Source organism: Carcharodon carcharias, chromosome 1 (genome assembly GCF_017639515.1).
Source record: "Carcharodon carcharias isolate sCarCar2 chromosome 1, sCarCar2.pri, whole genome shotgun sequence".
Lineage (NCBI taxonomy): Eukaryota > Metazoa > Chordata > Chondrichthyes > Lamniformes > Lamnidae > Carcharodon > Carcharodon carcharias.
In genome coordinates this window covers 229472641-229533588 of record NC_054467.1, presented here as the reverse complement: position 1 = coordinate 229533588, position 60948 = coordinate 229472641, and the positions used below count along the sequence as shown (strand labels likewise).

The window sequence follows — 60948 nt, the reverse complement described above, 5'->3', positions numbered from 1 at the left end:
CCTCACTGAAAACCTTCCCGTTTACACCTATTTCTTCCTTTTTCCATAATGAATTGCTCCACTTCCTCTGATTTGTCACACTGCTTGTCCAAATGTTTGCTAGGAAGTCCAATTACACCCTTTTCAAAATATTCCCCAGTTTCACTTTGGAATTAAGGGGATATTTCACAGGAGGAAAATAAAAGTATAAGTCATCTCACACCATTTTTTTGCACCACTATCAGTGGTTGTGCCTTGAGCCACCAAGCCCCCATGTTCTGGAAATCCCACCATAAACCCCTCTACTTCCCACTCCTCAAACCTATCCCTTTGACCAAGCTTTTGGTCATCTGTCCTCTTATCTCCTTGTGGCTACATGTTAAATTCAAAAATACTGTGGGGAAACACATTGGCATATTAAAGGCACCATATAAATGCAGGTAGTTGTCAGAAATACTAGTAACCTGAGGATTGGGAAGATTTTAGAATACAGCAAAGGAAGACCAAGAAACTGATAAAGGGAGAATAGAATATGTATGCAATCAAGCAAAAAACTTAAAAATAGACTGTAAAAGCTTCTATAGGTATGTAAAAAGGAAGCATTTGGCCAAGACAAGTGTGGGTCCATTGCAGGCAGTGTCAGGAGAACTCATAATGGGGAATAGAGAAATGGCAGAGAAGCTAAACGATTTCTGTGTGTTTTCACTGAAAATTCTGTAGATTCTGGAATGGTTCCTAAAGCTTGGAAAATAGCAAATGTCACCCCACTATTTAGGAAGGGAGGGAGAGAGAAAACAGGGAACTACAGACCTGTTAACCTTACAACTTGTTGGAGTTTCTTGAGGATGTCACTAACAAATTGATAAAGGAGAGTCAATGGACGTAGTATACTTGAATTTTTAAGAAGGCTTTTGATGGCTATTTAAGAAGGGATGGAGAGAGAAAACAGGGAACAACAAACCTGTTAGCCTTACATCAGTAGTAAGGGAAATGCTAGAATCCATTATAAAGGATGTGATAAATGGATACTTGGATAATCATGATCTAATTGGGCCTAGTCAGCATGGATTTGCGAATGGGAAATCATGTTTGACCAAATAGTTGGGAGTTTTTTTGAGAATACTATGAACAAAATTACTAAAAGAGAGTTGACGAACATAGTATACTTGGATTTTCAGAAGGCTTTTGATAAAGTTCCCCACAGGAGGCTGATTAACAAAATAAAAGCACGTGGGATAGGTGGCAATATTCTGGCATGAATTAAGGATTGGCTAACGGGTAGAAAACAGAGAATAGGAATTCACGCATTGGCAGGCTATTACTAGTGGGATACCACAAGGATCAGATATTGTAGAAGTGCGAACATTTGTACTCTCAAACCAAAATTAATGCAAATTGAGCCAATGTTTTTGAAAAGTAGGATATATTGAAAAACTACTTGAATTTTCTAATTAATGCAAGAGTACAGAGGGCAAGCTGGACAGTGACTAGGCAAGAGCGCTGAAATAAAAACACCTGAAAATATTGATGGAAGGCAGGATAGACAACTTACTTGGGCCAAATGGCCTTTTCATCAGTTCTGCATCTTGTGCCACAGGCCCTTTTCAGCACTGGAGCAAATAGCCATGTTTATACCCCAATACAGAACTTCCTTTGAAACTGCATTGAAGATGTTCTTCATGAGTCATGAATTAATATTCGACCTATTCCAGTGGGCATTAAAAGAAACACAGTACCATCCATAATGAAAGTTCTGTCAATGACTTCCTCTTGTCCATCATGTGTCAAGATACACCATGGATGGAATTTTTCTGTACACCCGATTTTGTATTTACCTATAAAGTAATGAATTGTTTCTTGGTGCTTCATGTACAATGGATATGAATAACCACCTATATGCAAGATTTCTAGAAAATGTTTCAATATATTTAATACCCTACACATTTCTCTATAGTATATTTGTATGCTGAATATTGACCGTGGTACAATAATCTGAAGTTATCCAATTAAGAGTTTCATTAAGTAAAGCAATTTACAACTTTTCTGTGTCCTACCTCAGCCAGAAACAGATGCATCAAATCAAATCAGACATGGTCAATGAGAGATTTTTCTAGTATTACCTCTACATTCATATTACATATTCAGCTTGTTTTACTGGATGTTTCTCCATTTCAAACTGATCAGATTTTATATATACATGATTGCCCGGTGAAATCATGATAAATATGTATGCAATTTGAAGCCTTTCAAAATGTAATTAGACAGCCACAGGCCAATAAATAGGCAATCCAAGTTTTATTGTACAGCTGCAGATTTACAAAAAAACTAGAAATATTAAAAATGCTGAGTTCAACAATTTATATTTCAATAGCAAATAATTTCAGATGTCTACAATATCAAACTGGAGTCTGGCCACATGCAAGACAAGTTGCTTTAAATACAAAATAAAAACATTACAAAATTGAATTTATTACAGTTTTCCATTAGGAAATTAAACTTTACACCAATGGATTACATTTATGCAGATCTGTTAAATCAAAAACACATGACAGCATTTCTAAAATTCACAGGTCAAACATTACCAAGATACAAAAAGTGTTAACTTTATTCAATCTCAAATGGGAGACAGCAGCAATTAGCATTGCTTTAACAACAGATATTGCATCTGATTTTGAACAAGATAATTGACACTCCTCCAAGAATAAAACACTGAAAACATAACAAGAGTAATCTAGCAACTACAGGATAGAAATAGTCCATGTTAATTCTGACACTCCCACCTGCATACTGACCCAACCCAATGACGAAAAGGCTCAAATTCTCCCCCAGGCCCCAGCGGTGTTCAGAAAGAAACCAAGTTTTGTTGCAAAGCATCATTAAAGCCAAAGAAACATCAATGTTTGAAAGTGGGATTCATGACATTCTGGTGCCATAATTTCCCCAAAGATATGTGCTATCCTTATCTTAAAAAATTGTTGAAGCGGGTGGGGGTGGGGGGGTAAGTCAACCCAACCCTACGTAGGGACAAGGTTTAACATTGGAATTTGGACACTCTTATCCACTATAATTAGTTGAAAAAGTGTATTTCAGAGGTAACCAAAAAGCAATTACATTAATGGATTTGCTGCACTGCACATTACAGACAAATCTACACAACATGGCATACAATGTAAAAAAAAACAAAAACACTAAGCCCCTTTAGGTTCATGAGATCACCACAGCAACTGTAGACCTGTTTCCTCAATGCAAGATTCTCAACACCAAGCAGCCTCCTTTAGTTTAACCAAGAGCTAACTTCATTGGTTTCAGCCAAACAAGCTTGCAAATCGAACTCCTTGCCCACATGAGGGTAGACAAATTCTCTGGTTGGAGTGGAGCAAGATATCTAAAGAGAATTGAAATATTAAGACATTAGATGAAATTGTAAATTCTGTTATAGTAACTTCATAGGACAAAAACAGCATTTCTCACTAATATCACAAAGAACCAAATTCCAGATAACCAATGTTGCACACCCTATCTCCCATACCTTTTTAAAAAAGGGATTATTCAAGATGGATATATCAGATTAGTAAACACACATTACCACAGCTAGTCTGTGGCCAAGAATTTGACTTCTCTTCAAATGGATGCAAGTCATCGGCGTAACTGCTGCCTGCCAGTTTTCACTGGAACGAGGCTCAAACCAAACAAGGGTATTAGGGCCTTAGGCTACTGCAGCTCACCAGTTGTAGAAAGGTCAGAAATCTCAGTTCCTACACAAGGCCAGCTGGCAGATCATGTCAATGGTACCAGGAAGACTCGAATGGGCGAACAATATGCCTAATTTTTTTAAAAAAAGAGCCAACTCCTGGGCCTTTCTCCTGGGCAGTTTTGGGGAGCAGCCTCTGACAATCCAGTTAGGAACACTGGTTTGGCTACAATGCTGAAAGACAGCAGAAAAATTAATTCTGGAACCAGTTTTCTGGATATTTGATCAGTAGTGCTTGCAAAGGAGCACATAATACAAATTCATCAAGTAATCAACAAAAATGCAGAGAAGTCAATCAATCATTCCATTTACAGCTTACAGAAGAGGAATTAATCTATTCCATATTTGCCAGAGAGCTTTTTCAATTGTATATCCCTGGGAAATGAACTGTTCATTATATAATCCATATTTTTAAAGTTCAAGTTGTATACCTGAGGAGATGGTGCACGTGTGTTGCTGGGAGTGCATCCTCTCTCATCATGAAGACTTGTTCGACTTCCACTTGAGCTGTTCACAGATTCTGTTTCCATATCAAAATCAAACTCCGTGCTGAAAAACATAACAAAAAAACTTCAAGACTTGCTATGGAAGTATTTGTTTACAACCAGTTGAACTAAGTCATTTGGTAGTACAGAACTGGACTGGAACATTCCTTTAATGCTCAATCACCATTCTAACAAAAGGCAGACAACTACTGAGATAAAATTTTATTCCTTATTTCACACAAAATAATTCATACCATCCACACTAACTGGAATTCAACTCAGAACCGCACAATTTCCCTCACCCCAATTGTTTTCCACTCTCATCACACTGATAACCCAGTTAATTTGAACATACACTGCCTGTAAATCACTTCCTTCTTCTGCTGGTGGATCCCAAGCATGCAGTGCAATTCTCCACAATCTAATCTGCTGGTCCCAGGATCTACGACTAAACTTCTTGAACTTGTTTGGAGTCCTTGGATGAACGCCTGGCTTCCGAAGATGTCTGAAAGAAAGAATTCAATGCATGTGAGCACAGAGTTAATTTGCTTTAAAGTATATCATCTAGTATCAATGACATGTTCTGCACCTATCCAGCTGAAATTAATCAAAGTCAAACAACAAAGCAGAACAATGCTTTGTAAATTGTTCATGGTACTCAATAAATAGTACACAACTTAACTTCAAACTGTTTATATACAGAAGTGATTTTACATCCTTTTGTCCAGCTCCACATATTTAGTAGCAATCTCGTCATATCGGAAAATTGTGGGTTAAGTTCTTGACCCTCTTGCTTACTTAAATGCTGCCCCTTGGCAGAAAACTTCATTTCATATGCTTGCTGAGGACACACCCAGCTACATCATCTCTCTCAACCCTTGCATTACGCGCAGTCAAGACTACTTGCTCAACATACTGTCTTGGACAAAGAAAAATTTCCATTAGTAACATATTTGGCCCAAGACTGAAGCCCATCATCTTCAGCTCCCACTAAAAACTCTGTACCCTTGCCACAGATTTCCTCTTCTCTGGCCACAGTGTCGGGTTTAATTCCAACATAGTTTCTACCTCATGTTCTCTTCATCACAGAGGCCGCTGAATTACATCTCACAACAGATCAAATTGCCTCCTTCTGTACTATAACTATGCTATGATTCTATCACCCAGATCAGTCCATCTGTAGCTGACGTGGGGAACCAGTTTTTGGAAAAATCTGAAGGAATGTCCAAAATTTTGAGTTTCAAAAAAGTTTGCAATATTAATTCAGGATGTGCGTATGAAACCAATAAACCACGCTGAAGATATATGTTCAGCAGGGAGCACCTAGAGAAGTATACCAAAGGTAACAAAGAACTGTTGCTGCCAGGCTAAAGACTCTTGCTGATTAGTTAAAGACACCTAGCCTAAGGGAAGTATTCTTTGAACATCTTAGTCTTTCAAACTCAGTGTGTGGGTGCCTTAGAAGCAAGCTGCAAGGAAAAGACTCTTTTCCTCTTCTCTGCCCCAGCTTCGTGTTAAACCTGCCTCAGAAATATCTCATCAGAGTAAATCACTTTTTTTGAAAGTCTGCAAAGTTATGATAAGAAAGAGTCAAGGATAGTTTCACCAACAAACCCATCTGAAAGAACATCCAGGCCTATTATGACCAACATGTTGTTAGATCAACAGAGTTGAGATCTCTTCAAATTTTATCCTTCTGATGAAATGTTCCCATCTTCCAACCTCTGCAGGGGACTGTCTCTGTTTTGTCCTGTGTATGGGGTTTCAAATATCTTTTTTTCCCCAAAAAAAAGGGAAAAAAATAGTTGCATTTCTAAACTACAACTTGCATGTTAACCAGTTTTATAACTTGTTTTAAAAAGGAAGTTTGTTTTATCATTTTTTAAAAATGTTTACTGAAAGAAGCCTGGCTAGAGCCTTTTTATGCTGGGAATAACAGTATCAGAAGGTACATAATTGGCCAGTTTTGTGGGTAAATTTTATTTAATCTACTGTTACAAACTGTGGAGAAATGGGGCGGAAATTAACTGTGTACCCTCCCATCGCAGCTAGTAACACTGAAAATCATTTTGTATTTTATCACCTCCAATCTTGACTATTCCAATCCATGCTGGCTGATCTCCCATCCTCTGTACTTTAAACTTCAGCTCATCCAAAATGGAGGCAGGTCAATACCTGAATTTGCATCAGGTTCCACTTACCCACTATTGCCTACCAGCAGGGCTGTATTCCTTGTTACAAGGAACTTAAAAAAAAACCTCTCTCTCTCTGATTTGCAAAGTAATCATCCTGAGAAGATTATCCACACACACACCGCAATATGCAATCGAGACCAGCCAAAGTTGTTAACTGTATACTCCTTGTTTTATTTCTACACAAGCTGTTATAAAAAAAGCCTCAAGTCTATCCTCCTGTTCTGTCATCTGTACTGGCGTGTATGGGCCCAGTCGAGTGTGTGACATATGACTAGTGGTTGCAATCTACTTAGTCTTATTTTTTAATTCAGGAAATAGTTTCAATAAACTAATCATCTTGGTTTAACCCAAGAAAACCCGTCTTGACTAATTCTTCGCAATCTGAAATCATAGATAGTGGGACTCCTGCAACATTGGCAAAGCACATCCTCTAAATTCAGAAGAGCCCTGTTACGGTCAGACCTGAAGGGGGGGAATGAGTGTGTCATTTTTTACCCTTCCTCACGTGGTCATAACATCCTCTGCATCTGCAGGCTTTTCAGATATACAAGCCCTCTCCAAACTCTATTCTTTGGATTGGAACCTCATGGATTCTCTCCCTCACTACTCCCTTGTTTAACCATTGTGCCTTCAACTGCATAAGATGGATAGTGCAAAGGTTATGGACCCTGACAATATTCCAGCTTCCCTAAGCATTGGTAACAGCTCTTCACTTCAAGATTCATAAAACTTCATGGAAAATGCAAAAATACAAAGAGGGCTTAGGCCTCTTGGCTCCATTACACAGAACCTGTAAAATGAAACCATACCCAGGTATTTCTTAACACAAATAAAAAGTTAAACTTAAGCTGCATCTTGTTCCTAACACCCACAAATACAAAATATAAATTACTCAAAACTCTCTCGTTCCTAACACGTCATCTCATAAATAAACTAAAAGGAAGGGGAAGAGTGAGGAATATTATCCAAATATCAAGTACCATATTTTGAACTGAATCAATTTTAACAAATTATAACTTGAGCAAGGACAATATTCTTCAGGATACAAGGACAGACAGATTTGTTTGTTTGGTGATCTCAGTCAGAGCATAACCCAGCCACCTCCTGAAAGTAAAAAGTTTTCATGCACAATGCCAAAAATATTTTCTGCTTTCAAGTATGACGAATGTCATGTTATCCAACATAGACAATCATCCCCACAATAAACCTGGCAAAAAGCCCCAAGGGTATCAGGGCAAGAATAAAGTGTATCGTGGTCTTACTTGGGAACTTCCTGAATGAATCGATCATACGCAATGGTATTCTTTCCATAGTTGATCTGCTTCTGTCTTCTCATCAATACCACTTCATCAGTTTCAAGTTCTGAGGGTGCTAATGATTCTCTGGAGCCACTCGAACTGAAATTTAATAATTAGGTGCTTAAAAGATTTCTCTAATCATCAGAAACTTATTAGTTTAGGGATGAGGAAAGAATTAGACACAAACTACACATTCTTTAGTACATCAATATGCTACAATATGCTTTGAGGGACTGTTGCAGATTCAAGCTCCCACCAGAATAAAGTATCCACCATTTGCAAGTGCCATAGCACGACATTGTACGAATGAACAGATATAAACCCTTAGTGTATAAATCCCAACCCCAACTGCATTGCAGGAGAAATGGTAGTAACCAAAGAAAAGTTATCAAGCTACCCTGTAAGCCCTCTGCCCCAGCTGGGTGGTCCCAGATGTCCACCAGTCTTGCCTGCAGTCAGAGGTTACGACGAGTTAAAGTGAGGGATCTGTGCCAAAAAAGAACCAGAATAGTTGATGACTACCCAAGTCAGTCTCAAACTACCGTCCTCATCTCTTCCCACCATCACACATTCTCATGAAGACCTTTGGAATAATCTGATGTAAATGTTTGACTATATAAAGGAAAGGCTTTGCAAAATGCAGAGGTTAACTGTGCAATGCTCTGTTAGCAAACATTTATTCATGATTTATGTAAACACTTTAGCTATACCTTTCAGAAGAGTAATCCTTTTCATGTTCATTAAAGTCATTTAGCAAAAGTCGTCTTTTGTATCTGAAAGAAAAAAAAATTGAGTGTGAAAACTTGAAGGATTTTAAACAGAAGTACTACTCTGGAGAGGAGATGGTGTAGCAGTAATGTCACTGGACTTGTTATCAAGAGATCCAGGTTATTTCTCTGAGGCCCTGAATTCAAATCCTCCCACAGCTGAGGGAATTTAAATTCAATTAATTAACGCATCTGCAATGGAAAGCTAGTCTCAGTTTTATGGTCACCGTTGCTATCATTGATTGTTAAAAACCCATCTGGCTCACTAATGCCCTTTAGGGAAGGAAATCTGCCATCCTTGTCTGGCCTACATGTGACTCCAGATCCACAGCAATGTGGTGACACTTAACTGCCCTCTGAAATAGGGCACTAGCAAACTGCCTTCAAGGGCAATTGAAGGAGGTGCAAGTGAAGCGCTGCATCACCTGAAAGGAGTGTTTGGGCCCTTGGACGGTGAGGAAGGAGGAGGTAAAGGGGCAGGTGTTGCACCTTCTACAATTGCAATGGAAGGTGCTGTGGGAAGAGGATGAGGGGACCATGGTTTCCCAGAGGGAACGGTCCCTATAGAGTACGGGGGTGGGTATAAGATCTGTTTGGTGGTGGCATCATGCTGAAGTTGGCGAAATAGGCAGAGGATGATCCTTTGAATGCGGAGGCTGGTGGGGTGAAAAGTGAGGACAAAGGGGACCATATCATGGTTCAGGGAGGGAGAGGAAGGTATGAGGGCAGTGGCACTGGAGCTGAGGGCCCTTTCATCCACAGTTTGGAGGGGGGTGGGGGGGACTCGGTTTTCTACTCCTACTCAGGCCCCCTCCCACAGATCTTTCTGTACATCGATGATTGTTTTGGTGCTGCTTCATGCTCTCGTTTAGACCTGGAAAAAATGATGAATTTTGCTTCCAATTTCCACCCCTCTATCACCTTCACATGGTCCATCTCCAACAGTTCCCTTCCCTTCCTTCACCTCTGTCTCCATTTCCGGTGATGCTGTCCACCAATATTCATTACAAGCTCAGCAACTCCCACAGCAACCTCGACTACAGCTCCTCACACTCTGCTTCCTATAAGGACTCCATCCCATTCTCTCAGTTCCTTCACCTCTGTCCCGATGATGCCACTTTCCAAAACGGCAATTCTGACATGTCTTCTTTCTTCCTTAACTGAAGTTCCTCCCCCGACCCTCAACTGTGATTGACAAGGCCCTCAGCTGGGTCCAACCCTTCTCCTGCACCTCTGCCCTCACACCTTCCCTTCCCCTCCCTCACTGAACCATGATAGGGTCCACATTGTCCTCACTTTTCACCCCACCAGGCTCCGCATTCTAAAGGATCATCCTCCACCATTTCTACCAACTTCAGCATGATGCCACCACCAAACACATCTTCCCCTCACCCCATCTGTCAGCATTCTGTAGGGACTGTTCCCTCCAGGACACCCTGGCCCACTCCTCCATCACCCCCAACACCTCATCCCCTTCCCATGCAATTACAGAAGGTGCAATACCTGTCCCTTTACCTCCTCCCTCCTCTCCATCCAAGGGCTCAAATACTGCTTTCAGGTGAAGCAGTGCTTCACTTACACCTCCTTCAATTTAGTCTACTACATCCGCTGCTCCCAATGTGGTCTCCTCTACATCGGGAAGGCCAAATGCAGACTGGATGACTGCTTTGCAGAACACCTCCAGTCTGTCCGCAAGCATGACCCAGACCTTTCGGTTGCTTGCCATTTCAACACACCATCCTGTTCTCATACCCACATGTCCGTCTGGGCCTGCTGCAACGTTCTAGTGAATGCCAACGCAAACTGGAGGAACAGCACCTCATCTTCCGATTAGGCACTTTACAGCCTTCTGGACTTAACATTGATTTCAACAACATCAGGCCATGAACTCTCTCCTCCGTCCTTATCCCCTTTTTTCTACATTAAATGTTTATTTTTTATGTTTTATCCACTTCTTTTATTCATTTGTCCAGGGTTTTATTCCCCGCTGCTATCCATTTTCTATCCACTTTTTTCCCCACCACCACCCCCTCCCCCCACCAGGCCATGTTACTTGTTCCATGATGTTCTTTCGCACAATGCTACCCTTGTTCTGCTATTGTCACATTCTGCTTACTTATCTTCATGCCATTATCAGCACCTTTTTTAGCACTAACCACTACCGTTAACACTCCCTTTGTCCTTTAGTTCATGACATCTTTGTCAAACCCTTCTTTGTCCCCACCTATCGCTGGCCTTCTATCCAGCTCCACTCCCTTAAACAGTATAAATTTTATTACATTTCCACTTCTCTTCAGCTCTGAAGGGTCATACAGAATCGAAAAATTAACTCTGTTTCTCTCTCCACAGATGCTGCCAGACCTGCTGAATTTTTCCAGCATTTTCTGTTTTTGTTTCAGATTTCCAGCATCCGCAGTATTTTGCTTTTTACCATCAAGAAGGACAAGGGCTGCAGATGGAAGGGAAAACTGCCACCTAGAAGTTCCCCTCCAAGCCATTCACCATTATGACCCGGAAATATATCACCATTCCTTCACTGTCGCTGGGTCAAAATCCTGGAACTCCCTCCCTAACAGCACTATAGGTGTACCTGCAGCACATGGAGTGCAGCGGTTCAAGGCAGCAGCTCACCACCATCTTCTCAAGGGCACCTAGAATTGGCAATAAATGCTGGCCTAGCCAACAAAGCCCACATCCCATGAAAGAATAAAAATAAAACGTGGCACTTAGACTAATGAGGGATATAGCAGCTGATTGCTTGGCTGGAGACGTGGTGAGGCATTAAGATTCCAGGGACATTGGGACTTGGGAAAAGTGTGACATGTAAAGTTGGACAGGTAACACAGAGTCAAAACCAACATTCTGGTAGGGCGAATTGCCAAAACTGCTGGGGAGGGTTCAAACAGCAGGGGATGGGAACAAAGTTGTAGCGTTAGAAAGGAGTAACAAGGCACAAAAAAGGATAACAGACAGCACTAGAATAAAAAATAGTAAGATAACAGATGGTATAGGAGTAAGAGGGTAAGCAATAAGGTCCAAATTAGGTTTATAGTGCTTAAGGAAGGAAGGAAACACAGGGGTGGTAGTCTTGAGTAAGGGGAGTATTACAGTCAGAGCGCATGAGAGCCCTAGAGGGGTTAGGGACAGAATCCATTTGTTTAGAGCTACAAAACAATAGAGATACCATTATATTGTTGGGTGTATTCTAATAGGTTACCAACTAGTCAGAAGTGAGCAGCAGAATTTCAGGAAAATTAGAGAGGTGCAATGATGGGGAGAGTATGTAATTATCCTAACAGATTGGACAGACATAACATACAGACAGAGAGGCAGAGTGTGTCTGAGGCATGTTCAGGAAAAATTTCTACATCAGTATGTTTTCAGCCCAATGAGGAAGGAGGCGCGTTAGATCTGCTTCTGGAAAAGAAGGGAAACATTTTAGCCAAGTGACCATAGTACAATGTTTAGATTAGCTATGGAGAAAGATTAAGAGAAACACAGTAACAATACTCAATTGAAGGAAGGACAATTTTAGTGGTATAAACAAAGAACTGACCCAGGTAAATCAGAATGATTGGTAGGCAAAACTGTAATGGAACAATGGGCAGCCTTTAAAGAAGAAATAATTCAGATGCAGTTGAGGTGCATTTCTAAAAGTGGGGTGGAGAAAAGAAAGCAGTACAAACAAAGCCTAGAGCCTTGCAGCTAACCTAAGAGGGAATCTAAGTCTTTAACCGGTATATAAATAGCAAAGGCTAGTATGAGGAGTGGAGCCGATTAGGGACCAAAAGGAGATCTACGCATGGAGTCAAAGGGTATGGCTGGAGGTATTAAATGAGTACTTTCCATCTGTCTTTGCCAAGGATGATGATATTGCCCAAGTCATAGTGAAAGAGAAGGCAGGAGGCAGTCAAGACTGGATGGGCTAAAACTGGTTAGGAGGTATTGGAAAGGTTGGCTGTACAAAATTGATGTACTCAGGGGGTACTGAGGGGAGTAAAGGTGGAAATTGCAGAGGCACTGGCCATAATTTTCCAATCTTTCTTAGAGGTGGGTGGTACACACCTGTTCGAACAAAAAAGGATGCAAATATAAACTTTTAGAAACAACAACCTGAGACAAAAATTAACAGTAACTCATGGATTAAGGAAAACTAGTATAGATTTGTTAAAGGCAAATCATGTTTAACTTGCATTAGAGTTTTTTGATGAGGCAGGAGGGTTGATTAGGTTAATGCACTTGGTAATGGCATACATGGACTTCCAAAAGGTGTTTGGTAAAGTAGCACATAAACTTTCCCAAAAATTTGAAGCCCATGGAATAAAGGGACACAGTGGCAGCATAGATACAAAGTTGGCCAAGTGACAGGAAACAGAATATTGTTAACCTTAATCCAGACAAAAAACAACTAGCCAATATGATTTCCCCAGAGATGCACTACTTTTCTGGATATATAAAGTAATGACTTGTTTGTACAGGGCACAGTTTCAAAATTTAAAGAAAACAGGACCTGGAAATATTGAATGGATGAGGCTATTGAAAGGTTTCAAGAGGACACAGGCTGCTGGAATGGGTGGGCACATGGCAGATAAAACTTAATACAGAGAGAAGTGAAAGTGATACATTTTGGTAGGAAGAGCAAATGCCAAATGTTGACAGTGGCAGAGCAGGTTGAGAGAGTGGCTAAAAAACTATGTCAGATCCTTCCTGATGAATAGGGCATAGAGTACAAAAGCAAGGAAATTATAGTGAATTTTTATAAAACATTGATTCAGCCTCAACTGGATAGTGTCAAATTCTGGGCACCACATTTTAGGAAGATTGTGAAGGCATTACAGAGGGTGCAGGAAAGATTTAGGAGCACTGTTCCAGTGATGAGCGACTTCAATTACTGGGATAGACTGGAGAAGCTGGTGTTGTTTCAGCAGAGAAGGTTGAGGAGAGATTTGATAATGCATTCAAAACCATGAGTGATCGAGACAGAATAGATAGAAACTACTCCCTTTGAGGGAACATCAAGAACCAGAGGACACCAATTTAAGGTGAATGACAAAAAACGACAATGTGAGGAAAGCATTTTTCTTTTAGATAAACAAACTAAGTGGTTACGAACAAAAATACACCGAGTGTGGTTGAAGCAGATTCAATCGTGGTTTTCAAAAGGAAATTGGATAAGCACCTGAAGGTAAAAAATTGCAGGGCTACAGGGAAAATGAGGGAGAATGGAACTAACTGAGTTATTATTGCAAAGAGCCAACATGGACATGACCTCCTTATGTTGCGATCAGTAATTTTGTAAATCGTGAACTATTAGTTTTTGCCCTGCATTGCCTATGAGCACAACTATTGCCTTATCATAACGATCAGTCCAACTTAGTTAGTTGTGAGACTTTTCCAAAATTTTAGGTTATTTTTCACAAGTTTCTCATTTTTCCTATGAAAACCTACGGACCAATCTATAGCTAGTGAAACATGGAATACAATCTGTGTAATTGCACTTACTTTTATTTATTCATGAGATGCAGACATCACTGGCTAGACCAGCATTTATTGCCTGTTCCTAATTGCCCTACAGAAGTGATGAGCCACTGAACCACCTTCTTGAGCCACTAAAGTCAGTCCATGTATTGTATTCACAGTGCTGTTAGGGATAGAGTTCCAAGATTTTGACCCAACCACAGTGAAGGAACAGTGATATAGTTCCAAGTCAGGATGTTGGGGGCTTAGAGGGGGACTTGAACGTGATGGCATTCCCATGCATCTGTTCCCCTTGTCCTTCTAGGTAGTAGAGGTCACTGGTTTGGGAGGTGCTATCAAAGGATCCTTGGTGAGTTGCTGCAGTGCTTCTTGTAGATGGTACACATTGCTGCCATTGTGTGTCAATGGTGGAGGGAATGTTGAAGGTGGTGGATGGTGTGCCAGTCAAGTAGATTGCTTTGCCTGGATAGTGTCAAGCTTCTTGAGTGTTGTTGGAGCTGCACTCATTCAGGCAAGTGGAGAAAATTCCATCACACTCCTTGTAGATGGCGGAGTGTCTTTGGGGAGTCAGGAGGGGAAATACTTGCCACAGGACTCCTAGCCTCTGACCTGCTCTTTTAGCCACAATATTTATATGGCTAGTTCAGTTCAGTTTCTGGTGAATGGTAACCCCCCAGGATATTGATAGTAGGGGATTCAGCAATGATAATGCCTATGAATGCCAAAGGGGAGATGGTTGGATTCTCTCTCATTGGAGATGGTCATTTCCTGGCAAACGTTACATGCCACTGCTCCCAGTCTTGCTGCGTATGGACACGGATTGTTTCAGTATCTGAGGAGTTACGAATGGTGAACATTGTGCAATCATCAGCAAAAATCCCCACTTCTGATCTTATGATGGAGGGAAGATTACTGATGAAGCAGCTGAAAATGGTTGGACCTAGGACACTACCTTGACAAAGCCCTGCAGTGATGTCCTGGAACTGAGATGATTGACCCCAACAACCACAACCACCTTCTTTTGTGCTAGTTATGACTCCAACCAGCAGAGAGTTTCCCCCCTGATTCCAGTTTTGCGAGAGTTCCTTGATGCCACACTCTGACAAATGCTGCCTTGATGTAAAGGGCAGTCACTCTCGACTCACCTAGAGTTCAGCTCTTTTCTCCACGCTTATCTAAAGATTGTAAGAACCAGATTAAAACACAGATTATGCATTTTCTCACTATAGCAACCCAGGATGCCAGACCATTATTGCAGAAGCATTTTATAATGGACTTTCAGGCTATGAAAATCCTTGAAATGAATGAAACATTTAAGAAGTTTATATTTTAAGATACAGGATCCGAGAAGAAATGCGTCTATGGACGAGGACATGCCATGGGGCCTCCATTACTGTGAGAAGCAAAATCTAACCAAAAAGTCAGAGATCCCTTAGCTGCATATTTCTCACAAACCAATATCTATGTAACATTTCTATCAAAATTTGCTTCCTTGAGAACTTGTTCTCCTTCTCCCCAGCAACATTAATTAGTGCAAGTTCACTGAAAAGATATAGCCTTTATAAAAAAGGACAATTTCATCAAGAATTCAACAAAACACACAAGATTCCATTGAATATTTCAAACACCCATTTACTCCTGCAGGTTAAATCTAGAAGCAGTCTGGCAAAGAAAACAATGATGCCAATACTATCGGAGAAAAGATATCTCAAAAATTCCTTAAATGCCAGCCACTAGCTGCACCAAGGTCAGGTGAACTCTTAGGCCACGATACCTTTTGTTGCTGAATCTGCTCCATTATATAAACAGTGCAGATTGAACAACAATGGAATCCCTCCAAGCAATAATGGAATGCAAGAGAGAGAGAGAGATACAACCCCCCCTTCACAAAAAATGCATAATTTAACATTTTTGGCTGTTGTATACATGCAAGTGCACAATTGCCATACAAGGTTTCACAATAGCAAAGATTAATAAAGCATAGAACCTCACTTTATAAAGTTGATTGCAGTATTTGATATTCCTGACAAAAATGCAATCTGCAAAGCCGAAGCGTACAAACCTCTTCAAATCTCGATAAACAATCTGTCTTGTTTCTTCATCTTCTACTGCAGTGCCCCAGTCTGCAGAACCATGTCTGGGGACCACTCCATCACTTTCTGGTGTTGTGAAACTGGAAGAGATTCATTTTAACATCGTCATTTAAACTTAACCAACCCTATTTTTTTAAACATTGACCTGGCTGCAAATTAATAATCCAGGACAATATCCAATTGCAGCAACTGGGGAAAACAGGGAAAATTTGAGTTCGAAAACTACTGATCATCAGTTCAATTTCAAATTGGCCTAAGAAATACATTTTATGCCAAGAATGGACTTTACACCCAACATTAATATGGGACACTTTCCAAGTTGAGGAAATTGATCATACTTTGCCAATAGTATACTTAATTCCAAGTTGATATGCGCCGCTAATCCCATTCCTCTAGGACATGGGCCAATCTCCAATTTAGTAGCAATTGCCAATTTTAGAGGGTAATAGATCAATAAAAGAATGAGCTGATAAAGGATGGCATTTAGACAGAAAAATATTGCCTCTGCATCTAACTATGCTATATCTGATCCAGCAATGTCAAGATTTTTAAGATGGAAGATGTTCCATTTCCCCATCACAAAAATAAATTCGAAGACAAAATTACTTCAACCTGTTTATGCAGAGCATGTGCAAGCATAGCAAACAATTACAAAAGTTTGAAGTAACCAGTGAAATCACGTCAAACTCAGATGACATGATGTTTATGTTGAAGTCGTTAACCAATCCCACTGTCAAAATAGCAAATCCCATAGAACAATGCCAATGATAAGCCCAAGCCACAATGGTAACTGTGGAATTGCCAAACTTGCTTAAACTTATCATATGACCAGAGTGGAGTTAGACCACACAAGAGCCGAAATCCTGGCATGCAAGACAAGCCATCATTTAGCAGAGAGATCTCCCTGCAAAAGGACATGCGAAGCCTGAAAGTATGGCTAAACTAGAGTACAGCTATGGTCGTTTTTGACATAAACCACATTTGCAGGCATATCGTGTTCCATGGAGATGCGTTCACGTGGGAATGGGGGCCTCATCTGTCAAAGCTCCGCTTAACATGAACTTGTGGGCAGATCCCCTGGGATTCAACAATCAGGATTTTACTGTATACAACTTTGTCTGTAAATAAAATTAGTGGCTAATTTATAGCAGTAAACGTTATGAATGAATACAATAGGCACACTTGACCTCATCACTACAGCACAGTAATTTATTCTTTACGCTCATGAGTGCTGCCAAAATAATCTAAAGGTGATCTTAGATTACACATCTGCAAGTTCCAACTCCCTATAGATTCAAGCATTTATCCCAAATTGAAGATCAAGTTAAGGTACGCCAGAGATAGCGAATAGCAAGCACTCATTAGGAAATCCGGTTACGCACTGTTTTTAAAGACACTGATATTTACTTTGCATCTCCATATGATCTTGCTTCAGTTGCAAAAGCAGTACAGCTTCACATTTAAAATTTTTAAAAATTAGTTTAACTGAAGTAAATAATCTCAATATATTCACTGCAGAAAGGTCATTACACACGACAACAGTTGTACAAAACAGTTAGATCATAGTACCATGTGCAAATCTCAAAAGCACATTAAAGCAAAAAACGTATTACACTTCAGATTCACCAGAATGATACCAGATTGGCTCTTTAATTATAAAGGAGACGGGAGATAATGTTATTGATGCCATGGAAGCAGAGGACACTAAAGTTATTTCTTTTGAATCTCAAATGCCAAATTTTAGTGAATATGGAAAGCCTATTTCCTCTAGCCTTGAGAGTCAATAGCAAGTATCAACTTAAAATTACTATGAGGGCAAGGGACATTTCTTGCAGCACAAAATATTTTGCAGAAGGGAGTGGTTAAGACACACCATGGCATCTTTTACAGCAAATTTGGATTTTTTCTGAAACAGGATACAGGGTTGTGGGGATGGGGAGGAGGCAACAGTTGGGTTAGTTTTGATCATTCTAACAGATCCAGCACAGGTACACATAGCGTTGCTCTCAAAACATCTAGAGTCATTAATTTCCTATCTAATTCTTTTCAGACAGTGAAACTTTGCTAGTCTATCTTTTTTCAGCAAAATTCCAACCATTTCAACTATCTTCGAAAGCAGCTTAAACAGATCCAGCTACACGTATTCCCTTTCATTGCGTATGCCATTCGCTATGGCATTGCAACCCAAGTCAAGTGGGTTATTTGTGCTTTTATTGTATGAAAAGAACTGCAACTGCCTTAAAACACTTGCAGTTGCACCTCAAGGGACAACCATGAAAACAAATCCATATAAAAGACAGAAAATTGATATTTTTGTCACTTTCACCTCAATCCTTACTGATTTACAACCAATTTTCACATAGCAAAACATCCAAACCAAGTGGGACTTAGCGTTATAGCACAGAAACAATCCGACGAGTCCATTTCACTGTTTTTCACCCGCACAAGCCACTTAAATCCCACTTTCCTGTAATATTCTTCTATTTCAAACAATTATAATTTCAAAACAAAAAAAACAAGTTTTGTTCTGCAGAAGAATGCCCATTTTATTTTCCAACCTCCCTTTAATTCGTGGTGATGTTACATTTCAACCCATTTCACATTACTTTGGATATTTTTGTATTCAACTCATGTCCTTTTAATGTACAAGTTGTTTCAGTTAAATAATCACTCTTCACCTCATACCCTGAGTTAGTCCTTATACATATCAGCTCTAACAAAGCCCCAATTTCTCAAATCTTCATAATTATGATCCTATCTCCTCCAACATTTTCAAATCCAAAGTGCACCATTAGTGTTTTTATATCCTTCCATTTAGGTTGTATCTGTAACAGCAATCCTCCAAGGCCTTTGACGAGTGCAACATTACTCCTTGCTTTATAAAATAGGTATTCAGTTTGCCTTTATGGTACATACTTGTTCTGCTCTTTAAATGATTTATGCAGATCCTCTGTTCCTCTACTTCCATTTGAAGGTGTATTCTTTCCAACCACCTCCTCCTTCTACAATGTTAGGTGAAAGCTGTAAACTTTCATCTAACATTGACGCGTAAGGGACATGCATCAGGTAGACGTCCTTATTTTCATAGTAGTTAATTTACAGTAAACCAGATAAGCCAAATATTCTGAGGTTGCATGCATCTCCTGTAGCATTGTTCATTTTTACTATCATTCCAGATCACTTCTCATTCTGGAGCTCTACCAGAAAGATGTGATCAGTTTGAGTACACTGCCATCTCAGTCATTTTTTATTGAGGGAGTGATGACTTGATCTTGACATCTAATATGTTCGAAACCTACACAGGGGAAATTAGGAAGAGGGTCAGTGCCTGAAAATCCCAAACTGACAGGCAATAATGTGCTGCTGCTACTATTTTGAAGTGTCAGAAGGGTGGTATGGATCTGTTAGTAGCTCACTGTTAGGGTGGGGCTGCCAAACTCTGAAGATATTTCAGGTTCGAACAAATGATGGTAGGCCAAATAGCTTCCCCAAATGTTATGAGGTTTACCATAAAGGTTGTGGTGCCTGTTTTCGAGAATTGTTTTGTAGTTTTGCACCAGCATCTGTTGCAAAATTCCAAGAACCTGAAACCCACTTCACTGCAGGTGAAAGGGAAGCTTTTCTTCCATATCTGTCCCCCTGCACCCATTCTACAGTCTTCCTCCCCACCCATCTGTAAGCCTTGACACTATACTCAGCCAATCAATTTTAAGGACCTTCACAGCTGTGTATTGGAGATCTTTTATACCCAGCACCCATAACTGGAGAGAACCCCTCCTTCCTTGTGGTAGAGCTGTGTAGACAGAGGGTTTTTTTCTGCTACTAGGCACACTGGAAAAAATCTTCATTACACAAAAAGTTTCTTTCCACCCAATGCCAACTCATCTGCCAGTGTTTTTATATTGTAAACAGTACGTTGAAGGCTCTGCTTTTTAATTTGAGAATGTCTGGTATCCAGGGACAGTTTGTGTCTATTATTCAAGTTATTTGGGACAGTTAGCAAGTGTCTGTACAGGTTTCACTGTACTGCATCCGAACTGCCAATCCTGCTTGCACACAATCTCCATTACATTTTCTAAACTCTGCTTGGCTTCATTGTGATAATTTAAGAATCAGATTTGCCCACTGGTAGCACCATTGGTCAAGGCAGAGTGCTGTGGATTCACGCCCCATTCCATGATATGAAGCAAAGAATTTAGGTTGATGTTAACAGTACAGTAACATGTACTATATTACTAAAGGTATCATCTTTCAGGTGGGGTATCAAACCAAGGCCTTTTTTTCCTGATGGCACTAAGAACAGGAGCATCCTGGCCAACATTTCTGTCTCTAACCTCAAAAACACTTCTCATTTACTGCCCATCAGACCATGGCATATGAAACTACCTGCCCCATTTATACTGAATCTATAGCACAGAAATAGGCCAGTGTAACTGGCTCTGCTAGTGTTTATGCTCCCATGAGCACCGCCCCTCCCCACTTCACTGAAGATGACAAATCAAGAAAAGGCTGAATGCATGGGATACAGAAGAAAGGGCTACGGGCCCCAACATCATCCTGGCTATAAATACTAAAACTTGTGCTCCACTAGCCACAGGTTAAGTCACATTGTTCCAGTACAGTGAATGCTAGCATCTACCAATGTAGAAAATTGCCCAGTTAAGTCATGCAAAAAAATCCAATTTCACCCCACCAGTTTACTCTCGATTATCAGCAAAGTGATGGAAGGTATGGGTGACAGTGCTATCAAGCAGAACTTACAAAGCAACAGCCTGCTCACCAATGTTCATTTTCGGCCGTCGGAACCCCTCAGCTTCTGACCTCCTTACAGCTTTGTTCCAAACATGAACAAAAGAGCTGAACTCGAGGTGTGGTAAGAGTAACTGTCCTTAATATCAAGGCAGCATTTGACAGTGTTTGGTATCAAGAAGCCCTAGCAAACTGAAGTCAATGGGAATCAGGAGGAAAATCCTCCACTCAATGAAGTAATACTGAGCACAAAGGAAAATGGCGAAGGTTGTAGAGGCTAATCATCTCAGCCCAACAACAATGCTGCAGGCATTCTTCAGGGTTGTGTCCTAGGCCCAACCATCTTCTGCTGCTTCAAGTCACAGCTTCATTCGCAACTCCTCAGATACTGAAGCAGTCCATGCCCACATGCAGCAAGACCTGGATAATATTCAGTCTTGGGCTGATGCGTGGCGTGAATGTTACTTGCCACTTAAGTGTCAGGAAATGACCATCTTCAACAAGAAAGAATCCAACTATCTCCCCATGACAAAAACAGAATTACCTGGAAAAATTTAGCAGGTCCAGCATTCACAGTTTTTTGTTTTTATCTCTCCATGACATTCAATATCACTCTCACCACACCTCTGGAGTTCAGCTCTTTTGTCCATGTTTGAACCAGGACTGTAATGGCAGGAGCTGAGTGGCCTTGGCAGAACCCAAAATGAGTGTCTGTGAGCAGGTTATTGCTAAGCAAATGCTGCTTGACAGCACTGTCAACGACACATTAGTCACTTCGCTGATGATCAAGAGTAGATGGATGGGGTGGTTATTGGTCCAGTTGGATTTGTCCTGCTTTCTGTGGACAGGACAGACCGTGGCAATTTTCCACATAGCTGGTAGATATCAGTGTTGTAGCTCTACTGGAACAGTTTCAATAGGGGTGCTGCTAGTTATGTAGCACAAGCCTTTAATACTGTTGATGGATTGTTAGGGCCCATAGCCTTTGCAGTATCTAGTGCCTTCAGCCGTTTCCTGATATCATGTGGAATGAATCTGATTGGCTGAAGACTGGCACCTGTGATGCTGGGGACTTCCACAGGAAGCAGAAATAGATCACCCACTCGACACTTCTGGCTGATGATAGCTGCAAATGTTTCAACCTTATCTTTTGCACTGGCGTGCTGCACTCCATTTGTGGAGCCTCCTCCTACTGATCGTTGCTTAATTTTTCCGCCACCATTTACAACTGGATGTGGCAGCACTGTGTAGCTGTCTATTGCATACTGCTTCCTTTGTTTGGAATGCAGCTAATCGTGTGTTGTAGCTATACCAGGTTGATGCCTCATTTTTAGGTATATTTGCTGTTGCTCCTGGCATGCCCTCCTGCACTCATCATTGAACCAGGTTGGTGGTAATGGTAGAATGGGGGATGTGCCAGGCCATGAGGTTACAGATTGTGGCTGATGGCCCAAAGCACCTCATGGATGCTCAGCCCTGAGTTATTAGATCTGTTCGAAATCTATCCCATTTAACACAGTGGTAGTGCCACACAACATGATGGAGGGTATCCTCAATGTGAAGGTGGGACTTCGTCTCCACAAGCACTGTGGGGTGGTCACTCCTACCAATACTGCCATGGACAGATGCATCTGTGACAAGCAAGATTGGTGAGGATGAGGTTGAGTAGGTTTTTCTCTTGTTGGTTCCCTCACCACCTGCCGCAGACCCAGTCAAGCAACTATATTCTTTAGGAAACGGCCAGTTCGGTCAGTAGTGTGACTACCGAACCACTCTTGGTGATGGACATTGAAGCTCCCCACCACCCTGAGCACATTCTAGTCTGTAATTAACAGTAACTGGAAAATAATGTGTAAGCAGGCTAAGTTCTTTCTTTCTTACAGTTTAGACAGGGTAAACTCACTCAGTGTAGGAGCCAAGTAGTTAATTAGCTAACTGGTTGAACCTGGTTATTGTAGCCCCAGTTCAGTTTATTATAAATTTAGGGTTCTTTAGTGCAGCTGACTAACTGATTGAAGACTTGGAGTTTGGCGAGAGGGGGGTTAGGGGTTGGTTGATTCCTCTTTCTATCTTTCTCACCCCATAGAAATTGGTTCTTGCTCTAACACAGGGAAAGGAGCTAGCTGTTTCTGTCTCTAAGTTTAAAATAGTACATAATTTAGTGGTAAAGTTAATACAACATTAAATAAGTGATTAATATAATTAAGAGTGGCAGGACAGGTGATGTGTCAAGACTGCAGCATTTGGGAGCTCCTGGATAACATTGTGATCCAGGGCAAACATGTCAGCAGTAAGTTTGCACAACTTGAGGAGCTTTGGCTCAATCATTGAGCTGGAGGCTGAGCTGCAGACTCCACGACACATCAGGGAGGGGGAAAGTTACATGGATGCTTTATACCAGGAGGCAATCACACCATTTAGGATAGGGTCTTCTGATTTGATCAGTGGTCAGGGAGAGGAGGGTGTGACCACAAGTGAGGCAGGCAAGGGAACCCAGAAGGCGGGAGTGTGAGCCTCTGCAATTGTGCAATAGGTTTAAGGTTCTCTTCACCTGTTTGGATGAGAGTGGGGGCTGCAGCGTGGATGAGCAAACTGATCATGGAACTGTGGTACAGGAAGCCATCCAAGTGGCGGGGGGGGGGAGCAAAAAGGAATGTAGTGGTAGTAGGGGACAATATTGTGAGGGGGATTGACAGTGTTCTCTATGGCAAAGAGTGAGAGTCCAAACAGCTTTGTTGCCTGCCTGGTGCCAGGGTTTGGGACATCAGCTCAGGGCTGGAGAGGAGTTTGCAGCAGGAGGGGGAGGATCTAATGGTTGTGGTCCATGTAGGTACCAATGACATAGGCGCAACGAGGAAGGGGGCTCTGCAAAGTCAGTATGACAAGCAAGGCACCAAACTAAGCAACAGAACCTCAAAGGTAATTTCTGGATTATCACCTGAGCCACATGCAAATTGACATAGGACAAATAAGATTAGAGGAATGAATGCGTGGCTCAAAGACTAGTGTGGGAGAAGTGGGTTCCGGTTTGTGGGGCACTGGCACCAGTATTGCGGAAAGTGGCATCTGTACCGTTGGGACGGTCTACACCTGAACTGTACTTAAAGTTGACAAGGCACCGGGACTGGATGAGATACATCCAAGGAATCCAATTGAAGGAAGTGAGTAGAAATCTCAGGGGCACTGACCATAATCTTTCAGTCTTCCCTCGACTCAGGGGTGGTGCCAATTGCAAACATTATGCCCTTGTTCAAAAAAGGTTCTAAGGATAAGTCCAGCAATTACAGACCAGTCAGTTTAACTTAATTGTGGGCAAGATTCTTGAAACAATTATTCAGGATAGAATTAGTCACATATTTTTCTATGGGTTGATAAGGAAGAGCCAGCATGGGTTTCTAAAGGGGAAATCATGTTTAACTAACTTGAGTTTTTTTGAAGCAGTAACAGAAAAGGTCGATGAGAGTAATGCTGTTGATGTGGTGTACATGGACTTTGAAAAGGCTTTTTTCACAGTGCCACACAACAGACTTGCCAGGAAAGTTATTTCTCATGGGATAAAAGGGATGGTAGCAACGTGGATACAAGATTGGCCGAAAAATAGGTAGCAGAGAGTAATGGTCGATGGATATTTTTCAGGCTGGAGCAAGGTTTGTAGTGGAGTAACCCAGGGGTCAGCACTGGGACCCTTGTTGTTCCTGATATATATTAATGATCAATATCTTGGTGTGCAGGGGACGATTTCAAAGTTTGAGGATGATACGAAGCTTTAGAGTATCATGAACTGCAAGGAGGATGGTGTGGAACTTCGAGGACACAGACAAGTTGGTGGAGTGGGCAGATAGGGGACAGATGAAGTTCAATGCAGAGGAGTGTGAGGTAACGCATCTTGGTAGGAAGAACATAGACAATATAAAATAAAGGGTGAAATTTTGAAGGGGGTGCAGGAACAGAAGGACTTGGGCGTATATGTGCATAGATCATTGAAGGTAGCAGGACAGGCAGAGAGCAGCTTTTAAAGCACATAGTATTCTGGGCTGTATTTTAAAGCATATAGTATTCTGGGCATAGAGTACAAAAGCAAAAAGGTTATGCTGAATTTATATAAGACACTCATTAGATCTCAGCTGGAATAGTGTACACAGTTCTGGGCACCATATTATAGGAAGGATGTGAACACCTTGGAGAGAATGGAGAAGAGGTTTACAAGAATGGTTGCAGGGATGAGAAACTTCAACTATCAGGATAGATTGGAAAGGTTGGGACTGTTCTCCTTGAAGAGAAGGCGACTGAGAAGAGATTTGGTAGAGACGTTCAAAATCATGAGGGAGCTGGACAGAATAGATAGGGAGAAGCTGTTCCCACTCGTAAAAGGATCAAGAACGAGAGGGCACAGATTTATAGAAAAGCGTGACATGAAAAAACTTTTTCACACAACGAGTGGTTCAGGTCTGGAATGCACTGCCTGGAAGTGTGGAGGAGGCAGGCTCAATCGAGGCATTCAATAAAGCATTAAATGATTGTTTCTATTTGAATAATGAGCAAGGGCATGGGGAAAGGCAGGGCAATGGCACTAGGTCAATGTTCATTTGGAGAGCCAGTGCAGGCACGATGGGCCGAATGGCCTCCTTCTGTGCTGTTAAGATTCTGTGATTTTGTTGACTAAAAAAAGTTAAAAGACAGTATCAAACTTGTTGGGGCTGCTTGCTGACAAATCCCCAGGTCTGGCTGGGCTTCACCCTAAGGTCTTGAAATAAGTCGCTAGTGAGATAGTTGATGCACTGGTTTTAATCTTCCAAAATTCCCTAGATTTGGGGAAGGTTCCATTAGATTGGAAAATAGCAAATGTTACCCCTTTATTCCAAAAGGGAGACAGAAAGCAAGAAACTATAGGCCAGTTAGTCTGTCTGTCATAAGGAAAATGTTAGAAGCTATTATTAGAGATGTTATATCAGGACACTTCAAAAAATTCAATGCAATCAGGCAGAGTCAACATGGTTTTGTAAAAGGGAAATCCTGTTTAACCAATTCATTGGAGTTTTTCGAAGGAGTCACATGTGCTGTGGATAAACGGGAACCAGTGGATGTCCTGTACTTAAGATTCCCAGAAGGCATTTGATAAAAGTGCCACATCAAAGGTTATTGCAGAAAATAAAAGCTCATGGTGTAGGGGGTAACATTGGCATGGATAGAAGATTGGCAAGCTATCAGGAAGCAGAGTTGGCATAAATGGGTCTTTTTCTCGTTGGCAGGATGTGATGAGTGGGGTGCCACAGGGATCAGTGCTGGGGCCTCAACTTTTTACAATTTATATAAATGACTTGGATGAAAGGACTAAGGGAATGGCTGCTAAACTTACTGACGACACAAAGATAGGTAGTAAATTGTGAACAGGAAGTATGCAGGCTACAAAATCTTAGTTAGGTTAAGTGAGTGGGCAAAGATCTGGCAAATGGAGTATAATGTGGGCAAATGTGAAATCGTTCATTTTGGCAGGAAGAATATAAAAGCTTATTATCAAGGTACAGCAGGTAATTAGGAAAGCTAATAGAATGCAATCATTTGTGAGGGGAAATGATTACAAAAGAAGGGAGGTTATGCTTCAGCTGTAAGGGCATTGATGAGACCACAACTGGAGTACTGTGTACAGCACTGGTCTCCTCATTTAAAGAAATCTATTAGGTCAGAGAAGGTTTACTAGATTAATACCAGAAATGGGCGAGTTGTCTTATGAGGAAAGGCTAGACAGGTTAGGCTTGTATCCACTGGAGTTTAGAAGAGTAAGAGGCAACTTAACTGAAAGCTTGTTGAGATCCTGAGGGGTCTTGGCAGGGTGGATATGGAGAGAATGTTTCCTCTTGTGGAAGAATCCAGAACTAGGGGTCACTGTCTAAAAATCAGGGATCGCTCATATAAGACAGATGAGGAAAAATTCTCTCTCTTAAGAGGGTCGTGAGTCTTCCTCAAAAAGCAGTGGAAGCAGAGAATATTTGAATATTTTTAAGGCAGAGCCAGATAGATTCTTAATTAACCAATGGGTGAACGATCATCATGAAAAAGCCACAAATCCCAACAGCAAGACAAAAGTCAACATAGTCACTCTTGGTCACAAACTCCTTCCAACTTCTCAGGCCAAAACAGATGGTTCACAACATTGGCATCCTATTTGTCCCAAGTTGAGCTTCAGATTCTGGAAAAGAAATCTGCCACCCTTACCTGGTCTAGCCTACATGTGCCTGCAGATCCACATCAATGTGGATGACTCTTAATTGTCCTCTGAAATGTCCTAGCAAGTCATTCAGTTCAAGGACAATTAGGAATGGGCAACAAACGCTAGCCTTGTCAGCAGCACCCACATCCTATGAAACAAATGGTTCCCTATATCAGAGGTTGCCTACTTCCAACCCCACCTCAGGGGATCTGCTGCTTATCCCCTTCATACCATTGTTACCACCCTCATCTCCCAAACAAAATTCTCATACTTCTGTGCAACTCCCCTGTGGCTTCACACATGGCAGTACTTTAAGCCAGCCTCAGCCCCTTCTTTACATAGGACTTTACTGCACAGAAACAGACCAGCCAAGCACACTCCTATGTGATTATGTCTCACATATCAAAATATCTTGCTATTCCTTTCCCCCTATCATATGTAGCTTCACTTTAAATGCATCGCTGAATTTAAAAAAAGGCGATTCATTCATGAGATGTGGGCATCGCTGGCTAGGTCAACATTTATTGACCATCACTAATTGCCCTTGAAGGTGGTGGTGAACTGCCTTCCTGAACCGATGTAGTCCATGTTGTGTAGGTACACCCACAGTACTATTAGGGAAGGAATTCTAGGATTTTGACCCAGCGACAGAAGGTTCCAGGGCATAGGTCGATGCTGGATGATCTATATGGTTTCATTCCTTTTAGGCTTTTTAGTGGATTGATACAACCAAGTGGCTTGCTGGGCCATTTCAGAGGTCAGTTAAAAGTCAACTAAATCGACAATGGTTTCATGATCCCCATTGGACTTTTAATTCCAGATTTTTATTGAACATCTGCCATGGTGGATTTCAACCCAGGTTCCCAGAGCATTACCTGGGTCTCTGGATTATTCGTCCAGTGACAATACCACTACACTTCCCCGGAAACAAGTTCCATATTCTCACCACTAAAGTGAAGTTTCCTTATTGGATTGATTAGTAGCTCAGTATCCTTCCCCACACTTGAGTTGAAGGAGAAAGCTCACCTTGAAATCAATGAAGTCACTGAGTACATCGCAGCCTGACATTCCTGAAGAGGTCTCAAAAGACGAGAGGCCCATCGCACTCAAAACATGCCAAGCAATTTGACTTATATTGGCAACTACATCAGTCATTTTGCACACTGCAAACTCTATCAAGAGGCAAAAAATAATGCGAATGGCTTCAAGCTTTACAAGACAGACTGGAAGTAGAAATCGGATCCAGGGGTATCCAAGGGGATGTGCACCCAAGTTTGTTGACGTTTCGATGCAAGGTACAAGGGTATTTTTTTTTTTTACATAAGCCCTTTTGGGGATATACGCTTCAAGAAGCCAATTCCTCAGGGCAATTAAACAGTCACCCCCGCCCCGCTCCGCTCCCATGCGCCGAGAGGATTAAATCTCATGCCCGCTAACCTGGAGACCCTGCCATCTGACCAAGAAGGAGCTTCATCCCAATCCTTGATCTCATCCTCGAACACGGTGGAGTCCGAATCGCCCATCCGCCTCAGTTTGCCATCGGCTCCTCGCTTCCTGCCCATGGACCAGCGACATGGCGGCGGCTTCCTCCTGCCGGGGAGGGGAAATACAATGAAAAAAGAAAACGAAACCTCAGCGTCAGGGAAACAGACACCACGGCAGAGAGAGAGAGAGAAAAAAAACACACCAGCAGCAGCGAGGGAGAAAGCGGCAGTCCCAATGCCTCCATCCGCTAAAGGCTCCGGATTCGCTTTCCCTCCCTCCCCGAGCAATGGGGGGGGGGGGGGGATTTAAATCAGATAGTGATCGATATTTATTTACACACACACAAAAATAAAGACATGCATACAAATATACATCTTTACTGTTTTTGTTTCATATAACAATACAAACATATGTAACTTCGACTGAGGGAAATTTTATAAAGTGCAGTTTGAGAAATATGCAGCAGGGGAGTTAACACCAGCCGCGGGATGGGGGAAAGGGGGGCGACTCGGGGCCGGGATTGAGGGATGAGGGAGGGGATAGGGAGGGAGGGATGAGGGAGGGAGGGGAAACTCGGGGGTCAGGTTTAAAGGAGAAGTGGGGGGTGGGGGTGGGGATGGGGAGCGGGGAAACTCGGGGCCGCTGCTCCTTTTCCCGCCACAGCCACTCCGAGCGACACATTCAAACCCGCCCAGGGTAACCGCCGCCTCCTCGCGCTCTCGCTCAGTTGCGGGCGGGCGGCCGGCCGACAGGGTCAGAGACTCCGCTTCTTATCTCTATTGTAAGAGACTCTCTTACGCTGCTGCAGATTACTCTTAACCCTTTTCTTTTTCTTCAATAAATAATATGGAAAAAAATGTACCTAAAGCGCTCGTTCCCCTGACAGGCTGACACTGGACTATGATGAGCCATTTTTTTTCCCCCCCCCCACTCTCCTCTCCCACACAATTAAAGCCGCTCCCACTCCGGCTCCGAGCTTAAACCCCGCGCCCGCCCGACCAGGCCAGGCCAGACCATACCACCTACCTTAGGAAAAAGGGGGGGGGGGTGATAGTGAGGGCAGAAAGAAGATAAATGAACCACCTATAAAATACCGTAAGTAAATGTAGCTGTAAAATATTACATTATGTTTCTTTACAGTTTAAACTATTTTGTGTCTGTATATTCGATATAAAGTCGTTTCCATCCCTCAACTGATATTTTGCTCCTCCCTACATTGAAAAGTAGTTTCTTCCTTTCTGCTCACAAACCTGCTGAAATTTATTTTTTCCTCTTAATTGCTTTAGGAAAACTGTCTGTATTTCTAGTTTTTCTCTTTTTATGACAGATTTCAATTTTGTGTGGTTTTATTTTTTTTATTTTTTTCAACATTTTAATTTCCTTGCTTCATTCTGATTGGTCCATTGGTCGCGTTATTCTGATTGGTTAACTGGAGTGATTGACAGGCTGGAAATCGCACTTTGTTTTCACTAAACTATAAATAAAATACTGCGGATGCTGGAAATCTGAAATAAAAACAGAAAATGCCGGAAAAACTCATCAGGTCTGACAGCAGCAAGTCTGTATGACCTTTCTTCAGAGAAATAGAAATGTACTGAATTTTATGCTTGGGGGTGGGGGTGGAGGGAGGGAGGCAGGTGGGGGCAGGTGGGGGCAGGTGGAGCAAAATAGAAGGTCAGGGATAGGATAGAGGGCAAGAGAGATTAAGTAACAAATATGTCATGGAAAGCAAGATAAGGGGAGTAGTAATGATAGTATTATGACCTGCTCCCTAGGCAGCACTTTCCAATCCCCTGACCACTACCATTTAGAAGGACAAGGGCAGCAGATACATGGGAGCACCACCACCTGCGAGTTCCCCTCCAAGTCACTCACCATCCTGACTTGGAAATATATCGCCGTTCCTTCACTGTCACTGCGTCAAAATCCTAGATCTCCCTCCCTAACATGTCATGCAGCTATTAATGTACATAATATTTTGGAAAATATTTTTCTTTTAAAGTAGAGGCTTAGTTTGCGATTGGATTAAAGTCTGGGTGCTTTGATGTATTAGTTTGAGATGTAAACAGAGAGATAGCGTGCATTTGCATTTTTGAATAGAGCATTCAAGAATTGGCTTAAAAACTTGACACTGTTCTAACAGATACCAAGCCATATGTTTATACGGCTAATAAAATTGGTACTATGAAAGGGGTTTCATTGTTAAATGGTAAAGTTCAAAGAGATTGGTGATACAGTGAGAATTTGAATTCAATCAGTGGTGGTAGGTATAACTTCAGTAGTTTTCAGGCATGCAGGTAGAGGCAATGTAAGATCAAAAGGCAGCTGCAAGCCTCCAATTGGTCCAACTGGCTCTAGAGTGGAAATAACCTCATTTTGAATTTGTAAGGTGAAAATTCTTTGCCTGGTCTTTTGGTTAAGTCTATGGATTGCTGTTCCCTTAATGAAGATTAGTTTGGGAATTTGTTAAAAGTTATGATAGTAGTAATTTGTAGCCGTGTGTATATATCTTAAAATGTTTCATTTAGTTTAATGTAAAGCCTCGAGAACTAGTGGTTTGATTCCTGAGATTAGAGTTGCATCTCAAACATAACACTTTAAACAACTGTCATAATCAATAATTTTAAGTTTCCCCCCGGGACTTTTAAATAACTCATCTTTACCAAATGCATCGGTCATAACAAACAGCACTGCGGGTGTAACTACATGGGCTGCAGCGATTCAAGAAGTCAGAGTGACTGGGGGAGGGGAAAAGATGGGGGAGGTTATCTCAAACTTGACAATAACCATTTCACAGAAATCAAAAGTGAGAGGAGCCTCATGTTGGACAGGTGCAGCATGGGAGTGTGATCAGTGGGTGGGTCAGCTCAGATGGACAACTTAAAGAGAATCCCAGCAGGCAGCACTGAAAATGCACGGGACAGTGAGATGAGCATGATGGATGAAGGCTCTGCGTGCATCGGAGAGTGCTTGCATGAGGCTCCAAAGGGTCCCGTTGCACACACACTTCTCCCTCCAGGTTCACTCCTGGTCTGGCTGCATGCAGCTGAACTGCTGGGGAGGTGGGGGAGATGCAGGGGTAGGACTTGCAAAGCCTGTAAATGAAGCTGAAAGACAACATTACACATTATTCAGTGAAAGTGAATATACTTTCAGATTAAAAATGACAAAATGTGTTTACCCATGCAACCACTTGTGATCAGAATTTCGTAACTTTTCTTTGCCTCCCACTTCTTCTAGGTGCTTCCCTGACATATGCAGCAGGGGTGGAGACGACCTTTGTAATAGTTGGCCCTGTTGCCTCTGATCACTTCAATGTGCGTCCTCTGGAGAGCCAAGGACTTGAGGGCATGGCTTGCTTTGGCTGTTCTCCTGTGGACCAGCTGCTTCCTCTGCAGAGTCAGAGGACAAGGTTGAAGGGGGGTCACAGGCAAAGGGGACTCAGAGAGAACAGAGAGCCTCTGAGATTCCTGAGAGGATGACACAGGGGTGTCCAGCTGCTGCTCCTCACTTCAAGTGCCCGAGGGCCCCGGCCTAACTCTTTGAAGAAAATGAGCACCTGAAGGGACACCGAGGTTCCCAGCAAGACCCAGACCTCCATGTCGCTTGCCATTTAAACACTCCACCCTGTTCTCATGCCCACATGTCCGTCCTTAGCCTGCTGCAATGTTCCAGTGAAGCTCAACGCAAATGAGGAACAGTACCTCATCTTCCGACTAGGCACTTTACAGCCTTCCGGGCTGAATATTGAGTTCAACAATTTTAGATCATGAACTCTCTCCTCCATCCCCACCCCCTTTCCGATCCCCTTTTTTTCCAATAATTTATATTTATTATTTTTCTTTTCCCACCTATTTCCATTATTTTTAAATGTATATCCATCCATTGTTTTATCTCTACCTTTTAGCCTATTTCGATCCCTTCCCCCCGCCCCACCCCCACTAGGGCTATCTGTACCTTGCTCGTCCTGCTTTCACGTGGTCCATCTCTGACACTTCCCTTCCCTTCCTTGACCTCGCTGTCTCAATCTCTGGTGATAGACTGTCCACCAATATCCATTACAAGCCTACCGACTCCCACAGCTACCTTGACTACAGCTCCTCACACCCCGCTTCCTGTAAGGACTCCATCCCATTCTCTCAGTTCCTTCGCCTCCGTCGCATCTGTTCTGATGATGCTACCTTCAAAAACAGTTCCTCTGACATGTCCTCCTTCTTCCTTAACCGAGGTTTTCCACCCACGGTTGTTGACAGGGCCCTTAACCGTGTCCGGCCCATCTCCCGCGCATCCGCCCTCACACCTTCTTCTCCCTCCCAGAAACATGATAGGGTCCCCCTTGTCCTCACTTATCACCCCACCAGCCTCCGCATTCAAAGGATCATCCTCCGCCATTTCCGCCAACTCCAGCATGATGCCACTACCAAACACATCTTCCCTTCACCCCCACTGTCGGCATTCCGTAGGGATCGTTCCCTTCGGGACACCCTGGTCCACTCCTCCATCACCCCCTACTCCCCAACCCCCACCTATGGCACCACTCCATGCCCACGCAAAAGATGTAACACCTGCCCCTTCACTTCCACTCTCCTCACTGTCCAAGGGCCCAAACACTCCTTTCAAGTGAAGCAACATTTCACTTGCATTTCCCCCAACTTAGTCTACTGCATTCGTTGCTCCCAATGCGGTCTCCTCTACATTGGAGAAACCAAACGTAAACTGGGCGACCGCTTTGCAGAACACCTGCGGTCTGTCCGCAAGAATGACCCAAACCTCCCTGTCGCTTGCCATTTCAACACTCCACCCTGCTCTCTTGCCCACATGTCTGTCCTTGGCTTGCTGCATTGTTCCAGTGAAGCCCAACGCAAACTGGAGGAACAACACCTCATCTTCCAACTAGGCACTTTACAGCCTTCCGGACTGAATATTGAATTCAACAACTTTAGGTCTTGACCTCCCCCCTCCATCCCCACCCCACCTTTCTGTTTCTTCCCCCTTCCTTTTGTTTTTTTCCAATAAATTATATAGATTTTTCTTTTTCCCACCTATTTCCATTATTTTAAAATATTTTTAAATCTTTTATGCTCCCCCCACCCCCACTAGAGCTATACCTTCAGTGCCCTACCATCCATTCTGAATTAGCACATTCATTAAGATAATATCAACTTCAACACCTATGTGTTCTTTTGTTCTGCTGTCTGTGACATCTTTTGATGATCTGCTTCTATCACTGCTTTTGCCTACAACCACACCACCCCCCTCCACTTCTCTCCCCCCACCCAACCCCACCACCACCCCACCATCTTAAACCAGCTTATATTTCACCCCTTCTTGGGATTTGCCTAGTTCTGTCGAAGGGTCATGAGGACTCGAAACATCAACTCTTTTCTTCTCCGCCGATGCTGCCAGACCTGCTGAGTTTTTCCAGGTAATTCTGTTTTTGTTTTGTATTTCCAGCATCCGCAGTTTTTTGTTTTTTGGAAATATATCGCCATTCCTTCACTGTTGCTGGGTCAAAATCCTGGAACTCCCTTCCTAACAGCACTGTGGGTATACCAAACCATACGGACTGCAGTAGTTCAATAAGTCAGCTCACCACCACCTTCTCAAGGGCAACTAGGGATGCGCAATCAATGCTGGCCCAGCCAGCGAAGCCCATATCCCATGAATGAATAAAAAAAATTTTTAAATCTGATGAAAGGTTCTGTATTGTTGCAAGTTCATTTTTTCTATTTCCATCTCAGCCTAAGGAAAGAACTACCATTGTATCCTTATTCCAGTTTTTACACCATGGAAGTGTCAGTTCATGATAAATGAAGATCAGGTTTAGGCTGTGAGCCAATGATCATTAAAATTTAGGTTAAGAGATAAAGGGGGATACATTCAAGTTCTCCTATTTTCAGGTGCAGGGATCATGATTTGGGATTATCCCATACCCCGTTCCATGGAAGCATATGTTGCCTCCAGTGATCTTAGAGTGAAGCCCATGCTGATTTTCTGCAGGGTGGCTGCACTGGCAACAAGGGGCCAAGCACCAATTTCAGCTAGCCTGCACCTTTGAAAGACAACCTGCTCCTCTTGAAAGGGAATTGCACTCATTATACACTAAAATAAAATCGAAATGCTGCGGATGCTGGAAACCTGAAACAAAAACAGAAAATGCTGGAAAAACTCAGCAGGTCCAGCAGCATCTGTGGAGAGTGAACAGTATTACCCTTCTTCAGAGCTGAAGAGACTTTTTCGGACTTAACATTTAGTTCAACAACTTCAGAGCATGAACTCTCTCCTCTATCCTCCCTCCATTTTTATCCTTTTTTTTCTACATTCATTTTTATTTTTTATCCACTTATTTTTATTTTTATTCATTTATCCATTATTTTATCCCCTTTTGTTATCCCCCCTTCTATCCCATTTGCTAACCTTTTATCACTTGAATTGATACTTGTAGCCACCAGCTCAGATTAGTTAGAATCCACACAATGCGAGTCAGTGAGCATGAGTGGGCTATCGGCAGTGCAATGGAAAAGGACAGTTTGTGTGTCACCTTCCCAGAAGCCGAGGTCACAAATAAGTTCTGTTTCAGGGGACTCGGCTTGGGATTTCAATGGGATGGCATACAGGAGAGCACTGAAGAGCATCCACACTGAAATTATTGGCTGGCCTGCCAGACAACCTACTGTTGCTGCCAAGGAGTCTTGCCAAGTATGCTTCTAACATGGCATAGAGCATCACACAGAACTTAGAGCCGATACTTTTCAGTGTGGAAGTAGTGGCCAGCTCTGTGATAGCACTTGCAGGTCCACCCGTGATGCAGCATCTGATGCCTCAGCTTCCATTGCAGTTTATGTGGCATTCACCCAACGTCTCAGTGCTGAAGCTCGGAATGAGATCATGGGATCCATGCTTAATGCCATGCAGACTCAGACCTGCTGCCATCATGGCTGTGGATGCCAGTGCTTAAAGGGGTATGCAGGCTCTAACAGGAGTCAGCAGATTACGAGGATTGCTGAGGAAGGCCACTGGGGAAGGCCACTGGTTCTGTACAGCATGAATCTGCTGTCCTCCTATTTCCACCACTGGCACTTTGCCAGTGCCTCACAGTCAGCCGGCCCAGACTGACTATGCCGAGCTGGTGCAGTTCCAAGCTGGGCCCTGAAGGCTCAGAGCTGCTCAAAATCATTGTTCGAGGTCATCTGCTGTCTCTCCTAGTCAACAGCCTTCCACCATCCATGCTACAGATACTGGAATAGCTCTGTATAGGAGCAAAAACAGTCACTAGAGTAATACACAAGGGCAAATAGTTCAGTTTTGTTTTTATCATTGAATGTGTTGTTGGATAAGGATGTTATCGAAAGGTTTTTGTTTGGGACTTTTAATTCAGGCTTTTGACCAAGAGGATAGTGTGATGATAGGAAACAGATTGATTGTAAGGTGGAGATTTGTGGAGTAATCTTGGTGATAGGATGACACCTTAGGTAAACCATAGTCTCTAAAGCCATAACTGAATGCATGCAGGTATTCTTGGGATGGTGGCAGTTCCAGGGCTATCTGCTGTACAACATTTGACAGCTGAGGCCTTGTTGCTAGCCTTAGATTCTCTCATGGATATTGAGCCAACTGCAATAAAAGGCTTTAATGGACTGGTTCACAGGAAGAGGTAGCTCAAAGGGAGAATTAGTATCCACCATTTGCAATATTTTAATCTACAATGCTAGTCTAGTGCCTGCAACAGAGGTTGGCAGAAGGGGCAGGTTGGAAAAGACAGAATTTTGTCCTATCTCCCTCAAGATGACTTCACATGCACAGTTGTTAGCCTCTCAATCGTAACCCTAAAGCAGCCTGATAATACACAGAGATAAAAACAAAAAAACTGCAGATGCTGGATACACAAAACAAAAACAGAAATACCTGGAAAAACTCAGCAGGTCTGGCAGCATCGGCGGAGAAGAAAGAACAAAGTTGACGTTTCGAATCCTCATGACCCTTCAACAGAACTAAGTAAAAATAGGAAAGGAGTGAAATATAAGCTGGTTTAAGGGTGGGGCGGGGGAGAGAAGGGGGAGGGGCGTTGTTGGGACAAGCAAGCAGTGATAGGAGCAGATAACCAAAAGATGTCACAGACAAAAGAACAAAGAGGTGTTGAAGGTGGTGATATTATCTAAAAGAATGTGCTAATTAAGAATGGATAGCAGGACACGCAAGGTACAGATAGCTCTAGTGGGGGTGGGGTGAAATAGGACTAAAAGGGCATAAAAGGTATAGATTTAAAAATAATTGAAATAGATGGGAAAAGAAAAACCTATATAAATTATTGGAAAAAACAAAAGGGAGGGGGAAGAAACGGAAAGGGGGTGGGGATGGAGGAGGGAGTTCAAGATCTAAAGTTGTTGAACTCAATATTCAGTCCAGTGAAGCTCAACGCACACTGAAGGAACAGCACCTCATCTTCCGACTAGGCACTTTACAGCCTTCCGAATGCACAATCCTTGGGAAATAACCAACTCTGCAGTCAAACCCTTAACAGTTTGAGTTGGTGACGACCAACCTTCACAGCTCTCATCAGAACCTCAAAACCATTGGTTTTACATCCATCAATGTTACTAAATTAAGTTTTGACAGGAAGTTCCCTTCTCACCCACATCTACTAATCATCAAAAGTGCCTTCTTCAACCTTTGCAATAGTGTTCCCCCTTCCACCTCCCTTCTGTTAAGTGAATCATTAGTCCAATATCCTGTTCATTGTTTTTCCTGTACAACCCCCAATAAGCTGTAACCACTCCAAATGCCTCAGCCTGTGCTGTGTACTGCTCTACACATAGCACCCCTTTTCTTTCTAAACTCCATTGCTTTCCCATACCCAAACGTGTCAATTTCAACATTTTCATGCCTGTTTTCAAATCTCTTCATGGCCTTGTGTCATCCTCCATCAGTGATTTTCTCCTTTCTGTCAGTTCCTTATATATCCACTTCTCCTCGAGCATTGGATTCCTCTTCACCCTTTCTGCTCTGCCTCATCAATGGTTTGTACTGTGCTTCAGCTTTTTGGAAATGCCTACTCAGCCTGCTTTGCCCTGTCATCACCATCCCTGCTTTCAAAAACCCATTCAAAACCTTCCCCTTCTACCATTTCTTAGATTCCACATTCTAACCTCTCAATCTCTTACTCCCCCCTCCTTATGATTTTTATTCATTCATGGGATATGGGCTTTGCTGGCTAGGCCAGCATTTATTGCCCATCCCTAACTGCCCTTGAGAAGGTGGTGGTGAGTTGCCTTCTTGAACTGCTGCAGTCCATGTGGTGTAGGGAAGGAGTACCAGGATCTGACCCAGTGACAATGAAGGAACAGCGATATATTTCCAAGTCAGGATGGTGTGTGGCTTGGAGGGAAGTTTCCATGAATTTGTTGCCCTTGTCCTTCTAGATGGTAGTGATCATGGGTTTGGAAGGTGCTGTCTAAGGAGCCTTGGTAAGTTTGGGCAGTGCCTCTTGTAGATAGTACACACAGCTGCCACTGCATATCGGTGAGGGAGGGAGTGAATGTTTGTCGAAGGGGTGCCAATCAAACAGCTGTTTTGTCCTGGATGGTGTTGAGCTTCTTGAGTGTTGTTGGAGCTGCACCCATCCAGGCAAGCGGAGAGTATTCTATCACACTCCTGACCTGTGTCTTTTAGATGGTGGACAGACTTGGCGAGTCAAGAGGTGAGTTACTGGCTGCAGGATTCCTAGCCTCTGAGCTGCTCTTGTAGCCACAATATTTATATGGCTGGTACAGTTCAGTTGCTGGTCAACAGTAACCCCCCGGATGTTGATGGTGCGGGATTCAGCGATGGTAATGCCATTGAATGTCAAGGGGTGATGGTTAGATTCTCTTTTGTTGGAGGTGGTCATTGCCTTGTGTGGCACAAATGTTTCCTGCCACTTGTCAGCCCAAGCCTGGATATTGTTCAGGTCTTGCTGCATTTAGACATGGACTGCTTCAGTCTGTGAGGCGACGTGAATGACCGTTGCACAATCATCAACGAACATCCCCATTTCTGACCTTATGACGGAAGGAAGGTTAATGAAGCAGCTGAAGATGGTTGAGCTGAGGACACTACGCTGAGGAATTCCTGCAATGATGTCCTGCAACTGAGTTGATTGACCTCCAACAACCACATCCATTTTCCTTTGTGCTAGATATGGCTCCAACCAGCGGAGTTTTTTCCCTCTGATTCCCATTGACTCCAATTTTGCCTGGACTCCTTGATATCACACTCAGTCAAATGCAGCCTTGCTGTCAAGGGCAGTCACTCTCACCTCACCTCTGGAGTTCAGCTCTTTGGTCAATTCTTATGCTTACATTCCACAGTATGGTTTCGTCCCTTAATGTTAAGTGCATACCATGAATATTATATCGATGCAGGATTTTGTTTGACATGCCATTGAACCTAGGGCTAATATCAGCATCAATTTTCCAGAACCTTTTCATATTCCCTCTCGTATTTCACCCTGCACTAAGCCTGGTATTAGACACAAAAGTGCATTTAGAAGGATGCAGGAAATACAGGAATTGTAAAGTTGATTTCACTATACATACAAGCATACAAAATAGGAGAAAAGTAGGCTATTCGTCCCCTTCAGCCTGCTCCACCATTCAATCAGATCATGGCTGATTTGTTTGTGTTTCAAATTCCACATTCCCATCTACCCCTGAGAACATTTGATTCCCTTGCCTTACAAGAACCTATCTACGTCTGTCTTAAAAATATTCAATGACCCCCACCTCCATCCCCATTGGAGACAGAGAGTTCCAAAGTTGCACAGCCCTCTGAGAGAAAAAATTGTCCTAAAAGGGCAACCCCTAATTTTAAAACAATGCCCCCCTTGTTATGGACTCAACCACCAGACGAAACATCCTTTCCACATCCACCTTGTCAATAGCGTTCAGGATCTTCAATCAAGTCACCCCTCTCTTCTAAACTCCAATGGAAATAAGCCCAGTCTATCTAACCTTTTCTCATAAGATAACCCGCTCATTCCAGGTATCAATCTGGTAAACCTCCTCTGAATCGCCTCCAATGTATTTACATCCTTTCCTAAATAAGGAGACAAAAACTGCATGCAACATTCGAGGTGTGGTCTCACCAATGCCCTGTATATCTGAAGCATAACATCTTTACTTTTATGTTCAATTCCTCTCATAATAAAGGATAGCATTTCATTAGTCTTCCTGATTACTTGCTGTACCTGCAAACTAACTTTTTGTGATTCATGCACTAGAACATCTAGATCCCTCTGCATCTCGGAATTCTGCAGCCGTTCTCTGTTATCTGTTTTTTTATTCTTCCTGCCAAAGTGAACAATTTCACATTTCCCTATATTAGACACCATCTGCCAGATTTTTACCCACTCACTCAACCTATCTATATCTGTCTGCAACCTCCTTATGTCCCCTTCACAACATATTTTCCTACCTATCTTTGTGTTGTGAGAATGGGTGTTTTTTTAAAATATATTTGGGAAATAATGTGTTATTCTGTAAAGAAGGCTGTGAGTCTCTGTGTGCGAGTATGTGTTGTGTGTGATTTAATTAAACTGGGCAGAGATTAATAGGAGTCAGGTTGCCTGGGGATTTGAAACATGAGAAAGATAGAGGTGTTAAGTTTGAGGTACAAGTAAATAAGTTAGAGCTAACATTTGCATTTTAGATAAGTTGAGCTTTTGTTTGAATATTAAAGGAAAACCAGCAGTTCCAAAAAACATGTTTGCATCTTGGAGCAGTTCCATAGGTAAATAGTAGTGGGAATATTGTATTTTATTGACCTGAAATCAAAGACAAGAATGAAACATAAAAGATTTTATATTTGGAAGGATTTGAGTTTCAAAGAGGTGTGAGAACAATGGAACCAGAGATTTTTTTTATTCATTCACAGCATTGGTTGCCCATCCCTAGTTGCCCTTGAGAAGGTTTTGGGAGTGCCTTCTTGAACTGCTGCAGTGTAGGTATATCCACAGTGCTGTTAGGAAGGGAGTTCCAGGATTTTGACCCAGCAACAGACAAAGAACAGCGATATATTTCCAAATCGGGATGGTGAGTGACTTGGAGGGGAACTTCCAGGTGATGGAAAAATGGTATTTTAGAGTTACTGTAGAGAGCTTAGCTGGAGATAGTTGGAGCTGAGATGGGAACTGTTCGCTCTGGTCTAAGAGGAGGTGCAGTTTGTATCAACCATCCTGTAAAGCCAGAAAAGTCTTGGGCTGCAACAAGCAGTTTTATTCTGAAGTGGATTCCACCACAGAGGTCATGTGGTATGCCTTTATTCTAGCTACAGCAGTTTATCTTGTGTAATATTATTGGATTTCTTATAGTTAAACATCTATAAGGGGGTGTTGCCTGGAAGCTGGTTACTTGTGAGTGTGATCAAGTAGAGAGTCGTTTTTGGGAAATGCTTTGTAAGACTAACCTTGATTGTGTAACTATAATCTTGTGTGCTTAAGTTTTCCTTTGTTCTTGTTAATAAAACTTTCACTTTTAATTTTTTAAATCCAAAACGTGTTACTGGACATCTAATTGATGAGATTGGTAGTATGTCTTCTTCTTGTTTTCAGAATACAAAAAAAGGATATGGCCCGTATGACAAGTTTCACTCTGGGATTTGGTTTGCACAGCAATTAACACTGGCTGTGGTCATAACAGTGTCATCTGCAAATTTAACTACCATGCCTTTAATCCTCTCATCTAACTCATTGATATAAATTGTAAAAAGTTGAGGCCTCAGCACAGACCCCCTGCGACACTCCACTTGTCACATCCTACCTATCAGAAAAAGACCCGTTTATGCAAACTCTCTGTTTTCTGCCAGCCAGCCAATCTTCTATCCATGCTAATATATTACCCCCTAACACTATGAGCTTTTATTTTCTGCAATAACCTTTGATGTGGCAGCTTATCAAATGCCTTCTGGAAATCTAAGTACAGTACGTCTACAAGCTCCCCTTTATCCACAGCGCATATTTCTCCTTCAAAGAACTCCAATAAATTGGTTAAACATAATTTCCCTTTCACAAAACCATGCTGACTCTCTCCAATTACCTTGTGTTTCTCTAAGTTCCCAGCTATAACCTCCTTAATGATCGGTTCTAAAATCTTCCCCACAACAGACGTCAGGCTAACTGGCCTATAGTTTCCTGTTTTCTGCCTCCCTGCAATCTTGAATAGAGGGGTTATATTTGCTGCTTTCCAGTCTGATGGAACCTTTCCAGAATCTACCTAATTTTGGAAAATTAACAGTGATACTTCTGCTACCTCATTAGCCACCTCTTTTAAGACCTTAGGATGAAGTCCATCAGGACCCGTCAGTTTGCTCAGTACTGCTTCCCCAGTGATTGTAATTTCACCAAGTTATCCCCTCCCTTCCATCTCCTGATTTACCGCTATTACTGTAATTTTTTTGTATCATCTATAGTGAAGACAGAAGCAAAATACACATGTGACATTTTTGCTACCACTAACACTGTAAAACTACACATTCTTACCATGCTGAATATTTTGCATTCTAACTATGGGTAATAGTCATTGTTGGATGGACTCAATCTTGACACAGACTTGAACAGTTCAGTTAGTTTGCCACATCTGACTACACTACTGGACTAAAACTAATATAAAATAATAGAAACAGACTGGCTGAGATCTCCTGGTCTCATCACAATATAATGGAGTTTCATGGCTTAAATTATGCTTTGGTCCAATGGATTCCGATGCATATTTGACAAAAGTATTTAGAATTGACATGAAAATTGGTTTGGTCCTTGGCTTGTTTCATTGTTTAAATACAACTGGACATCAAATTATCTGTGATGTTGCATTGCATTAATAACCCTCACAGTTTCTGTATTATTTACCTCGGGATATTGGAAACCTAGGCATCCTGTTTTAAGTTGTAAGAGATTATTTCACTGCAGGAGATGTACAATAAAAGGAGAGATTTATGCATGTAACAAATATCAGGAAATTGGGCAGTCAAATAAAATACCTTTAGTGAATTTATCTGATCTTTATTCACTGCCTCCAGGTTCAGACCCAGGAAAATCTCACATAATTTTTTTCCTTTTGGCATTGACTTCTACATTATTGGGCAGGGACCAGCTCTCAACATGCTTCAGGTAAGCCAACAATGTTTACATATTCAAGGTTACTGCTGTATTGTGTTATCCACCGTTGTCGTTCCTGAAATGGAATTATTTAGTTTCAGAAAAGAAGTGGAGCAAGTTTGGTGCTTGAGAGGCACCAATATCAGTAACCAATTATCCTGACAATTCTTATTACCTGTTTTTTTCTTGCTGAGTCTCATTGGTTGAAAATCATCAAAATCATCAAAGAGAGCTGATTGGATATTCATAGCTTCATTTTGTTTAGAAGAACAACTTACTTCATCAAAATTGAATGTTTGTTAACATTCTGTCTGTACTGCTCTGACTGTACAGGCAACATTTTCAGCTCTGTGTCCACCTGCATCAGTGGTCAGGATTGGGAAATGTGGCAGCAAACCAATCTGCCATTGTCCTCTACCATTTCCAGGGTTTTAAATATTTTGCATTTTCAAATGATAGATTAATGACGAAATGTTCTGAGTGTCCAGCGCCATATTTTGTGACTTTTTAAAACGCTTTTTCCACAGAAAGTGTTTTGAAAAAAAATTTAAAATTTTTTTAAAACAACTGTAAAAATGAGTGAGAGGTATTTGAAATACTAATCAACTAGCTTTAATGGTGTTTCCCATAATTTGTCAATGAGTAATTTGATAACTTGCCTTGACAACCAAAAACTCTTTGAAACTTTTTTTGGCTGTGAACAGAAGGATACCAGATAGACATAGGGACATAAACTGGCAGGGGAGGTATGGTGGCGGATCTGTTGATGATTTGGCCAACCATATTCTAAGATAGTCAAGCATATCTTTTAGGACGTACTGGATAAGTGTGAAGTTATCCACTTCATAGGAAAAACAGAAAGACAGTGTATTATTTAAATGGTGATAAATTGGGAAATATTGATGCACAAAGGGACTTGGGTGTCCAGGCACACCAATCACTGAAAGCAAGCATGCAAGTACAGTTAAGAAAGCAAATTGTATGTTGGCTTTCATTGCAAGAAGACTTGAGTACAGGAGCAAAGATGTCTTACTGCAGTTGTACAGGGCCTTGGTGAGACCACACCTGGAGTATTGTGTGCAGCTTTGGCCTCCTTACTTTAAAAAGGATATACTTGCCATAGAGGGAGTGCAGCAAAGGTTCACCAGACTGATTCCTGGGATGGCAGGATTGTCGTATGAGGAGAGATTGGGCCAACTAGGTCTGTATTCACTAGAGTTTAGAAGAATAAGAGGAGATCTCATTGAAACATATAGAATTCTGACAGAGCTGGACAGACTGGATGCAACTTTGGTGTTTCCTCTGGGTGGGGGATCCAGAACAAGGGGTCACAATCTCAGGATACAGAGTAGACCATTTAGGAATGAGATGAGGAGAAACTTCTTCACTCAGAGAGTGGTGAATCTATGGAATTCTCTACCACAGAAGGCTGTGGAGACCAAGTCACTGAATATATTTAAGAAGGGAATAGATTTCTTGACTATAAAGGCGTTAAGAGGTATGGGGAAAGCGCAGGAGAACGGTATTGAGAGAGAGGATCAGCCATGATTATATTGAATTGTGGGGCAGGCTCGAATGGCTGAATAACCTGCTCCTGCTTCTATTTTGTATGTTTCTATGACCCATGCTCAACTACAATTCTCATGAACAGCATGAACTGCCCTTCTCACCTTTGGCCATCAAACCTCATGGTTGAATGTTCGCTGCTTCCAACACTTTTTGAACAGGAGCTAAATAAGAGGAGTCCAGTTTTTAGAAAGAAAATTGTGAGACTTCTCTCCCAGACTAAGAGGTCAGAGAACTGTAGGAACGATTAGAGTTTATCTTGATTAAGTCAAGTAATCACTGATATGGGGTAGAGAGTCATTCATTTTTTGTATCAAACAGAAAGAAATTGTACTGCTAAAATTAAGCAAATTCAGTTATTTTGTATTTTCTACCTTCTTGTTCAGGGATCAGCTCTGAACATGATTTACTGCGAGATAAAATAACTTATTGATTTGTGCAGGCTTTGTATCACCAAATGTTTATTTGGCCTTCATTCAGAGAGACTGAAGAACTTGAATGTGAAAACACACATATCTAGTTCAAATTACAAAGGGATGCTAATGTTACAACTCAGCCTCGGTTAACCCAATAAACAAATGCTAGCATGCCAGCACATGTCATCTCCCATAAAAGTAAGTATTTTTTATTCATGGGATGTGGGTGTCACTGGCTAGGCCAGCATTCATTGCCCATCCCTAATTGCCCTTGTTCAGAAGGCATTTTTAAGGGCCAACCACATTGCTGTGGGTCTGGAGTCACATGTAGGCCAGACCAGGCAAGGACAGCAGATTTCCTTCCCCAAAGGGCATTAGTGAATCAGATGGGTTTTTATGACAATTGTTTCACCGTCATCATTAGACTTTTAATTCCAGATATATATTGAATTCAAATTCCACCATCTGCTGTGATGGGATTCAAAATCAGGTCCCCAGACCATTACCCTGAGTTTCTGCATTACCAATCCAGTGACAATATCACTCTGCCACCACCTCCCCTGAGGGAGTTCTCTGACAGTAACTGAGTTCACTGAACTGGAGAAGGTATCTCTGCCACATCAGAATTTGAAATATCAAAAACAAGTTATTCTATTTGGCAAGTACCTTTCTACCCAAATACAATCAGTTGCATTAGAAACAGGCTATAAATCCTCAGCCAATACAAGTGACCCACTGCCTCAGAAATACAATGCACCAATATCTCAGTTTTCCTGAAGCCCGGTATCACTCTGCCAATGATAGAATGCCTGACATATTCTTGTCAGTTGACTGTGGCAACCCAAATATGTATCCAAAGTCTGCATTATATCCTGGAAAATCCAGGAAGTAGCAGAGCGACCCATGTAACCAGTAGAATTGTCACATTTCATACTCCACATACTGCAGAAATTTGTGCTCTCGGGCTCAAAGTAATAACTTGTACAATTGTTGTGATACTTGTATGATATCCATCATCAGAAAGGTACTCACCAATCAATGGTTTCATGAACAAACACTGAATGCAAATGAGAAATGTCTTCCATAAGATATCTGAGATTCCAACACGGACTCCTAATTTGTGTATTTTAACTTTTGAACAATTAAAAAGATTAGTAAGCTACAAAAAACCAAATATCTTATTGAAATGACTTTGATATTTTCACCAGGATGTGAAGAACCTTTTATTTATGTTTTGTGTATGAACATAAAACTAAGAATAACTTTAAATTAACTATAAAAAAACATGATCAGGTAATCTATTATATAGAATGGGGATTTCATAATAGCTCCATCAAAAGAGAAAACTTTCGCCATGGTTATAAATCATTACGGCTTTTAACCAACGTGGACTGGCCAAATCAAACCTAAATTTCTGATTCCCTCGCCTTCCAATTTCCATCTTGCAGTTTCTTCTTCAGCTTTCAGTCTAAATTAAGTCTATTATTATTTTAATTGTAACTTGGGGGAGGGGGAATTGTTTGGGATTTCTGCACGTACGTTCCCTGGGCACCCTTTTCCACGCTGTCCCCACCCACACTCTCCCAACAAACCCCTCCTCTGGAGGTGGAACTGATGGCTTGTTCTGGAAATCCCAGCAGGTTATCCCAGTATACAACAAACAGTAATTCTTTTTATTTGTTCATAGGATGTGGGCATTGCTGGCTAGGCCAGCATTTATTGCCCATTCCTAAATTGCCCTTTTTTTTCAGAGGGCATTTAAGAGCCAATCACATTGCTGTGAGTCTGGAGTCACATGAAGGCCAGACCAGGTAAGGATGGCAAGTTTCCTTCCCTAAAGGACATTAGTGAACCAAATGGGTTTTTACAACAATCAGCAATGGTTTCATGGTCATTATGAGACTTTTAATTCCAAATTTTTATTGAATTCAAATTTCACCAACTGCCGTGGTGGGATTTGAACCCAGGGGTAGAATCTTCGGCTCAGCGAGTAGGAGCGGTGCCCGTTCGCTGAGGCTTAAAATGACGTGGGGTGATGTTGGGCGTGTGTCTATTTCATTCAGATTTTCAGTTCAGCGGGCATGCAGCCGAAAGGCCATTTAACTATCAAATAAATCATTGACCTGAGCTGCCCGTGCAACCTTAAGGTTGGTGGGCAGGCAAAGAGCCCAGGTGGCCTTTGCATTTTTCATGGAACCTCATCCACGGGCAGGATGAGGTTTCATGAATGTCTTTAAAGTCCTGTAAAAGTTTTTAATAAAATTAATAGACATGTCCCAGCTCATGTGGCAGTTTCACATGAGGGGACATGTCTTAAATTATTTTTTTCCTTTATTGCATTTTTCTGAAGTTAAGCTAATCTCCTTGAGGCAGCTCTGTGCCTCAGGGAGATTTCTGTGCTCTTGCATGCGCATGCTTGAAAGAGCGCAGGCCCCAACTCAGGCAACACCCCCACCCACCCCCGCACAGGGAGCACTCAGCCGTTCCAGCGTGCATCATGAAACTGTACAAGGAGAAAAGATCAGACGAAGTTTTTCCATGACAGCTCTTGGGTCAAACCAGCCTGCAGTCCCCAAACGCTCTGCCTTACCAGAACCCCTGCTTGCTCTAACATCTTGCTGGTCCTGTATCTGGCATGGGTGCCCACCCTTATGGGTGGGGTCAGGTTGAAGTCCCACCCTGCTGTGCTTTCAATAATAGAATGAACTCTTTCAAAATTTCAAGGCCTATACTGCACCAAAGCCCAAGCTCGGTCTCACCAACTCCCACTAGTTGATTTGTCTTGATTTTACTTAACCTTGTTGGTATCTGTGGGGTTGGCCCTTCTTGCAGCTTTATCCATTCTACTTCCAAGTGCTATTTAATCGGACTGGAAAATACACAACACACATGATTGAACAACATCTATAAATTACAGTTATTTAAACCCTGCGCATTTTGAAATATTTATGTATTCTGATATATTTCAGACGGGGAGTTCTCTTCTATCACCTTGCTCGTTGATTGATGTTTCTTCTGTTGTGTACGCAATTTGTAGATGTTAGCTAGAAAGCAAAAAGGCAAAAATAAAATAATTCTATTTGCATCAAAGGTAGATCAATAGCATCTAATGTATATGCCATCGATTAGAAGATGATTTTCAAGCTCATCTGGCACCTTAAGCTACCTTCCTTAATTGGTTTTGTAAGTATCTAGTCAATGTGGAGAGTGAGGAGAGGGAGCATAATCGATATAACCTATTTTAAGCAGAACAATTTACCACTGAAGGCAACTGTACAACTATAAATAATACACACACATTATATTAGTAGTCACTAAGAATGCAGAAATACTTGGAGGAATTTTACCAGACGATTACATTGGTGGAGGGAATGGAAAGATCACCTTTGGGTCTTGCAGAAAATGACAAACTTCAACAAATAGGGTGGAATATACCCAGATTCCGGCAAAATTTACTTTCTTTAATTCATTTACAGGATATGGGTGTTGCTGGCTAGGCCAGCATTTATTACCCATCCCTAACTGCCCTTGAAGAAGGTGATGGTGAGCTGCTTTCTTGAACTCCTGCAGTCTCTGTGGTATAGGTACACCCACAGTGCTGTTAGGGAGGGAATTCTAGGATATTGACCCAGTGACAGTGAAGGAACAGTGATATATTTCCAAAGATAGTGAGTGACTTGGAGGGAACTTCCAGGTGGTGGCGCTCCCATCTATCTGCTGCCCTTGTCCTTCTAGATGGTAGCGGTCAGGGGTTTGGAAGTTGCTGTCTAAGAAGCCTTGGTGAGTTTCTGCATTGTATCTTGTAGATGGTACATACTGCTGCCACTGCTCATCGGTGTTGGAGGGAGTGAATGTTTCTCAAAGGGGTGCCAATCAAGCTGGCTGCTTTGTCTCAGATGGTGTCAAGCTTCTTGAGCTGCACTCAACCAGGCAAATGGAGAGAATTCCATCACACTCCTGAATTGTGCCTTGTAGATGGTGGACAGGCTTTGGGGAGTGAGGAGGTGAGTTACTCACCACAGGATTCCTAGCCTCTGACCTGCTCTTGTAGCCACAGTATTTATATGGCTAGTCTAGTTCAGTTGCTGGTCAATGGTAACCCCCAGGATGTTGATAGTGGGGGATTCAGTGATGGTAATGCCATTGAATATCAAGAAGCAATGGTTAAATTCTCTCTCGTTGGAGATGGTCATTGCCTGACACTTGTGTAGCATGAATGTTACTTGTCACCTGTCAGTCCAAACATGGGTATTGCCTGGGTCTTGCAGAATTTGGACATGGACTGCTTCAGAATCTGAGAAGTCACGAATGGTCCTGAACATTGCGCAAGCATCAGTGAACATCCCCACTTCTAAGCTTATGATGGAAGGAAGGACATTAATGAAGCAGCTGAAGGTGGTTGGGCCTAGGACACTACCCTGAGGAACTACTGCAGTGATGTCCTGGAGCTGAGATGATTGACCTCCAACAACCACAGCCATCTTCCTTTGTGCTAGGTATGACTCCAGCCAGTGGAGAGTTTTCCCCTTGATTCCCATTGACTCCAGTTTTGCTAGCTGAAATGTGGCCTTGATGTCAAGGGCAGTCACTCTCACCTCATTTCGGGAGTTCAGCTCTTTTGTCCATGTTTGAACCAAGGCTGTAATGGGACTTTGTCTCCACAAGGATGGTGCGGTGATCACTCCTATCAATTCTGTCATGGACAGCTGCATCTGCAGCCGGCAGGTTGACATTACGCATCTGTGTGTATCACATCTAATCATGTTCTAATTATATTTTTATAAGGATTTTATCCAATGAAGAGATAAATGTTACAATTTAACACATCCAGTTCAAAGGTAAGTGGACAAGAACAAATATGAGTTATTCTGACATGGAGTTCAATACACCCACATGATTCACCATTGATTAATCAGGTGCTCCGGTTGTCACTACTACATTCTCCCATCAAATGAAGTTTTGTGCTGGGAGTGCTAAATCCTAAAATGATGCCCAAACTTTGTGGAAGACAAATATTTGAGTGAGCACATAACATTCTCACCTGATTTCTCAATTTTCTGATGAGAAAGGCTGAGTTCTGCACCATTTATGTAAAGTCGAGAACTGCAACAGACATTACATAACAGAACTTTAATAAATGGATTAATCAACACATTTTGACTGAATATAAGCAGTGATACAAAAACATTCGCTGAGCTATCTGTTGTCACTAAATTTATTTGTTATTTACCTCAGCTGCTTCTCAACAATATTACAACAACGTAGGTCGTAGATTCAGAAAGGGGCTTTCAGCCCATTTAGCCTGTTCCTGAAACATCTTCAGTCTGTCTGCAAGCATGACCCAGACCTCCCTGTCACTTGCCATTTTAACATCCCACCCTGCTCTCATGCCCACATGTCCATCCTTAGCCTGCTGCAATGTTCCAGTGAAGCTCAATGTAAACAGGAGGAACAGCACCTCATCCTCTGATTAGGCACTTTACAGCCTTCCGGACTTAACATTGAGCTCAACAACTTCAGATCATGAAATCTCTCCTCCATCCTCACCCCTTTTTGATCCCCTTTTTTCTAATTATTATATATTTTTATTTTCCCCCCTATTTCTATTATTATTTTAAAATTTAATTCCATCCATTGTTTTATCTTCACCTTTTAGCCTATTTCGATCCCTTCCCCCCACCCCACCCCCACTCGGGCTATCTGTACCTTGCTCATCCTGCTTTCTACCCTTAATGTCACCATTAGCACATCCTTTAGCTAATATCACCACCGTTAACGCCTCTTTGGCCTTTTGTTTGACATCTTTGGCTATCTCTCCTTTGCCTCCACCTTTCACTGGCCCTCTATCCAGCTCCACCTGTCCCACCCCCCTTAATTATTTCACCACATTTCTATTTCTCTTTAGTCCTGAGTCATATGGACTCAAAACATTAACTCTGTCTTCCTCTCCACAGATGCTGTCAGACCTGCTGAGTTTTTCCAGCAATTTTTGTTTTTGTTCCTGAAAGATTAGGCTCCATCTTTTACACTATGCCCCAGTCCTAGATTCCATAACTGGCAGAAATAATTTCTCCCAATCTATCTATCCTGTCTGATCCTTTTAATATTTTGAAATCTTTAATCAGATCATTTTTTAACCCTCTAAATTCAAGAGAATACAACCCTAGTTTGTAGTTTAATCCTTAGTGTCCCGATATCTTTGTACTAAATCTTCACTGCACTCCCTCCAAGGCCAATATATTTTTCCTAAGATATAGTGTCCAGAACTACTTGCAGTACTCCAGGTGTACTGCTTCATGGTTTCCCTCCCTGAAACAATTACACGCTTCATTGCTCTAGGTCACACCCTCCCCACCAGCACTCTCCTTCCGCCCCCATTCACCAGCCCAATAAAATCAACTTTGAGGCAGAGTTTGCTGAATTTGAATCACTGAGTTGAATTTAGCACTGGTCAAGATGGTGAAGCTGTCAACGTTCGCCGTCATTACTCCACTGAAACTGATAGCAACTTCAGGAGTCTACACATGCGCAGAATAAAACAGAAGTCCAAGTTACGCTCAGTGAGTCTATGCTACTCCCTAGGGTGCGGTGTTAAAGTCTCCCCCATTCTGCTATCAGTTGGAAATCATTGAACTGGCAAGAACCTACACTCCTTCAGATGTCTCCAGACTTTTTCCTGGTTTGGCCAGCTTGACTGCAGCCTGCACCCACCCCCTAACAATGAAAATCCTATCCTTGTGGGCACTTTCTCTCAAGGTGGGTGGGCTGAGCCAGGAATTTTCTTAACTCTCGCTTCCCAAAACGAGAATGAAAATCCAGCCCAATATCTTTGTTCTCTTTCACTATCCACAGCTCCAGGCACAACAGACATGTAAAAGTGCAAATTGCCACAGCAACTCAGACTCCCTGAGTGAATTGTAACATTCTCCCACCATATCTCTCAGTAACTTGGTGTTGGGTTTAAACAAATCAATGAACAAATTCAGTTGAAATTCATGGGAAAATGAATACAGCTTTGGAACTGAGTGCATACCTGGGAGTTTGGTGAGTTTGTTGGCGGGGGGGGGGGGGGGGGGGGGGGGGGGGGGGGGGGTGCATAGTAAGATTTAATCTTGTTCTTGAAAAATCTAGTCTAGTCTGTAATTAAGTGTAACTGGAATGTAGTAAGTAGACTAAGGTTCTTTCTTTCTTTCAGCCTTAGGCAGGGTAAAACACCCTGTGCTCAGAGAGCTGAGTAGTTAATCAGCTAACTGGTTGAATCTGATTTCTCTAGCTCCAGCTCAGTTTATTACAAATTTAGGGTTCCTTAATGCATCTAAGGCAAAAGAGGTCAATTTTAGAACTGAGTGTATACCTGGGAGTTTGTTGAGTGGGGCAGTCAGGTGAGGAGGGGAAGGAGGTGTTCCTTTCCTTTCACTTTTTCTACCTTTTTCACCCTGTGGGGATTGGTTCTTACTCTACTACAGGGAAAGGAGCTAGCTGTTTGGTGAATATCTGTTAAGAGGTTAAAGTCTGTTCTAATCCTAAGGTTTAAAATAGTACAGGAATTGGTGATAAGGCCAATAAAATATATTAAAAGGAAAATAAATAAGTGAATAAAAGAATTAAGTAATTAATTAAAACACATTAAGGATGGCAGAACAGTTGATGTGTCAAAGCTGCAGCATGTGGGAGCTCCTGGATGCCAGTGTCAGCCAGGGCAAACATGTCTATAGTAAGTGTTTGCAGCTTGAAGAGGTTTGGTTCAGAGTCATTTAGCTGGAGGCCGAGCTGCAGACACTGTGACATATCAGGGAAGGGAAAGTCACCTGAATGCTTTGTACCAGGAGGCAGTCACACCACTTAGGATAGGGTCTTCTGATTTGGTCAGTGGTCAGGGAGGTGTGACTGTGAGTGAGGCAGGTAAGGGACCCAGAGGGCAAGAGTGCAGGAGTCTCAGCCCTTGTAATTGTCCAATAGGTTTGAAGTTTTCTCAGCATTTTTTGGATGACAGTAGGGCTGCAGGATAGATAAGGTGAGTGATCATGGCACTGTGGTACAGGAAGCCAGTCAAGTGTGAGGAGCAAAAGCAAATGTAGTGATAGTAGCGGACAGTACAATGAGAGGATTGATACTGTTCCTTGCAGCAAAGAGCAAGAGTCCAGATGGCTGAAACAAAAATAAAAATACCTGGAAAAACTCAGCAGGTCTGGCAGCATCTGAGGAACACAGTTAACGTTCCGAGTCTGCTGAAGAGACATACAGACTCGAAATGTTAACTGTGTTCCTCTCTGCAGATGCTGCCAGACCTGCTGAGTTTTCCGAGGTATTTTTATTTTTGCTTTGGATTTCCAGCATCCGCAGTTTTTTGCTTTTAGTCCAAATGGCTGTGTTGCTTGCCCAGTGCCATGGTTCAGGACTTCTGCTCAGGACTGGAGAGGAGTGGGAGGAGGAGAATCTAGTTGTCATGATCCATGTAGGTACCAGCAGCACAGATAGAACTAAGAATAACGTTCTGCATGGAGACCACGAGGAGCTAGGTGCTAAATTATAAACCATAATTTCAAAGTTAATAATCTTACCTGAGCCATGTGCAAATTGGCATAGGATACATAAAATTAGAGAGATGAATACATGGCTCAAAGGCTGGTATGGGAGAAGTACGTGGGCCATTGACACCAATAATGGGAAAAGTGGGATCTGTACCGTTGGGATGGTCTACACCCGAACTGTGTTGGGACCAGTGTTCTTACATGCCGCATAACTAGGGAAGTAGAGAATGTTTAAAACTAAATAGTGGGAGTAAGGGACCAAATTTGAGAAGATGTGGTAAATCAAAGAGTAGAGAAAAGACAAGAGAGAAAGGTATTAATGTGGGAAATGATTAACAGGTTGTATTAGGAAGAGTCAGAGAGTACAGGGAGTACAAAATCTAAGAATAAGTCAGCAGATAAGGCTAGAGGTTACAAAAATAATAAAAGGACAAAACTAAAGGCTCTGTATCTGAATGCACATAGCATTCAAAACAAAACAGATGAACTAAGAACACAAATAGAAATAAGTAAGTACAATCTGAAAGCCATTACAGAGACATGGCTGCAAGATGACGTAGAGTGGGCCTTGAATATTGATGGGTATATGACATTTAGGAAGGAAAGGAAGCTAGGAAAAGTGGAGGTGTGGCTCTGTTAATTAATGATGGTATTAGCACATTAGAGAGGGATGACCTAAGTTCAGGAAATCAGGATGTAGAAATGGTTCAGGTAGAGATCAGAAATTATGAAGGCAAGAAGTCACTTGTGGAAGTGGTGTACAGGCCCCCTAACAGTAAACATACAGTAGGACAGGGTATAAAGGGAGAAATAATAGGATTTTGTCAAAAAGTTACAGCAATAATCATGGGTGACTTTAATCCACATATAGACTGGGAAAATCAGATGGGCAAAGGTAGCCTAGATGAGAAATTCATGGAATGTTATCAGGATAGTTTCTTAGATTAGCACATTCTGCCATCAACCAGAGAGCAAGCTATATTATACCAAGTATTGTGCATTGAGATAAGATTAATTAATGACTGCTTTCACCATGCAGAAGTCATAATATGATTGAATTTTTCATTCACTTTGAGGGAAAGAAGAGTGGGTCCAAGACTAGTATTTTAAACTTAAATAAGGGAAATTATGCGGGCATGAAAGCATAGCTAACAAAAATGAACTGGCAAATTAGGTTAAGGGATAGGTCAATAGAGATGCACTGGTGGACATTTAAGGGGATATTTCAGAATACATAGAATAGATACGTTCCAACAAGAAAGAAAAATTCCAAGGAGAGGACCCATCATCCGTGGTTAACAAAAAATTTAAAGATAGTGTCAAGCTTAAAGAAAAAGCATATAATTGTACAAAAATGGGTGGCAAGGCAGAAGATTGGACAGAATATGAAAAACAGCAAAGAATGACTGAAAGTTTAACAAGGGGGGAAAATTAGAGTATGAGACAAAGCTAGCTAGAAATATAAAGACAGGGAGTAAGAGTTTTTATAGATATTTAAAAAGGAAAGAGTTAACAAATTGAGCATTGGTCCTATTGAAACTGAGTCTGGGGAATAAATGATGGAAAATAAGCATATGAATTGAACAAGCATTTTTCATTGGTCTTCACTTTAGAGGATACAAATAACATACCAGAAATAGTTATAAATCAGGAAACGGAAGGGAGGGAGGAATTCGGAAAAATTACAATCACCGGAGAAGTGGTACTGAGCAAATTGTTGGGGCTGCGGGCTGACAAGTCCCCTGGTCCTGATGGATTTCATCCTGGGGTCTTAAAAGAAGTGGCTAGTGAGATAATTGATGCATTGGTTTTAATTTTCCAAAATTCCGTAGATTCCATTAGATTGGAAAATAGTGAATGTAACTCCTCTATTCAAAAAGGGAAGGAGACAGAAAGCAGGAAACTAAGACCAGTTAGCTAAACATTGTCATAGGGAAAATGTTAGAAGCTATTATTAATGATATTATAATGGGGCATTTGGAATCAGGCAGAGTCAACTTGTTTTTGTGCAAGGGAAATCATATATAACCAATTTGTTGGAATTCTTTAATGAAGTAACTTATGCCGTGGATAAAGGAGAACAGGAGGATGTGCTGTATTTACATTTCCAGAAGGCCTTTGCCTTCATCAAAAGTGCCACATCTAAGGCATGGATAGAAGATTGGGTAGCTATCAGGAAGCAGATGGTAGGCATATGTGTTGGCAGGATGTGGTGAGTGGTGTGCCACAAGCATCAGTGCCGGGGCCTCAACCTTTTACAATTTATATAAATGACTTGGATGAAATGACCAAAGGGATGGTTGCTAAATTTGCAGATAACACAAAGATAGGTAGGGAAGTAAGTTGTAAAGAGGACATAAGGAGGCTACAAAGGGATATAGGTTGGTTAATTGAGTGGGAGAAGACCTGGCAAATGGAGTAGAATGTGGGAATGTTTGAAATTGTCCATTTTGGCAAGAAAAATAAAAAAGAAGCATATTATCTAAATGGTGAGATTGCAGAGCTCTGAGAAGCGGAGGGATCTAGGTATTGTATGATTTGCAAATGGCTAGTAAGGAGGTTCAGCAAATAAGTAGGAAAGCTAATAAAATGTTTTCATTTATTGCAAGGGGAATTGAATACAAAAGTAGGGAGGTTATGCTTCAGTTAAATAGGGCATTGGTGAGACCAAATTTGGGGCAGAATTTTTCGCTCAGTGGGCGCACGCCTGACCTGCTCGCGTGTGAAATACCGCGTGATGATGTCAGGCGAGTGTCCTGACGTCACTGCCCGCTCATGTGATATTTCAGTTGGCGGGCATGAATGAAATTCGGTAGCACACCCGCCGACAATTAAGAGGCCTATTAAGGCCATTAATGTCAACAGTGATTTTTCGTTGACCATCCAACATTACAGCTGGCGGGCAGGTGAATCAGTCAGGCCTTTGCCTTTTTGAGGAAACCTCATCCAAGGCAGGATGAGGTTTCCAATATTAATTAATAAAAGATTAAAATGTTTGGGCAGAATTAACATCAGCCATTCGTTCAGGTGACTGATCCTGATGCAGGACATTTTCTTCGGCATTTGAAAATCTTTATTTATGGCTTTTGAATTCTTCAGCTCCCTGAGACAGCTCTCTGCCTTCAAGGAGCTGTCAGTGTGTCTTTCACACTGGCTGGCCGTTAATTTAAAGTGAAATCGCGGTTGGGGGGTTGATCGTGGGCGGCGGCCCATTTCCCAGCTGCTCCCAAGACCTCCGACTGTGCCCGCAGGCCGAATTCAAAATCCTGCCCTTGGAGTACTGTGTACAGTGTTAGTTTCCTTATGTAAGAAAGGATGTAAATGCAGTAGAAGCAGTTCAGGGAAGGTTTACTAGACTAATGGTTGGTATGTGTGTGTTGTCTTATAAGAAAAGGTTGGACAGACTAGGCTTGTATCCATGTGGTGTTTTTAAAAGAGTAAGAGGTGACTTTATTGAAGCTTTTAAGGTCCTGAGGGATCTTTTAAAGGGTGGTTGTGGACAGGATGTTTCCTCTTGTAGGAAAAAGTTGAACTAAGGACCATTGTTTCAAATAAGGGGTCACCCTTTAAGGACAGAGATGAAGAATTTTTTTTTCTCTCAGAGGATTGAGAGTCTTTGGCACTCTCTTCCTCAAAAGGTGGTGAAAGCAGAGAGTTTGAAAATTTTTAAAGCAGAGGTAGCTAGTTTATTGATAAGCAAGGGGGTGAAAGGTTATCGGGGGTAGGTGGAAATGTGGAGTTGAGGTTACAATCACATTAGCCACAATCTCATGTAATGGCACAGTAGGCTCGAAGGGCTGAGTAGCCTTCTCCTGGTCCTATCATATGTTTGTATGTTAACGCAAAAATGAAAAAACAACATTAATTCTTGGCTAATCCTTGACTGCACAGCTTTGCTGTGCCATCATATTCTAATTATTTTTCCAGTAAATTCTGGTATAGATTTTCTAGGGAGCACAAGGGAATTTTTCAGGGAGCACAATGCTCTTAATGTATGGTGTTTGTCGCCAACATAGCAAATTCACTTGCCCATGTCAACAAAATCAGACTTAATCACTCCTGGATTCACTATAATCTGTATTTTTTTGATTTCATTTATGGGGTGGGGTGTCACTGGCTAGGCCAGCATTTATTGCCCATCCCTAGTTGCCCATGAGAATGTGGTGGTGAGCTATGTTCTTGGACCGCTGTGGTCCATGTGGCATAGCTACACCCACAGTGCTGGTAGCAAGGGAGTTCCAGGATTTTGACCCAGTGACAATGGAGGAACGGCATATTACCAAAAACTTGGTCAAGGAGAGCAGTTTTAAGGAGGGTCTTAATGGAGGATAGAGAGGCAGAGAGGTGTAGGGAGGGAGGCAGGGGGTCTCGGCAACTGGAAGCAACTAATGGTGGAGTGATTAAAATTGGGGGTGATCAAGAGATCGGATTAGATAAGCATAGATATTTCAGAGAGCTGAAGGAGATAACGGGGATAGGGAAGGGTGAGGCCACACAAAGATTTGAAAACAAGGAAGAGAATTTTACAATCAAGATGTTGCATGCATGGCTGGGAGCTAATTTAGTTCAGCAAGAACAAGGGTGATAGAAGAACAGGGCTTGCTATGAGTTAAGACATGGGCAGCAGAATTTAGGATGCCATCAAGTTTATGGAGAGTAGAATACGGGAGACCACCTAGGAGCTCATTGGAATAGTTGAGTGTGGAGGTAACAAAGGCATGAATGAGGATTTCTGCAGCTGACGAGCTGAGATAGGCAAAGTCGAGTGATGTTATGGAAATAGAAAGAGGCAGTGTTAGTTATAGCATGAATATGAGGCCAGAAACTCAACTGGGGATCAAATGTGACACCAAGGTTGTGAACAGATGGAGTCTGTAGTTAGGGAATGTAGTTGGAGTGGGGAGCAAAAACAATGGCTTCAGTTTTCCCAATATTTAATTGGAATAAATTTCTGCTCATCCAGACCGAATAAGCAGTCTGATAATTTAGTAAAAGCAGAGGAGTTAAGAGAGGTGGTGGCAAAGTAGAGTTGAGTGTCATCAGCGTACATATGAAAACTAACACTGTGCCTTTGTATAATGTCACTGAAGGGCAGCATGTAGGTGAGAAATAGGAGAAGGCCAAGGATAGATACCAGAGATATTGGTGCTGGAGCAGGAAGAGAAGCCATTGCAAATGATTTTCTGGCTATGATTAGATAGATAAGAATGGAGCCACATGAGAGCAGTCCCACCCAGCTGGATGACACTGGCGAGGCGTTGGAGGAGGATGGTGTGGTCAACCATGTCAAAGGCTGAGAAGGATGAAGAGGGAAAGTTTATTTTTGTCACAGCTTCAAAAAAAAAATGGATTCATACAAACTGACAGCAACTGTTCATCAGAGCATTAGCCACAGAATCAGCCATGCTGACTGGACTCTTTTCTTCAGTGCATAGCAAAAAAATATTCACCTTTTCTCTATCTTCGGCTTAAAAGCTTCTTTCTTTATTACAGAAGAGTTTTCATACACAGAATTGGCTGCACAGGAAATATCAAATGACACTAGTATTAATAAATATCAGGCTGCAGTCTATTGATAAGGTATTGTGATGTTCACCTTCAATCAAAAATAATACAAACAGAATAAAGTGCCTCAAATATGTTCCATTAGTGGTGCTTTAGAAAATCTTTGGCCTGGATTTCTCAGTATATATAACGTTTTTGACAAACTGTGAATTTGCACATCTAATGAGCCTCCCACACCTGTTTCAGACAGGAGTTGGCCCACCTGAAAATTGCGTGTTTAAGAGGCTGCCAAGGCGCCACCCTGTCCCCAGAGCTTTCAACCATCAGTTTTTCAAGCTTAACTTGAACCATACAAGAATAAAACAGGAATGTTACTTCATAAGTGTAACAATTTTGTATTCCACACAAGCTGCTATAGTGTCTTTGACTGGGATTACCAATATGGCCAAGTTTTGTGCTGCAAGCTGCACAAATCAGGAATTGGATTGTGATTGCCTAATGCATTACATGTGTAGTTGTTCTGTTACTGCACTATTAATCCAGAGCCCTAGATTTATAATCCACACAATTTAAATTCAAATCCTACCGTGACATTTTGAGAATTTGAATCCAATTCAACAAATTTGCAAATAAAGAGCTGATATTAATAAAAGTATCCATGAAGCTTGTCATTAAACAGGCTTTGAGGTACTCGTCCTGTATGGAACTTGAATCTTAACTGTTCTCTGAAGTGGCCTAGCAAGCTACGTAATTGTATAACTTAGTTATATAAAACTGCTAAGAAGGCAGACAACCACCATCTTCTCTCGGCATCTAGTGCTTGGCAATAAATACCAACTTTCAGGGCTATGCTAACAACGCTGACACCCTGTGAATGAATAAAAAAGACATTGAACCTCTGCAGCATCAGGAAAAACTGGCTTTATCCTGGGCTTGATTTCAGCCAGGTTCCGTGGATAAAAGTTTTGGATACTGGTACTTTGCTACATATAGTTCTGTTAGATTTTCCTGCTAGATTTTCCTGGGTCTATGCCTAGGTCCACTGGGTCACCTTGGCTCAAGAGGGTGCTTGAAAGCCAGGTGGTTGGGTACAGACCTAGCACACTGTCCTCTTTGTTACAAAGCGATGAATGATTTGATGATAGGTCACAGACTTGAAAAGTTAAACTCTGTTTCTCTCTCCACAGATGCTGCCAGAGCTGCTGAGTATTTCCAGCATTTTCTGTTTTTATCTCTAACATTACAGTTGTGTAGCTCAAGTGCGTTTTGTCAATGATGACAGTAGGGTGATCTGTAACCCAGCGACGACTGCAGGCGTGTCAGCGTGTATTGGTGCAGGATCCCAGCCTGAACCCTCTGAGGAATGAGCAAGAGTTACCACCCAATGAACAAGGATGGCTAAAGAAGAAAGCTTGAAGGAGAAACGAAAGGATGACCAAACTCAAAAATAACAAGTCTAAATATCAGTAGCCTGACAGGGAGAAGCAGTGAAATGATGGTGAGAAAAGGATACACATCATGGGTCTCCAGCAAACAAAGTGGAAGGGCAGCAAAGCAAGAGAAGCAGATATTAACTTTACTACTGTGGATATGATAAGAGAAAAAATGTTGTTTGAACAGTTCTAAGTATGTAAATGAAGGACAAGATGCTGGCAGTGGACAGGATCAGTGACAGAATCATCAAAATAAAGCTAGAAACCAGGGGCAAAATGGGGAACATGGTTAGCTGTTATGCATTACAGAGCGAGTGTGGACCAGAGGAGAAAGAAGAATTCTGCGAACAGACGGCAGTGACAAGCTAGTGCAAAGGAAATAACTGAGAACAGATTGAAATGATATTGTCATCTGTTCTGCAGGGAGAAAGGAAATGTGGTGAGGTGAGCAATGGAAATGGGACTGTCAGGAAGAAGGAGAAGAGGATGGCTTAAAACCAAACAGAAAGATGCGGTGGAGAGAGACTTAAACACAGTGGGATTGGAAGAGGAATGGGTGACTGACAGGAGGAGATGTGGAAGAGGGATTAACCAGAATTGTGGTGACCCCAACCCCATTGTGGAGAAGATGAAATAAGAAGAGAAGAGACAGTAGGGTGACATGTTGCAAATTTTCCAGACAGATCCATTTTGAATTTACTGTTCATAGTGATAATTTAATTCACTACTGTTCTGTGACAAAACTGTCTGATTTATTGCTGAAATAAAAGACATGCTTTTTATTTTGCACTCATCAGGATAGCTCACAAGAAATTTCCAATTATAACAGAGGAACTACAATTTATACTGCATAACAAAAAAATGCTGATTGGTTGACAAGT

The 60948-nt window shown here is 41.9% G+C and overlaps 2 protein-coding genes across 2 annotated transcripts in view; both read right to left on the bottom strand.

Moving 5' to 3' along the window:
* Positions 1-2257: 2257 nt before the first annotated feature.
* On the bottom strand, positions 2258-29483 carry LOC121281600 (stem-loop binding protein). The gene is made up of 8 exons (XM_041194610.1): positions 29351-29483; positions 28441-28593; positions 16016-16126; positions 8419-8481; positions 7673-7807; positions 4571-4720; positions 4162-4279; positions 2258-3364 (listed from the first exon to the last, which is right to left on the bottom strand). The coding sequence occupies exons 1-8, from the start codon at positions 29398-29400 to the stop codon at positions 3254-3256; spliced, it is 891 nt and encodes a 296-aa protein (XP_041050544.1). The 5' UTR covers positions 29401-29483; the 3' UTR covers positions 2258-3253.
* Positions 29484-58575: 29092 nt separating this feature from the next.
* LOC121275849 (cytotoxic T-lymphocyte protein 4-like) overlaps positions 58576-60948 on the bottom strand; it is a 24695-nt gene continuing 22322 nt past the window's right edge. The window contains exon 4 of the mRNA XM_041183569.1: positions 58576-58646. Coding sequence (XP_041039503.1) covers positions 58576-58646 — 71 coding nt within the window. The remainder of the gene's footprint in view (positions 58647-60948) is intronic.

Bases quoted from the DNA above. Each gene is read 5' to 3' on its own strand.
- LOC121281600 (XM_041194610.1), bottom strand. From the start codon at position 29,400: ATGGCTCATCATAGTCCAGTGTCAGCCTGTCAGGGGAACGAGCGCTTT. The intron at 7,808-8,418 runs GTATAGCTAAAG...ATTAAATTTCAG, and splicing joins AAGGATTACTCTTCTGAAAG to TTCGAGTGGCTCCAGAGAAT. The intron at 4,721-7,672 runs GTAAGACCACGA...TCTTTCTTTCAG, and splicing joins TTCATTCAGGAAGTTCCCAA to ACATCTTCGGAAGCCAGGCG.